The 65,829-nt window shown below is 46.1% G+C and overlaps 4 protein-coding genes and 1 pseudogene across 4 annotated transcripts; all 5 read right to left on the bottom strand.

Moving 5' to 3' along the window:
• Nucleotides 5,452-13,370, bottom strand: PRSS45 (protease, serine 45). Its single transcript, XM_018066737.1, has 6 exons — nucleotides 13,210-13,370; nucleotides 11,273-11,299; nucleotides 8,051-8,198; nucleotides 7,290-7,564; nucleotides 6,270-6,433; nucleotides 5,452-5,934 (listed from the first exon to the last, which is right to left on the bottom strand). The coding sequence occupies exons 1-6, from the start codon at nucleotides 13,310-13,312 to the stop codon at nucleotides 5,701-5,703; spliced, it is 951 nt and encodes a 316-aa protein (XP_017922226.1). The 5' UTR covers nucleotides 13,313-13,370; the 3' UTR covers nucleotides 5,452-5,700.
• LOC102184767 (serine protease 44-like) lies at nucleotides 20,095-26,055 on the bottom strand. The gene is made up of 5 exons (XM_018038484.1): nucleotides 24,726-26,055; nucleotides 24,336-24,495; nucleotides 23,482-23,738; nucleotides 22,475-22,632; nucleotides 20,095-20,947 (listed from the first exon to the last, which is right to left on the bottom strand). Exons 1-5 carry the CDS (start codon nucleotides 24,865-24,867, stop codon nucleotides 20,711-20,713), a joined length of 954 nt encoding a protein of 317 aa, XP_017893973.1. The 5' UTR covers nucleotides 24,868-26,055; the 3' UTR covers nucleotides 20,095-20,710.
• On the bottom strand, nucleotides 25,570-30,843 carry LOC106503426 (annotated as a pseudogene).
• LOC102184481 (serine protease 44-like) lies at nucleotides 34,608-40,981 on the bottom strand. Its single transcript, XM_018066678.1, has 7 exons — nucleotides 40,801-40,981; nucleotides 40,382-40,541; nucleotides 39,736-39,998; nucleotides 39,143-39,300; nucleotides 37,782-37,841; nucleotides 35,719-35,756; nucleotides 34,608-34,641 (listed from the first exon to the last, which is right to left on the bottom strand). The coding sequence occupies exons 2-7, from the start codon at nucleotides 40,519-40,521 to the stop codon at nucleotides 34,608-34,610; spliced, it is 693 nt and encodes a 230-aa protein (XP_017922167.1). The 5' UTR covers nucleotides 40,522-40,541; nucleotides 40,801-40,981.
• Nucleotides 47,548-51,394, bottom strand: LOC108638595 (serine protease 44-like). Its single transcript, XM_018066677.1, has 5 exons — nucleotides 51,313-51,394; nucleotides 50,565-50,721; nucleotides 49,620-49,885; nucleotides 48,697-48,848; nucleotides 47,548-48,126 (listed from the first exon to the last, which is right to left on the bottom strand). The coding sequence occupies exons 1-5, from the start codon at nucleotides 51,392-51,394 to the stop codon at nucleotides 47,890-47,892; spliced, it is 894 nt and encodes a 297-aa protein (XP_017922166.1). The 3' UTR covers nucleotides 47,548-47,889.

The raw sequence follows: 65,829 nt of genomic DNA, 5'->3' as shown, positions 1-65,829 counted from the left end.
GTTAGGACTGAACTCTATGATCTGGATTTCTGTAAAAAACAAATATTAAATGCAATAACAGGTATATTTTACACTGATAGTATATATTCCACCAAGATGGTATAGTAGGCATGAATCTTATACTCCTAACAATACAACTTTAAAAAATAAAGCTAGAATTGCAGAAGGAAATGGATAGTCTTTGTTCCCAAATGCGGGTGTACCTGTCTATATATATGTTTTTATAGATGTCATCTTTTTCACATATAAATTCTTTATCAGGTAAAACTTTCTAAATGCATAATATGAAAGAATAATAAAACAATCTCTAAGTTTCCCCTAAGTTGTAGAATTTTTTAGTATCATTATCTACCAATACTCCCATTGATTTTTTAAAAATAATAAATGTTCTTTACCTTCCAAAAAAGAAATAGTCTTAATTCTCATGATAAACTTCTCAGAAATCAACAGATTTATAGATATAAACTATCTGAAGTGTTGAGAGGATTTGAATAGCACAATCAACAAACCTGATGCAATCAGTTATAGCTAGAACTCTGTTCCAAAACACATAATTTTATTTCACACACATATGAAATATTCAATAAAAATTACCAAATACTAGGCACAAAGAAAACCTCAATAAATTCTCCTATCCCTTTCCCAAACTATCTGTCAGGAGATTAAACAACACACAGATAGAACTCTTGGGTTAAGTAAGAAATACAGTGTGAAATTAAAAAGTAATATAGAAATGAATGACAATGAGGTCAAATATCAAATGAGGCCAAAATGAGACTCACAGGAAATTTTATGGAATTAACTGAAAATATCAGAAACCAAAAATAATGAATGAATTAAGCATGCTACTCAAGAAGTCAGAAAAAGAACAATAAAATAAAGCCCCCCAGAGGGGAACACTGGACTACTAAAAGAATTTTCATGACATAAACAAAAGGAAGGGTATTTGATCACTAAAATCAAAAGGCAGTTTGTACCATTTAGGAGTTCCCAAGTAAAACGTTCACTTAAACAGGCTTGAAATTTCTGCCTCCTCACTTCAGTGACGGCAACTTCATTGTGAGTCAGTCCCCTTATTGCAAAATGGTGGCCAGTATCTTTCTGATTCATCATCCACATTAAGAGAGAGAGGATGTATTTCTCTCCTCTCAGGTCTCAGTTCAGTCTCTCAGTCGTGTGTCTTTGCGACCCCATGGACTGCAGGATGGGAGCCCTCCTTGTCCATCACCAACTCCTGGAGTTCACTCAAACTCATGTCCATTGAGTCAGTGATGCCATCCAACCATCTCATCCTCTGTCATCCCCTTCTCCCATGCCTTCAATCTTTCGCAGTATCACGGTCTTTTCAAATGAGTCAGTTCTTCACATCAGGTGGCCAAAGTATTGGAGTTTCAGCTTCAGCATCAGTCCTTCCAATGAATATTCAGGGCTGATTTCCTTTAGGATGGACTGGTTGGATGTCCCTGCAGTCCAAGGGACTCTCAAGAGTCTTCTCCAACACCACAGTTCAAAAGCATCAATTCTTCGGCACTCAGCTTTCTTTATAGTCCAACTCTCAATCCATACATGACTACTGGAAAAACCATAGCTTTGACTAGATGGACCTTTGTTGACAAACTAATGTCTCTGCTTTTTAATATGCTATCTAGTTTGGTCATAACTTTTCTTCCAAGGAGCAAGCATCTTTTAATTTCATGACTGCAGTCACCATCTGCAGTGATTTTGGAGTCAAAAAAAATAAAGTCTGACACTATTTCCACTGCTTCCCCATCTATTTGCCATGAAGTAATGGGACCATACCTTATGCTGACTGGGATAACCCACTTGGGATCAGGTGGCTGAGCGCTGGCTATGCTAATTAGATCAAGCCAATGAGCCACCCAGCTTTGGAGCTGGGAGTGTGACAGCCTCTCCCTGAACATGATGAGCAACATGGCAGTGAGTGTGAGCTGCTGTCTGGATCTGCAGTAACATGAAGGAAGGATGGCTACCATAAAGCTAACCAGTAATACTACATCAGGTTTTGTGGGGGTTTTTTGAAAATACCTATGAAATAGACAAAACTTTGGTAAATCTAATCTTTAATAATTAAGAAAATTGACAGAGTACACATGTAAGTAACAACTGAAAATAGGAAAGGAGCCATAGGTCCAAATTTTCTTATCAATTTGAAATATTAAAATCTAAGCTAAATTGCTTTCTTTTTTACTAACATTAATACAAAAAGAGGTAGGAAATCCAACTAAGCCAATAACTATGAAAGTTTTTTTTAGAGTCAAAGATCTACCCCATAGAAAAGGCATCAGGCCCAGTGAATTTTATGTTTACTATCTATCAAATGTAAGGAACAGATAATGCTGGTGTTTTACAAACTGCAGTAGGGCACAGGAAAATACTAGAAAGCTCCTCAACATGTGTAAGAGGCCAGTATAGTAATGATACCAAGAGTGGAACAAAAAAGAAAACTGTAGGCCAGTCAAACACTGGAACAAAAATTCTAAACAAAATGGTAGAAAAATGAATCCAGAGAATATCATAAATTTACATAAGCAATCTAGTGGAAATCTAGTAAAGTATTTCATTATGTGCACAAATTTAATAAAAATAATATCTTAATAGCTCACAACTGTGTCACCAGGGCCCAAAACAGTGCCTCGCACAGAGCAAAGTCCCAATAAGTATCTATGAAATGAATAAAAGAAGAATTCAGCACATATACTCCCACCATTATTGCTACTAATTCATACTGTGCTAGAGTCTCCAGCAATGAGATAGCAAAAGAAATAAATGGTGTGAATTCAAAACGGACAAGAGGTAGCTGTGACTATTTTAGGTAACTTGATTACCCCAAAATAAGCCAAGAGAATCACTGAAAAACCACTGAATTAAATACACAGTTTTGCAAGATGACCAGAAATCAAGATCATTATACTTTTAATCCATCAACAGCTTTAAAATACCTAATACATGGAGTTTTATAAATGTAGTGGAAAAGATACCATTCCTAAGAAAAAACATATTTAAAACTTGTAAACTACTCAGAAATAAACTCAGTATTTTTCCAGACATCCATGAAGAGCTGAATGAATGGAGGCGTATATTTTATTTCTGGTTAGGAACTCAATACCGTAAAAATGACAATCTTCCTCAAGTTAGTCTGTGTATTTAATTTTAATTCAAATACCAATAATATTTTAATGAAATATATTAAAGAAAAAATTTTAATGAAAACTGACAGATTATAAAGTTTATAAGAAAGGCAAACTTTGTAGATTAAGCTTTTTTTTTTTTTTTTTAAGAAGAGAGCTTTTGCTACCATTTAACAAAACATAACATAAAGCTGGTTCAAACAGTATAGCATTAGCCCAGGGACAGAGAGATTAGTGGGAAATAACAGAGATTTCAAAAAAATCTACCCACAAATATATTGGAATTTTGTTATTATAAATGTGGACATTCAAATCAGCAGGAAAAGGATGGACTCTACAGTAAATAGTGTTAGAGGTTGACCTCACACTACACATAAACAAATTTCAAATGGATTACAGTTATACATAAAAAACAAATTTATCAAAATATTAAATATGTGAACACAGCTTTATAATCTGGAGGTGGAATAGGCCAAGTTAAGCAAGTGCCAAAATTCTTGAAGAAAATAAAGACTGACTGACTTCATTCAATAATAATTTTTGAAGTCTTTACCAGAGGATTACCCTTCTATTCTACATATTTCTAAAAGATAAGTGGCAACAACTGGGGAAAATATTTGTAAAGTAATTGACAAAAACTTAATATTCAGGACTTTCCTGGTGGTACAGAGGATAAGAATCCGCCTGCCCAAGCAGGAGACACAGGTTCAATCCCTGGTTTGGGAAGATTCCATATGCCCCAGAGCAAGTATGCCTGAGCACCACAGCTACTGCAGCCCATGTGCCTAGTGCCTGTGCTCTTCACCAGGGGAAACCATTGCAAGAGAAGCCCGTGCACCACAGCAAAGAGCAGTCCCTGCTCATCTAAACTAGAGAAAGCCCGTGCGCAGCAATGAAGACCCAGCACAACCATAAATAAATGATTTTTCAAAAAGCTAAATATTCAGAGTCGACTCACTGGAAAAGACCCTGATGCTGGGAAAGATTGAGGGCAAGAGGAGAAGGGGGTGACAGAGGATGAGATGGCTGGACTGCATCACCAACTCAATGGACATGAGTTGGAGCAAGCTCCGGGAGATAGTGAAGAACAGGGAAGCCTGGCATGCTGCACTCCATGAGGTCGCAAAGAGTCGGATATGACTCAGCAACTGAACAACAACAAATATTCAGAAACGAGAAAGACCTTCCGTGAGAAAAAGATAATTACTAAAATAGGCATATGAACAAAACTTTTATTAGGGGAAAGATATGCCTTTTTTTCAATAAACACATGAAAAAGTATTCTTCCAATCAAGGAAATGCAAATTAAAACAGCAATGATATAACTTTCTACCACTGGATAGGCAAAATTTTTGAAGATTAAAAATATTCATTTTTAGTAAAAAAGAAGAAACATTCATTCTTGTACACTATAGGTATAAATGTACACTGATTCAGCTTTTGGGAGGAGTAAATTCTACAAATAGTATTCACCCAAGGTTACGACATTTGTGTTTCCTTTGATGGGCCTCCCCTGAGGACACTCCTAGGAAGAGACAGGTGCAGACATGCCGCAGTGTGTGTCCCCCGACTCCATCCCCAAGTGTGCAGGAACGCATTCATGGCAACACTGCTGCAATACAGACAAGTTCACAAACTGCCTAGAACCTGGTGCTAGTTAAACGACACACACACATTCACATGGTACACATGACATGATGTAAAATTATGAGGAGCTCTAGGTATTGACAGAAAGATTTTCAAGGCATATAGTTTTTTTTAATGTAGGTTATTAATAATAGATATATGAGTCTAATTGCTTAAAAAATCATTGATATATTTAAGGATGCTAACAACGATTACTTTTGAGGAGGGGAGCAGCATTACTGGTGGGGGGTTAATGAGCAAGGGGGAATCTTTATGTTTATTTCTCAATGTTTTTGGTAAATCACAACAAAAATCCAAATATTGCTTTTAATTATTTTTAATTTAAAAAAAATACAGGACCAGGACTTTTGTAATCATTTTTTTATATGCCAGTTATGAAAACAAGGAAAGCTGATTTTGGAGCATGATAGGTCCTTCCTACTGTCACCTATAGTGCATGTCTCAGTTGCTCCCCTCACGCCCACTTTACAGTTGAGAAAACTGATGCTTCAGGCCCAAGCCCTTTCCCAAAGCCGCAGCACAAGTGGCTTAGCAAAAACAACCGTCTCCACTCTGGGAAGCCTCCTGAGAATTAATTCCAGGAGGCCCTGCCCACCCACCGATCCCCAATACCCAGGGCCACCCAGAAAAGAGAACAGAGTCAGCTTATGTTTTCACAAATTTAATCCCTGCTATCTTGATCCCCAATTCCAGAGCACTTCTAGGCCACACTTCCTTTCTCCTGGTCACTCAAGGCTTAGTCATCCACCACTTCCCTCCCCACTAGGAGGCCAAAACTGGACTCAGTCCCAGGGGCCACTTTTTCCCCATCTTGACTCTTGTTGAATACAGACCCATGACCTTGATCTAATCTTGATCTGGCCTCATTCAGCAAAGGCGAAGCATGGAGAAGGGAGAGCAAAGATCAGGGGCCCATCTGGGGCTGCAGCAGCCAGAACAGGAGTAGGAGCCAGGCAGAAGTGCAGGGAACTGAGAGAATCCCATTGCTTATTTGCTTCTTGATCCATCTGCTGTATTTGGTGATACGGGTATACACGCCCGGATTATGTACTTTGGCGCAGGCCTTTTCCCAGGACAACACCCCAGCAAGAATCCATCTGCCCTCGACTTCACAAGCCAATGGACCCCCAGAATCCCCCTAGGCAAAGAGAAAGGAGTGATGGAGGCTCCTGGCCCAGCTGGAGCCCAAGGGACTGAGGGACCCAGAATGCCCACCCTCTGAGTTCTGCTTGGAAGCTTGTTTCAATCCTTGAGGATCTCAGTTCATGGAATCTTCCTTCACTCCTCAGCTGAGGACCCCATCCCAGAATATCAGGCAAAAATCAAAGTCACGGGGAAGGAAGACAGGAGAAGGGCTCTGCCTGATGATGAGGACAAAGAGGGAGGCCAAGCAAGCCCCTCCCTGGGGAACTGCCCCCCTATCTGGAATCATCCCAACCGAAGGACAGCTGCCAGAACCTCCCAGAAACTCACAGAGCACAAGTCTTCTCTGTAATTGGTGGCACAAATCATATCCCCCAGCACAAGGGGGACAACACGGGGGATGTGGGACTTCTTGCGGTAAATCTGGTCACACTTCTTGTTGTCCATGATAAACACCTCGGCCTCCTGCAGCTCTGGGGCCAGCGTGGAGTTGGCTGTGGAGGAGTCCAGTGGGGTGAGAACTGACTCCTCATTCCACTCAACCCTGCCTCTTCCCAGGGTTTGTCCCTCCAGCATCAAGACTTGGCCACAGCCCTTCACGTCTCCAGGCCCTCCTTCACTTGGCCCTTCCCCTGTGGTGTGGACCATGTCTGACAAGCACCTAACTCTCTAAAGCTCTTCTCCAAAATCCTTTTCTCTGGGAATCTTTTGCTTTTGAACCAAGCAGGATACAATACAAGTTTCAGTGTAACTACTCCAAAATTGAGACCCCAACACCATGCTGCTTCTCTCCAGCCTCTGACCTTTGTACTGGCTGTGCCCTCTGCCACCTGATTGACACTCATTCCTCCTTCTGGCACCTCAGGCAGACCCTCTGCCCAGAGCTCATCCCAGACTCCTCCTGACTTACTCTCATGATCACCTGATAAAGTCTCTGCCTCTTTCCTTGTGAGTCTGTGCCCCTACCCACACTCCAGTTATGAGTTCCCAAGAGGCAGGACATACATCCTCAGTGCCAAGGGTCTGGCATGTGGCAGATGCCTGAACATTGACATCTGTCAGGTAAACGAATAACTGAATGAATTTATGAATCCCTAACTCTAAGCTTCTGAAAGAAGCAAATGATCAGGCTTTCCTAGGTCTAAATGAAGGGCCCACAGCAAGTGCAATGGTGTCAACCATGGCAACAGTTCTCATGTGAGGAGCAATCCTAACACATCCAAAGAACCAGGGGTCAGAGGAAACAGCTTCGTGAGAGGCACCATGAAGGGGCTCAGCAGGCAAGACCCCAAGAGAATGGAGTGTACCCTCTGGGGTGCCATACCTCACCCCCAACCCCTTCCTCCTTACCTGAGAAGCGCTGTTTAACCTGGCCCCAGCCAGTTACCCAGCACTGTGTCCCAACCTTCAGGCTGTAGTTGGGCTCCGGAAGGCAGATGGGCTGCACATACTTGCTGATGATGACAGGATTGTAAAGCTGAAGAAGGGCCACATCACCCATGATGAAGGTCCGGCCCCAGTACTTGGGGTGCATAATGATGTCCCTCACAGGGATCAAGAGGGTTCTTGTGGAGTTCGGGGGCATCAGCTTGGAGGTGCCAAGAATCACTGAATACTCTTTTGTGCTACAGGAGACACAGAGCCCCATCTGGTGGATCTCAGGTTCTCAAGCAACACTATGCTCCTACCTCCACCAAGGATGCTCCCGTTAATAGAAGTCCTGCCTGATTTGCCCTGCTCACTCCATCCTGCTCATCCAGCCTAGGTGCCCTCAGGGTCAGAGAGATGACTGCCTCCTCATTCATCAGTCGAGCTGATCAAGTGGCCTGGTCCATGTGTAGTTACTAGCACGCACGCAGGTTCTCATGTGTGTGAGGGGTGGGGTGTATGCTGGGTTTGCCTGTTGCCCTGGCTAGGATAGTCTCTGTTGCTTGGGTTCCTGCCCTGGCTCAGTTCCCTGGCCTCTGTGAGATCATAAGAATGACTCTCTCCTATTCTGGACATCCCTTCCCGCTCCCTCAACCTCCTATATCCCCACACTATTTCACGAAGGAAACAAGGAGTCTAGGCTGGGTCCTTTACAGTCTTGGGTTTCCAGAGGCCATACTCACCCTTGGATGCAGTGGGCAGCAGTCACCACCCAGTTGAGGTCAATGAGGGCCCCTCCACACACGTGCTCATTTCCCACTCGGAGGCTCACTTCCCAGGGCCAATGGCGAGACAGGTCCAAGTTCTTCGGCCACCAAGGTTGGCCACAAGCTTCAGGAACAGTGTGCCAGGGAGATACAGTGGTCACACAGCGGAGGCTAAGGATGACTAAGACCAAGATGCCCCCAGGGGAATTTGCACAAGGCTGTAAACTCAGGGACTTCCTTCCATTTCAAACAAGGGGAAACTAAAGGTGAGCGAAGAGCAGCGGCCTACCCAAAGGCACTGAGCTGGACAGAAAATGACAATAACAGAGATAAAAAGCATCAAAACAGAGAGATGACAGGAGGAGGAGAGAGATACTGAGACACACAGGGAGCGAAAAACACAGAACTTCAAAACTAGGGAGAAACATAGGAGCCCCAAGACAGGAAATGTATTTTCTTATGTTCTCAGGCCATGTTCCTAAAAGCTTTTCTGCATCTCTTAAATGCAAAAGGCCTCTGTCCCCATCCTACTCAGAGTCAAGAAAGTCTCCAGACTTCTATGTCAGAAATCTTTACATAGACAATTCAAGAAAAAGCCCCAGCATGGAGCCAACAGAGGCCTCCCACTCACAGCTTACACACTGTTAGTTTGCAAGCAGTTTCAACAATCAAGTTGTATGACCATATGAATGTGAACATACATGCAGAATTGTAAATAAAATATTAGCCAATATTATATTTTTTAAAATAATGAACCATGATCATGTAGAGATTGTCCCAGGGCACAAGGGTAGTCCACAGTGGAAGCACTCTTGGTGTATTCTCCACATAAACAGTTCTTTTTCTCTAAGGAAAAATCATGTGCTTTTCTCAACAGATATAGAAAAGGGCATTTCAAAAATTCAACACAGCTTTATGACTAAAAAACAAACTCTTACTTCAGCAAAGTAAGAAAATCTACAGGAAACCTACAGGAAACATCATACAGCATTAAAGAACAAACCAAAAAAATTCTACTTTCAGAAGCCAGGAGTAATGATACTTTGTGGGAGGATGGCAAAGGAAGCAACTGGGGTGACAGAAGGGAGCTTCTGGGTGCTGGTACCATTCTACTTTCTGACTGGGTGGAGACTGCACAGATGCATTCACTGTGTGATAATTTCATGAGCTGGGTACAAGATCTGTGCACTTTTTGTGTGCATGTATATAATACTTCAATAGCTGACTTGTAAAATCAGTAACATTTCTCTACCCCAACTGACCTGAACGTAGCACAACTATATTCAAATAAGATACATTTTATAGCTACAAATTATAAAACACCCTGGAGTTCAAGTATTCAACACTAAGCCAGATGTCTGTGGTAATACATTTCAAACTCTAATAAAGGACACTGAAAATGACTGGAATAAATGGAGAAAGACCCAGTGTTTTAAAACAGAATAAATATTTCAGATGCAATTCTCCCCAAAATTAATCTGTAAAGTCACTTTCCCATTTCAAATTTTTAAGAAATTTGATAAACTTACTTTAAAATTGAAATAGAAAAACAAAGGTCCATAAAGTAGAGCAAAGAAGGGATACTTGTCCTAGCAGATACTAAGGCACACAACAAAGCCATAGTAACAAAAACTGGGGTACTGACAAGGACAGACAAGTGGACCCCAAAAAAGGAACAGAGAACTTGAAATTGTTCCTCAGAATACAGGAACTTAATGTAAATAAAGGAGCTACCACAATCTGAGTAAATGATGGACTGTTGAGCAGACGGTGCTGGGAAAACTGGCTCATTATAAAATAAGAAAAAAAAACAAAACTCAATTCTTCTCTAGTAGTACTTGAAGACCTTGAAGGTAAAACTGTAAAGTTAACAGGCAAACATGTGACATAGGATGGAAAAGGACTCTTTAAACAAACCTCAAACCACAACCCATAAAAGCATTAAACTGATTAACATGATTACATAAAAATCAAGGATTTTTGACCCCAGGAACAAGGTTAACAGACAGATGACAGATCAGTAGGTAATATCTGCAATGTCTAAAATCAATGCTTTTGTTAGGAATATACAAGGAACTCTAGGAAATCAAGAAAAAAGAACAATAGACTATGTACAAAGGGATAAGGACAATCAATTTATCAGAAGAGGAAATTCAAGAGGCCAAAAGCACAATGAGACATGCTCATTAGTAATGAGGAAAATCTCAATTAAACTAAAGAGTCAGTTTTTTTAATCTATTAGATAGGCAAAAGCTGGATGAAGCCAAGGGGTGGGCGGTCTGTAACAATATATACAACTTCACAAATTGCTGGTAGGAATGCAGAGGGCTGAATTTTTGAAATTCATAGGTTGTACTGTGATTACCTAAGAGAATATCCTTAGAAAATACACATCAGAGTATTCAGAGATAAAGAATTGTATGCTACTCTCAACTGATTCTGAAAAAAATTATGTATATGTATGTGTTCTTATACTATTTTCAGTCTTTTGTACGTTTAAAATTTTTCCAAGGAAAATATTTTTTAAATGGAGCTAAATGAAAAGAGGAGGAAACAGAAAGAGATCTAGAGCACATACTGTTTATGTAAGTTACAAATACATGCACATAAAACCACAATATGTATTTATGCCAAAACACAAAGATATGTATCGAACATACAAGAAAGGCTGGGAGGAGAGTGAAGAGAAGGAATAGGGGTGGGGCAAAGATATAAGAAGAAATAACTAACTTAATCAACCAAACAATCCACAATAAATCGGGGTGCACCTGTTACAATGGAAACCTATGAACAAACAGGGGCAACACAACCCTCCACCCTTAAAAGTCTAAGGAAAAAGACAGGAAGATCTCAGAAGAGCCAGGCTCTGCAGACACTTCCATAAGGCCCAAGAGGCTCCATTTGTAAATGAACAGTTCAGAGCTCAAAAGGTTTCTTCCTGGGCATGTTCCCTGATGGGATACAGCCTCAGTTGAACTTGAAGAGGCTCTGCATTCCCACAGGAGGCCCAGATACTCTTTCATTGTGCACTGTTGAGTCTGTACTTCCTGACAGGCACAGGCTGTTCTTTAGAAAGCAGGCCATTTACACTGAGTTTCTGCTTCTTATAGACCCAGAAACACTAGCTCTGTGACCCTCTTCAGAATATACCCTCCCAGGATCCAAGGTTTTCTTGAGGCAGGGTCTTACCCTACCCACCTGGTTTGGTGCTGTCTCCTTTGTAACCTGGAGGAGAAACAGGGAACAGAGATGAAATAAGAGGTTGTAACAGGATGACAATGAAGTACATTTTTCATTAGTTCATTCACTCCTTCACCAATTATTTCCTAATCTCCCACTCTGTTCCCAGCCCTGGAGCCCAAAGACAAGGGGCTGAGGGTTGTATCAAGAGACAGAGGTGTATCAGACACACCCACCCTGTATGTGCACTTGAGGAGCAGGTTGTCCAGAAGAGAAGTCACAAGTAAACACACAGTCACTCATGTGAGATCAAGTGGGGACAAGGCTCCAGGTGGCAGGTAAGTCCAGAAGAAGACAGAGAGGATTCTGGAAAGAGGGGTTATTGTGCCAGATCTTAAAGATGAAGAGAGTAAAACAGAAATGAAAAGTGACAATGACATTCTTTATGAAAGACGCATCATGGTGTAAGCTGGAGACTCTAGAGGATAAAGGACAAAGCCTGTGATGGCAAGAAATGACGCCACAGGAAGAAAGTCAGGAGTCAATCAGAAGTGCCTTCATAAGTCAGGCCAAGAAGCCTGGGTGAGACTCTGGGAGGAGGGAGGCCAGCGGAGGTGTGACATGGTCAGGCTTGTATTGTGAAGGCAGTATGCAGATTAGATAGGAAGGTGAAAAGGCTGAATGCAGTAAGATTTCACCAAAGCCGTGGCAGAAGCCAGGCTACAAATGAAGAGGGCTGCACGAAGTGGCAGTGGCAAAAGACTTGATGAGCTGGATGGGACTAAGGAAGATAGCCGAGTCTACGGATAACTCCCCAATTTCTGATTTTAGAGATAAATGACTACTATCCACTGAGTAAGAGGACAGAATAAGAGAACCTAGTTTATCAGAAGAAGAGGATCTCAACTTTGGAACCCAAGGAGCTGTGATGGCTCTAGGTCATTCAAGAACAGGTGCCCAGTATGTTGCTGTGCATCCAGGCACACTGTTTCCTGAGGGAGCAGCATCACATAAATGCCAGCTGCAGCTCAATACCCAGGGCAAGTGAGTTCACTCAGGGAGCAGTGAAGAGGGAACCCAGACAAGACTTCTGGGAACACCAATAAGTCAGGGATGACCAGAACATGGGGCGCCTAGGAACACAGAAGAGCATGGGAGCCACTCTGAGGTAGAGGAGATTCAGGAACACGGCCTAAGAGAAGCGGAGGGATTAGAGAAAATCAGAGGGAGGAGTGGAAAGGTCAGGGATGACAGGGCAAAGACATGCTAGGAACGCGCTAAGGATTGGTTGAGAAGCGAGGAAGCACCCGAAGGAAAGATGAAGTGAAAACTTACTTCGAGAAATCTGGCAGTGAGGGGATGAGACAGGATGAAGAAACACAGTAAATAGAAAGGGAGAGGATACAGATCCACGAGCGCAGACGGAGGGCCCAGAGTCCAGAGCTGGGGTGAGCAGGCCGACCTTGAACAGGAGGCCTGGCTCTGATTCCTAAAGAAAGGGTAACACTCAGGTTTGGAGGGGCCGCCGGGCCTGAGGGAGTCAAGGGAAACAGCACCTGAGGGCCTGTGTTTCCTGAGGGAAGGAAGCCACTGCTAGTGAGGCTACCCTCCGAAGAACAGAGGGTCTGAGAAGGTGAAGTGACCACACTGGTTTAAGTGTGGGGAGACCCTGGGCTTAGCCCTCACAGCAGGGGTGACTACCCTCGCACCACGGGGCCTCAGGAGGCTGTAGGGCTGGCAGGCCTAAGGGTAGACGAAGAGAGGGCGGGAGTTTGCGAGTCCTGGAACAAGGGAACCGCCCTGAGGGAGGCCCGAAGGCTCAGTAGAAGAGAAGGGGCTACGGGCTGGCGGGCGGCGCAGGGCCCATCCCGGCCTCTCCCGCGGGTTGGAGGGCAGCGTCGGGGGAGGACGACCCGGAGCGGACGGGAGCGGCGCGGAACAGACGCCGCCCTCACCCGAGTTCAGCAGCAGCAGTAGCAGCAGCAAGAAGCTACGGCTCAGGCCTAACGGCCTCGAGGCTGCACGCCCTGCGCTAAGGCAGGGCAGCAACGCGGCCATAAGGCCCCTGAGGCGGCCTCTAGCGGCAGCAGCGGCGGCGCGCGTGAACCCCGGACGCCGCGACGACTTACCCGCACTTGACGCACATGACGGAGCTTCAGACACGTGACGGCCCGTCCAGCACGTGATGACGTCGATGTCGCGCGATGGTGCACCTGGAATCATGAACTCTCAGCAACACGTAGGCCCACCTCCTGCGGGCTCCGTGAAGATGACTGCGGAGCCTTGGGCCTCTCGTTGCCTCCTCAGTGGCCGGTGCCATGGAAGTACCCCCAAGTGCCTTAAGTTGGTGACTGTACCCCCAAACCTGGCCAGTGAAGGCACATCCAAATCCTCAGACTGGTGTTGGCGACATATTGTCCAGCCTCTGATCACAACCTTGTTTCCCTTGCGTTGAAGAGTTTCTCAGTTTATGTTGTTTTGAGACTCTGGAAAGATATAGAAAGCACCAGAAAAGAACACTAAGGCTAGGGAATTAGGGAAGATGTCCTTATGAAAGTGACATTTAAGCTGGAAATCTGTATGCAGTTCAGGAAGCAACAGTTAGAACTGGACATGGAACAACAGACTGGTTGCAAATAGGAAAAGGAGTACGTCGAGGATGTATATTGTCACCCTGCTTATTTAACTTCTATGCAGAGTACATCATGAGAAACGCTGGACTGGAAGAAACACAAGCTGGAATCAAGATTGCCAAGAGAAATATCAATAACCTCAGATATGCAGATGACACCACCCTTTTGGCAGAAAGTGAAGAGGAACTAAAAAGCCTCTTGGTGAAAGTGAAAGTGGAGAGTGAAAAAGTTGGCTTAAAGCTCAACATTCAGAAAACGAAGATCATGACATCTGGTCCCATCACTCCATGGGAAATAGATGGGGAAACAGTGGAAACAGTGTCGACTTTATTTTTGGGGGCTCCAAAATCACTGCAGATGGTGACTGCAGCCATGAAATTGAAAGACGCTTACTCCTTGGAAGAAAAGTTATGACTAACCTAGATAGTATATTCAAAAGCAGGGACGTTACTTTGCCGACTAAGGTCCATCTAGTCAAGGCTATGGTTTTTCCTGTGGTCATGTATGGATGTGAGAGTTGAACTGTGAAGAAGGCAGACTGCCGAAAAATTGATGCTTTTGAACTGTGGTGTTGGAGAAGACTCTTGAGAGTCCCTTGGACTGCAAGGAGATCCAACCAGCCCATTCTGAAGGACATCAGCCCTGGGATTTCTTTGGAAGGAATGATGCTAAAGCTGAGGCTCCAGTACTTTGGCCACCTCATGTGAAGAGTTGACTCATTGGAAAAAGACTCTGATGCTGGGAGGGATTGGGGGCAGGAGGAGAAGGGGACGACCGAGGATGAGATGGCTGGATGGCATCACTGACTCGATGGATGCGAGTCTGGGTGAACTCCGGGAGTTGGTGATGGACAGGGAGGCCTGGCGTGCTGCGATTCATGGGGTCACAAAGAGTCAGACACGACTGAGCGACTGAACTGAACTGAAGACTTGAACAAGAGACCTTGGGGGAGACCTCAGAAAGGCGTTTATACACTTTCACAAACCACCAGTGGGATGGTAGAAACTGAAACGGTGGCAGATATGAAACCTTGGGCTTTCACAGGATGATTTGTAGAAGAATGCTGTTTTGGGATCTGCTTGGTCTAGTCAAGGTTATGGTTTTTCCTGTGGTCATGTATGGATGTGAGAGTTGGACTGTGAAGAAGGCAGACTGCTGAAAAATTGATGCTTTTGAAATGTGGTGTTGGAGAAGACTCTTGAGAGTCCCTTGGACTGCAAGGAGATCCAACCAGCCCATTCTGAAGGACATCAGCCCTGGGATTTCTTTGGAAGGAATGATGCTAAAGCTGAGGCTCCAGTACTTTGGCCACCTCATGCGAAGAGTTGACTCATTGGAGAAGGCTCTGATGCTGGGAGGGATTGGGGGCAGGAGGAGAAGGGGACGACAGAGGATGAGATGGCTGGATGGCATCACTGACTCGATGGACGTGAGTCTGAGTGAACTCCGGGAGTTGGTGATAGACAGGGAGGCCTGGCATGCTGCCATTCACGGGGTCGCAGAGAGTCGGACACGACTGAGCGACTGAACTGAACTGAACTGGTGTATCCAGGATTGGGAGATGACAACCAAGATTCCTGCTGCTTCTGTCAAGTGTGGGGGACCCAAGTCTGGGAACCACATTCTGCACCCTAGCATCTGCAGCGGTCCAGAATATGAGTTCCACTAATAGGAGGTGAGGAGAGGTGACATGTGCCACTTCGATGCAAAGGCAGTAAAGAGAAGATTGACTTCTCTACTGTGTCGATGCAGAGCAATGGCTCTCAAAGTGTGGTCCACAGAGCAGCAGGAGCAGCACCTGGGAACTTAAGAGATGTACATTTTTAAGACCCACCCACACCTACAGGATGTAAAACTCTAGGAGTGGAATCAGTTATCTGTAGTTGAACAAGCCCTCCAGGGAATTCTGAGGTAGGTAAGCATGAACCACAGGGCTGAGAGGACATAATATAGAGAAAAGCCACCTGCTGATCAAGAACACCTGATTGGGATGACATAGGAACAAGAAGTTCAATTTATTTTGTTAACCCGTGAATATTCAGTGACTTCTTTTTTTTAATTTTATTGAGGTATAGTTGATTTATGTTAATTTCTGCTGTACAGCAAAATTATTTATTTATATACTTAGATTACATGGGGTGTCCCAGGTGGCTCAGTGGGTTAAGAATCCCCCTGTAATGCAGGAGACACAGAAACACAGGTTCAATCCCTGGGTCAGGAAGATCCCCTGGAGGACATGGCAACCCACTCCAATACTGTTGCCTGGAGAATCCCATGGAAAGAGGAGCCTGGCAGGCTACAGTCCATGGGGTCGCAGAGTCAGACATAACTCAAGTGACAGAGTACAGAGATTATATAGATGCATTCTTTTTCCTTTTTTCTTCACCATGGCTTATCACAGGACATTAAATATATTTCCTGTGTTATACAGTGGGATTCCCTGATAGCTCAGTTGGTAAAGAATCTGCCTGCAATGCAGGAGATCCCGCTTTGATTCCTCATCAGGAAGACCTGCTGGAGAAGGAGTAGGCTACCCACTCAAGTATTCTTGGGCTTCCCTGGTGGCTCAGCTGGTAAAAAAAATCCGCGTGTTTATCCATTCTATATATAATTGTTTGCATCTGCTAATCCCAAACTCCTGATCTAACCCTCCCTCACCCCTCCTTGGTAACCACAAGTCTGTTCTCTGTGTCTGTTAGCCTGTTTCTGATACATAGATATGTTCATTTGTGTCATATTTTAGATTTCACATATAAGCGATATCATATGGTATTTGTCTTCTTCTGACTTCACTTAATATAATCATCTTGAGGTCCATCTAGGATGCTGCAAAATAATGCTGGCATTATTTTGTTCTTTTTCATGGCTGAGTATAATCCGTCATATATATGTGCTATATCATCTTTATCCATTCATCTGTCGATGGACATTTAGGTTGTTTCCATGTCTTGGCTATTGTGAATAGTGCTGCTATGAACACAGGGGTGTGCCCATCTTTTTAAATTATAGTTTCATCCATGTATATGCCCAGAAGTGGGACTACTGAATCATTATGGCAACTCTATTTTTAGTTTTTTGGGGACCCTCCATATTGTTTTCCATAGAGGCTGCATCAATTTTTATTCCCACCAACAGTGCAGGAGGGTTCCCTTTTCTCCACATCTTCTCCAGCATTTTTTTTTGTGTATTTTTTTTTTATAATGGTCATTCTCACTGGTGTGAGGTGATACCTCACTGTAGTTTTTATTTCTGTTTTTCTACTAATTAAAAATGCTGACGTTCAGCATCTTTGCTTGTGCCTGTTGGCCACCAATATGTCTTCTTTGGAGAAATGTCCATGTAGGTCTTCTGCGCATTTTCTGATTGGGTTGTTTTCTCTGTTGAGTTACATGAGCTGTTTGTATATTTTGGAAATTAAGCCCTTGTCAGTCATATCATTTGCAAATATATCCTCCCAGTCAGTAGGCTGTCTTTCATTTTGTTTATGGTTTCCTTTGCTGTGCAAAAGCTTGTCAGTTTCCTTAGCTTCCATTTGTTTGCTTTTGCTTTTATTTTTATTGCCTTGGGAGAGTGATCAAAGAAAACATTGGTATGATTTAGCTCAGGGAGTTCTGCCTGTGTTCTCTTGTAGGAGTTTTATGGTGTTATGTCTTATATTTAGGTCTTTAAGCCATTTTACTTTTGTGTACAGTGTGAGGCTGTGTTTTAACTTCACTGATTTACATCAGTTCAGTTGCTCAGTCGTGTCTGACTCTTCATGACCCCATGGACTGCAGCACGCCAGGCCTCCCTGTCCATCACCAACTCCTGGAGTTTACTCAAATTCATGTCTATTGAGTGAGTGATGCCATCCAACCATCTCATCCTCTGTCGTCCCCTTCTCCTCCTGCCTTCAATCTTTCCCAGCATCAGCATCTTTTCAAATAAGTCAGTTCTTCGCATCAGGTTGCCAAAGTATTGGAGTTTCAGCTTCAGCATCAGTCCTTCCAACGAATATTCAGGACTGATTTCCTTTAGGATGGATTGGTTGGATCTCCTTACTGTACAAGGGACTCTCAAGAGTCTTCTCCAACACCACAGTTCAAAACCATCAGTTCTTTGGCTCTCAACTTTCTTTACAGTCCAACTCTCACATCCATACATGACTACTAGAAAAGCCATAGCCTTGCCTAGATGGACCTTTATTGGCAAAGTAGTATCTCTGCTTTTTAATATCCTGTCTAGGTTGGTCATAACTTTTCTTCCAAGGAGCAAGCGTCTTTTAATTTCACAGCTGCAGTAACCATCTGCAGTGATTTTGGAGCCCCCCAAAATAAACAGTCCATCACTGTTTCCACTGTTTCTCCATTTATTTGCCATGAGGTGATGCTGTGAAAGTGCTGCACTCAATATGCCAGCAAATTTGGAATACTTAGCAGTGGCCACAGGACTGGAAAAGGTCAGCTTTCATTCCAGTCCCTAAGAAAGGCAATGCCAAAGAATGCTTAAACTACTGCACAATTGCACTCATCTCACACACTAGCAAAGTAATGCTCAAAATTCTCCAAGCCAGGCTTCAACAATATGTGAACCAAGAACTTCTAGATGTTCAGCTGGTTTTAGAAAAGGCAGAGGAACCAGAGATCAAATTACCAACATCTGCTGGATCATCAAAAAAGCAAGCAAGTTCCAGAAAAACATCTATTTCTGCTTTAATTTCTGCTTTATTGACTATGCCAAAGCCTTTGACTGTGTGGATCACAATAAACTGTGGAAAATTCTGAAAGAGATGGGAATACAGACCACTTGACCTTCCTCTTGAGAAATCTGTATTCAGGTCAGGAAGCAAGTTAGAATTGGACATGGAACAATAGACTGGTTTCAAATAGGAAAAGGAGTATGTCAAGGCTGTATATTGTCACTCTGCTTATTTAACTTCTATGCAGAGTACATCATGAGAAATGCTGGGCTGGATGAAGCACAAGCTGGAATCAAGATTGCTGGGAGAAATATCAATAACCTCAGATACGCAGATGACACCACCCTTATGGCAGAAAGTGAAGAAGAACCAAAGAGCCTCTTGATGAAAGTGAAACAGAAGAGTGAAAAGGTTGGTTTAAAGCTCAACAATTCAGAAAACTAAGATCATTGCATCCAGTCCCATTTCATGGCAAATAGATGGAGAAACAGAGGAAACAGTGGCAGACTTTAATCTTTGGGGCTCCAAAATCACTGCAGATGGTGACTGTGGCCATGAAATTAAAAGACGCTTGCTCCTTGGAAGAAAAGTTACGACCAACCTGGACAGCATATTCAAAAGCAGAGATATTACTTTGCCAACAAAGGTCCGTCTAGTCAAGGCTTTGGTTTTTCCAGTAGTCATGTATGGATGTGAGAGTTGGACTATAAAGAAAGCTGAGCGCCGAAGAGTTGATTCTTTTGAACTGTGGTGTTGGAGAAGACTCTTGAGAGAGTTCCTTGGACTCCAAGGAGATCCAACCAATCCATCCTAAAGGCAATCAGTCCTGAATACTCATTGGAAGGAGTGATGGTGAAGCTGAAACTCCAGTACTTTAGCCACCTGATGCAAAGACCTGACTCAGTTGAAAAGACCCTGATGCTGGGAAAGATTGAAGGAGAGAGGAGAAGGGGATAACAGAGGATGAGATGGCTGGATCGCATCACCGACTCAAAGGACATGAGTTTGAGTAAACTCCAGGAGTTGGTGATGGACAGGGAGGCCTGGCGTGCTGTGGTCCATGGGGTCTCAAAGAGTCAGACACGACTGAACAACTGAAGTGAACTGAACTGATGGGAATGCAGACCTTTGGTAATAAAGTGGAGGTGACCAGCAAGCAGAAGCAGGGGAGGAGGAATAATATTACTCATGCCCCTGCCTGAGTAAGTTTTACTCCCAGTTCCAGTCTCTCTTGATTCTCTACTCTAAGCTACAAAGGCTATGAAATTAGGGTACAAAGCTCCCCACAGACATGCTGATAACTATAATAGGAGTACAGGGAACAGGAACCTGCCAGCTAAAACCATTCCTAGACTCATCAATGAGTATGTGTGGACTCACCTCCCTGTCTAGAGCTTAATGAGAACCATGAATAGTTTCTTAGCCAAATGAGAAACTAGTTTTCTACAGAGTATGTCATATGCAACCCCACAACTGCACGGAGAGAAGAGCATCAGAACACAAAAGAATAAACATTTATTCAGCTGACATCAGAAATCTCCATACTCCATAACTGCCTCAACACAACTTGGGGTGAGCTTGCATGTGACCGCTGGAGCACTGAGAAGAAGGTTCCAAGACTGAGTTGCCCCAGGAAGATTTGTGTGGCAAAGAATGGGGACTCGGATCCACACTGGGCAGCAGGGGACCTTCTGCTAACCCAGACAACTGAGTCAGAAGCGAACACGGTGAGGCCTCCTCAGTCTCTCCTAACAATCACCACGCAGACTGGTTTGATAAAGTGTCAGGTCTAATGCTGTTGCACCGTTGATGATGTCTCTTCTTTGTTAGATGATGCCCAGACGTAGATAAAGAATCATGAAGCATCACCTGGCAGGTTGCTGTCCATCCAGCTGGGATGGTTTCACCCACTCCTTCCCGGCAGGCAGAGCACAGCCAAGAAGAAGGCATGATAATGCAGGTGCCTGGAACAGCAGGCTGGGAAACATCCAGGGTTCCTTCCTTGCTACCACTTTCTGTCATGTGGATCTCCACAGGGTCAGTGGATCCCAAATGGAATTGAGGAAACAGCACTGAGTAGGAGTGAGAGGTCAGAGGCAGAGCTAATGTGAGACTCAAAAACGGGGGGAACGTGGACCAGGGTGATCACAGGGCCACCAGGAGGCCCAGGGGCAACACCAGGGACAGTGACAGGATCAAGAATCCAGCTGAGGCACAGGAGGGCACCTTAATGATGTGATCAGTGATCCAGTCCTTGTAGGAGCTAACTTCTGTATAAACTATAGGCAATTCACTGCGACCACAGGCAATGCCCCAACTCACAATCCCCACCTGGACCCAGGTGTCATCAAATTCACAGACCAGGGGACCCCCAGAATCTCCCTAGAGGAAAAAAAAAAAAAAGAAACAAGGATGTAAGGGGATCATCATCAAAAAAGGCTGATTTCTAGCAAGGCACTAGGGATCTTGCTAGTGTCACCAAGGTCCTTCCCCAGGTACCTAGCAGGCCCAGGTTTCCTTGAATGACATTTGAGAGCTGAATACTTTAACATCATCTGAGAAATACTACTGCTTCTCAGGTGCTCAGGAACCCACAGGAGCTATAAGGCCAGTAAGCCCTGGACATCAGTCCTGCCAGGATATACTTAAATTCTCCTTCAGTGCCCCTAAGCCTCCCCTGCCCCTGTGCTTCTCCAAGCCTCCCACCACCCAGCAACTAAAGGGACATCCCCTGGCACTGTGAGTAGCTTCCAGAGCCCTTGTCGGGCTCTAAGGCCAGAGTCTATTCCACTGGTCAGTCCTGGGCCTTCCCAGCTGTGACATTCTCTCACTATCATTCCAGCATGGGGGAGCCAGAGTCCTTACCTCTGGAGTCACCCGAACTCTCTGCCCGCCCTAAACCCACACATCCAACTACATCGTCTACCAGCAGCCCCTCTCTCCAAACACATCCAGACTTGCTAAACCCCCAGCTCACACACACACTGCACATCCTTCCTCAGCCCTGTTCTGGTAGGCCCCTCACCAACCAGCTCATCATAAACTCAGAGTCCTCCTCAAGCTCGCCCTCACCCCAACCTCACATGCAGTCGGTGACTAGAAGTGGTGACACAAACCAACTCCTTTCCCCGCCCCCACCCCCACCCCCAGCCCAGGTCCTGCCTGCGGCTCAGCACCACGGCCCACACGATGAAGAACAAACTCCTGGCCTACAGGCCTGCCTGGACAGGACCGAGAAACGCAGACAGCCTGCAGGCCACACTTTCTGACTCCAGCCCCCTACTCTGGCCATACTGGCCTCCTCACTGCTCCAGACCAGAAACCCATTCCCTAAACATGGCCGGTGCATCAGACCTTGAGCCACGGACTCACTGCTCCCTCTCCCACAGTGATGTTCTCCTCTTGCCAGGACCCAAACACTCATCCTGAGACCTGTCCCCTGTCCCCTGCTCAGGAAGCTGCTCAGGGCAGAGGGGAGGCTGTGGGCCCAGGGCTCCTACAGGCACTCCCGAGGGGATCCGGGACTTATGTCTCTGAAGGGCCCACATCTGTATAATAAGATGCATAATGTCTAGGTGGAGGGTTGTGAGCTGGGAGACTGAGCTAATGTGGGTGAATGCTCACACTGGCACAGGAAGTGACGACAGAAAGAACTCAGTTACAGGAACTACGTGATTATCATCATCACCTCCAACTTCACCACACCCGGAAGCACCCCCAGGATGGGAGGGCTGCTCCCTATTGGAGGAACAGGCCAGGCCAGCTCATGGGTATCTTGAGGGGTTCTCCCCTGAATCTCCTTAAGTAAAGGCTGAAAGAGGAGGTGGGAAATAACCCAGGCCCTGCTACTGGGGAAGAAGGAAACTGCACAACCTCAGTACAGAGGTGGCAAGGGACCCATCAACTCACCTTGCAGGGGCTTTTAAGATATTCGTGATAGCCACAGATCATCCCTTTTCGAACTAATGTACGACGATATCCTAAATGTGTCTGCAATTTCTTATTACATAGTGTGTGGCGAAGAAGGATTTGGTCAGTCTCCTGAAGAATTTCTGGCAGCACTTTGGCTACAGAAAGACAACTCAGAAATAAAATGTCTGCTTGAGTTGACTAGAACGGGGCCCCCAGATCCCATGCTGGGTCTTTTGTGTTTGAGTTTTTGGCTGCACTGTGCGGCATGCAGGATCTTAACTCCCTAACCACAGATCAAACCTGCACCCCCTGGAGTGGAAGCGTGGGGTCTTAACCACTGGACTGCAAGGAAGTCCCACACTCTGGGTCTTGATCGGGGCATTCACACTCCTTTCTTCTAAGAGAAGGAAGGACAGTGGGTTCTGAACCATTTGATACAGAAGGACATGAGGCCACCTGCTCACACAGGGAGCAGACGAGGTAAGAAGCTAAGCCGTCAGAAGGAGGAACGGATCAGGACACAAAGAGACAAGGCTTCTTACAAGGCCTGATACAAAAGCAACTGTCATCACTGTGTGTATCAGCAATAGCAGTGACAGGTGTCTGTACAGGGCTCGGTCACAGACTCCGGGACAAGGAGTGCCCACGGGTACCAACCCAGCCTCTTCCCAGGGCTGCTCTGGCTAGACCCACATCCCAGGCACAAGAAGCTCCCTCCCCACCTGGCAGGTAATTCCAGAGCAGGACAGCTCTGACTGGCAGACAGCTCATCATCCTGGAGCTGAAGTCTGCCCTGGAGAGGACCCACCATACCAGGACCCCTGCCCCCAGGTCTAACGCAACAGGAGGAATCCCTACTGCACTGCAGTCACTCCCAGGCAGCCTCAGCTCCACCTCCTCCCTTGCCCACCTGTAGAGAACCAGCCTCCCTGACCCTCCCTTCAGCCGACTGGCCAACCCCAGGGCTCCAGACTTCCCCCTCAGACCCTGCCTGCCAGTCTCACCGTCTTCCTTCAGTTGGCCCCATCCAGTCACCCAGCACCGTGTCCCAGTTTCCGCTTCAAAATTCTTTACAGGGAGACACACTGGCTGGATGGATGCAGAATAATTCACAGAGTGGGCCAGCAGAACAAGAGCTATGTCATTAATCAAAGTTCTAACATCATAAAAGCTATGGCAAACGATGTCTCGAACTGGAATGACCATTCCCAATTGGGGACGTAACAGTGTGCTTCCCATCCGCACTGTATATTCCTCAAAGCTGTGGAAAGAGAACACGGCCCTCACAGAGATGTTGGAGGGGCTACGCTCCCCCCATCCCACCCCTTCCAGGTTCTTCTCATCCTGATCCCATCTCCTGCAACAGCCATCAGGGCTTTCCAGGTTGCTCAGCGGTAAAGACTCTGCCTGCCGATGCGAGAGGCCTAAGAGACTCGGATTTGATCCCCAGGTCTGGAAGATCCCCTGGAGGAGAGCGTGGATACCCACTCCAGTATGTTTGCCTGGAGAATCTATGGACACATGAGTCTGATAGGCTACAGTCCATAGGGCCACACAGAGTCGGACACGACTGAAGTGACTTAGCACACATGACAGCCACTGGCCTTTTTCTCCCTCTAAACCACATCCCCTTGCAGAGCCCTAACCACTGGAGTCCGTGGTCTCCAACTGAGGTCCCACAGCCACTGGAGCAGAACGTGGGCTCTTGGTAGAAATGCAAAACTCATGTAGCACTCGCAGTGAACACAAACTAGGGACTGTGGCCTCTTTTTCAGATGAAGAAGAGGAAAAGGGCAGGAATGGCTCCACTTCGTAACAGCCTGAGCAGCAGGCCAAGCCCAGAACAGAAAACACTCACCCAAATATGCAGTGAGCTGCAGTCAGTACCCACCGCGGGGCAATGAGGGAGCCTCCGCACACGTGTACATTGTTGATCTGCAGGCTCACCTGCCAGGGCCACTTTCTGTCTGGGGCTGGCATTCCACCAACTATCCTCATCTTCCGATGGCCACATGTTCCTGGGCTCAGTAAAAAGAGGGGCTGGAGATGAAGCTGCTAGCTCCCTTCTAATACCTCCAACCGCCTTCCACCGCCGCCACCACTGTCTCTGCATCTGCGCCCACCCCCCTCACCGCTGAGGGAGAGACAGGTTTCCTCTCAAACCCACCAGGACAGTCACCCAGCCAGGGATGTGCTGCCTCTAGTTCCCAGGCAGGCCTGTAGAGCCCCGTGCAGAAAGAAGCAGTACCTGGTACGAACGACCCTCCAAAGGGAGGCGGGGTCTGCAGAACATCTTCCACTGGGGGTGTAGGCAGCCCTGGAGCAGTTGGAACCGCCTCAGATTTCAGGGGTCCTGGAGCTGAGGGGGCCTCTGCGTTTGCCCGGCTCATTGCAGAATCCTCCTTGGGTCTGGCACGCTCACCTGAGGGAGGCCAGGGACCAGTGAGAAAAGGAGCGGCCTGGAGTGCGGCCCGTCAGCACCGGCCTCTGCCCAGGGCACCATCCCCAGCTCCCCCTTCCGTCCCCCAGCCCTAGTCCAGCCGTCAGCCCCAGCTGCCATGCATCAGTGCAGCCTAGCCACCTCCAGTCCTTGCCGGCCCTGTCTCACAGAGCTGTGGCCAAAGGAACAAGAGCCAGACCAGAAGGCCTAAGGAGCTGCCGCCGCCGCCGCGGGGAACTCCCAGAGACGCCATGGCCGCCTCTAGCCGCCTCCGCGCTCTGCGGCGCCCCCTCGTGGGGGCTACGCGCCTGCCCTCCGGTTGGAGGGAACACAGAGCCGGGGCCTGCGGCTCCAACATCTTCACTTTCTGCTTCTTCAGCCATGCTTCTTCAGTCCACCCTTGAACTCGTAATTAAGTTCTCCACCTTAAAGTAGAGATATCAGGAATTAGATGCCTTAGCGTGATCTAAACACTGGAGACTTAAAAAAGAAGAAGAAGAAGAAGAAATGCGATCTGCCCAGTGAAACATAAAAGAAACACAAATAGAAGTATGATATTAGGAAAACACGGGACAACATGGCAGTTTCCAGCCCGAATATAATAGCGTCTGCAAAAAAACGTGAATGAGTTGAACATCCCAAACAACTACTTTCAAACTGGAGGAAAAGGCAAGGTCCAGAAGTAGATCACTGAAGACACAAATTTACACGGAGATACAGACACCTGGGAAGTAAAGAGACAGAAAGCGGAATGCCAGGACACACTGGTGCAAAAGAAACCCAAAAAAAGCTGGGATAATATGTTAACAAGATACATAAGGAAACGCCTTTAAAAGGCGAAGCACAGGGGACCAATTACGGGAAACTGGAAAGTTATAATTTCCTCATGATTTCCCTTTTAAAGGATGGCCATTCACTACGGTTTTGACTTTGTTTCAGAAATATGGGATTTTTAAAAATTGATTTTAATATTATTGCTATGTGGCTCATGAACAGAATGTGTCTCACACAGATTCCCTGAGATTGTTGATTTTCCATAGGCTCTTTAACAACTTTATTTAACTGCACTGTGTTCAGTTGTGCATCCCACTCCAGTACTCTCGCCTGGAGAATCCCAGGGACAGGGGAGCCTGGTGGGCTTCCGCCCATGGGGTCACACAAAGCTGGACACGACTGAAGTGACTTGGCGGCAGCAGCAGTGTTTAGTTCTGGCACACATGCTCTTTTCAGCTGCAAAAGGTAGAATCTAGTTCCTGACCAGGGATCAAACACGGGGGCCCCCCTCCCGCCCCGCCCTCCCTCCTATCACATTGGGAATGCAGAATCTTAAAATTGGACCACCAGGAAAGTCCCTCTTTAGGCTTTTACTCTTCAAGTTCCCTGAGCATTCAAAAAGAGTAAGTGTTCTCTGTCGGTAGTTGTAAAATTCCTCATAGCACTGTTAGGTCTAGATGATAAATTGTGAGAGGCAACTCCTCTGTGTTTTTGCTTAATTTTACCTACATAACTTATCACCTTCCTGAGAGAAGCATATAAGAAGCTCCAGTTTCCAATGCCTAACATATCACTGTGAAGAAAGCTGAGCGCCAAAGAACTGATGCTTTTGAACTGTGGTGTTGGAGAAGACTCTTGAGAGTCCCTTGGACTGCAAGGACATCCAACCAGTCCATTCTAAAGGAGATCAGTTCTGGGTGTTCATTGGAAGGATTGACGCTAAAGCTGAAACGCCAATACTTTGGGCACCTCATGCGAAGAGTTGGAAAAGACTCTAATGCTGGGAGGGATTGGGGGCAGGAGGAGAAGGGGATGACAGAGGATGAGATGGCTGGATGGCATCACCGACTCGATGGACGTGAGTTTGAGTGAACTCTGGGAGTTGGTGATGGATAGGGAGGCCTGGCGTGCTTCGATTCATGGGGTCGCAAAGAGTCAGACATGACTGAGCGACTGAACTGAACTGAACACATCACACTTCTAACCAAGTACACAGGCTCCTCATCTCCCACTTTCTAGAGAGTAATGGATGCCATGAAAACTCCTCCAGTTAAATGGGAAACTCGTTTCCTAATATGCTATGTGTAACACCACAAACTTCAGGAGAGCACAGCTTCAGAACATACAAGAGACTCTCCAAACATGTATTAGTTTCACACCTGAAATTTCCACTCTCCTGAATGCTGAGTGGTGAGTTCAGAGGCGCCACTGTAGCACTGGGAAGGTGGTTCCAAGACTAAGTTGACCCATGAGGGTTTGTGCAGCAGAGCCTGCACACTCACAGACCGATCTACACTGGGAAGCAGAGGACCTTCTCCCAACCCAGACAACTGAGTCCAATATGGAAATGACAAAGCCTCCTCCCTCCCTCCCAACAATCATCAGGTGGGCTGGTCTGATAAAGTGTCAGGTCTAACACTGCTTCACCGGTGACAATGGAAAAATGTTCTCCAAGACTCGTGCAGCATCCTGAAGCATCACCTGGCAGGTCGCTGTCCATCCAGGTGGGATGGTTTCACCCACTCCTTCCTGGCAAGCAGAGCACGGCCTACAGATAGGGCTCAATGAGGCAGGTTCCTGGAGCTCCAGGCAGGTACCATTTCAGTCTTCACTTGCAGCCACTCTGTCCTGTGGATCTCCACAGGATCAGTGGACCCCAAATGGATTTGAGGACAGGGCATTGAGTAGGAGAGGAATCTCAGAGGCAGGGCTAATGTGAGACTCACAAGCAGAAATGGCAGAGGCCAGGGTGATCACAGGGTTGCCAGGATGCCCAGAGGCAGCAACAGACACAGTAGCAGAATAAGGAATCCAGAGTCCAGACCCGATGCCTGACTCATTCTTGCAGTGATCCAGTCCTTGTAGAAACTAACATCTGTGTACACTGCAGGCACTTCTTTCCAACCACAGCGATCACCCCAGCTCACAGTCCCACCTGGACCCATGATGTCTGAAACTGACAGACCAGGGGACTCCCAGAATCTCCCTGGAGGAAAAAAAAAGAAACAAGCAAAAGAATGGAGGAGATAATCATAACAGGTTGGCAACTATGAAAGGACTGGGGAGACAGCACCAAGGTCCTTCCCCCGGCCCAGGTTTCCTTGAATGACATTTGAGAGCTGAACATTTACCATCATCTGAGAAATACTATTCTTTCCCAAGTTCTAGGAACGCACAGGAGCTATACGGCCAGTAAGCGCTGGACATTGGTCCTGCAGGGATATACTCAAATTATCATCATCACTCCCACTTTACTGCATGCTGGCAGCACCCCCAGGATGGGAGGGCTGCTCCCTATTGGAGGAACAGGCCAGGCCAGCTCACAGATGTCTTGAGGGGCTCTCTACTGAATCTCCTAAAGCAAAGGCTTTAGGAGAAAAAGAAGGTGGGAGATAACTCAGGCCCTGTTACTAGGGAATGAAGAAACTTTCAGGGGACAACCTCAATACAGAGGTGGCAAGGGACCCATCAACTCACCCTACAGGGACCTGTACTCTTTATGTTCTGGGCACAGACCATCCCTTTTTGAACCTGACTGTCTGATTTGTTTGCTGTTTTCTCGACCATCACAGCACATTGCTTTAGGGGAATAATGAGTTCCTCAGCTTCCTGAAGTTAAGGTGATGTTGAACCTGGGTCTACAGAGACAATTCAGGAGTAAGAGAATCTGCATGAGTGGAACACGGCAGGGTCATTCAGATCCCACGGTGGGTCTTGATCGGGGCATTCACATTCCTTCCCTCTTAGAGAAGGAAGGACAGTGGGTTCTGTCCCATTTGACACAGAAGGACCTGAGGCCAACTGCTCACACAGGGAGCAGACGAGGTAAGAAGCTAAGCCAAGTCAGAAGGAGGAACAGATCAGGACACAAAGAGACAAGGCTTCTTACAAGGCCTGATACAAAAGCCAAGTGTCATCACTGTGAGTATCCACAGTAGCAGTGACAGGTGTCTGTACAGGGCTCGGTCACAGACTCCGGGACAGGCAGTGCCCATGGGTACCAACCCAGCCTCTTCCCAGGGCTGCTCTGGCTAGACCCACATCCCAGGCACAAGAAGCTCCCTCCCCACCTGGCAGGTAATTCCAGAGCAGGACAGCTCTGACTAGCAGACAGCTCATCATCCTGGAGCTGAAGTCTGTCCTGGAGAGGACCCACCATACTGGGACCCCCGCCCCCAGGTCTAACGCAACAGGAGGAATCCCTACTGCGCTGCAGTCACTCCCAGGCAGCCTCAGCTCCACCTCCTCCCTTGCCCACCAGCCTCCCTGACCCTCCCTTCAGCCGACTGGCCAACCCCAGGGCTCCAGACTTCCCCAGTCTCACCAAATTCTATAATTCGGCCCCATCCAGTCATCCAGCACTGTGTCCCAGGTCTCACTTCAAAATTCTTTCTAGGGAGACACTGGCTGGATGTATGCAGAATAATTCACAGAGTGGGCCAGCTGAAGAAGGGCAATGTCATTAGTGATAAGGGTTGAATTAAAATCCGTATGCCAAAAAATGTGTTTAACTGGAACGACCACTGTAGTTTGGCAACCTGAAAATAAGTATGTGGTTCCCATCTTCACCGTAAGGTCTTGATAGCTGTGGGAAGACAATATGCCCTCATAGAGATGCTGGAGGGTCTACTCTCTCCTCCACCCCTTCCAGGTTCTTCCCAGCCTGTTCCCATCTCCTATACCAGCCATCAGCCTTTTTATGTTCTAAACCACATCCTCTCCTGACACCTAACCACTGGAGTTAGCAGTTCTCCAAGTGAGGTCCCAGGACCACCAGAGAAGCACCTGGGATCTTGGTAGAAATTCAAGACTCTTGTTTCACTCATAGTGTATATGACCTCCTTTTAAAATTAAGAAAGGAAAGCTCAGGTACAGGCTCAGGCAGGGGGATGTGAACGGCTCTGTTTAATGTAGCCCAAGCAACAGACCGAGCCCACTGGCCCAGATACTCACCCAGTTACATGATGAGCTGCCGTCAGCACTCACTGTGGGGCGATGAGGGAACCTCCGCATCTGTGCCAATCTCTGAACTGCAGGCTGACCTGCCAGGGCCACTTTCTTTCTGGGGCTGGCTTTCCACCAACCATCTCCAAAATCCGATGGCCACAGGCTCCTTGGCTCAGTAAAGGGGACTAGAGTGAAGCTGCTGTCTCCATTCCACCTTCTCCATCACCTCCACTTCCTCCACCACCGCCAACACCAACACCGCTTCCAACTCCACCTCTACCACCTGTGCCTCCCAAAGCAGAGCCAGGTTTCCTCTCAAATTATCCAGAATGGTCTAACCCTGCAACCCAACCCACCCCTGCTCCCCGACCCCTGGCCAGGACATGATCCCAGTTGGGCTCCAAGCACAAGTACAGCCCTGTCCAAAGGCAGTACCTAGAGGAGGCAACCCTTCCAACACAGGGGTCTGGCTGGATCCCACAGTCTCTTTCGCAGTGGGCGTGGGTGGCACAGGAGCAACGGCGGGTACTGGGACCTGCAGGGATTGCAGGTGCCTTGAAGCTGTTGATGCCTCTGGGGTTGCCAGGCTCATTGCACAATCTTCCTTGGGCCTGGCACCCTCACCTGGGAACAGGAGGGTCCAGTGAGAAAAGCAGCTGGCCGCAGCAAGGACCCTCATCACCGGCTTCTTCCCAGAAAACCGTCCCATCTCCAAACCCAAATTCCGAACCCCCACCCCCAAACCCCACCTCCCAGTCCCAGTACCTACCCACGCCCCCTGCAAGCAACCCCCACCCTCAGCACCACACAAGCAGCCTACCCATCCAAGCCCAATCCCTGCCTGCCGTGGTCTCCCTGAGTTGGGGCCAAAGGACCAGGAGCCGGACCAGGAGGTCCAGGGAGCCTCCGCCCCTGCGGGTGTCGCTCAGAGAAGCCCTGGGCACCTCTAACTGCCTCTGCGCTCTGCGGCGCCCCCTCGCGGCATCCCCGCACCTGGCTTCCGGTTGCCAGGAACACAGGGCTAGGGCCGGATCCCAAGGCTGCTCCTCCAACATCTTCCTTCTTCCTCAGCCATGCGCTTCAATCTATTCTGGTTGTGTTCTTAAGGCCCTTGACTTAATTAAGTTCTCCACCTTAAAGGAGAGATATTCTGGATTAGATATCCCAGCATGATCTAAACATGGTAGCCCTTTAAAAAAAAGAAAAGAAAGAGACACACAGATGCAATCTAATCTCTCCAGTGAAACATAGAAGAAAATCAAAAGAAACAAGGTAAACAGAAAGTGCGGAACAGATGGCAGTTTTGAGCCTGAATATAGTAGCATCTGCAATAAGGGTGAATGCATTGAACACACCAGACAACATAACTTTCAAGGTGGAGGAAAAGCCAAGGTCCAGAAACAGACTCTCTGAAGAGACAAACTTACACAAAGAGATACACACAGGTGGGAAATAAAGGAATAGAAAGGGAAATGCCAGGCCACACTGGTGCAAAACAAACAAAAGCTGGTATAGCAATATGGTCATTAGATCATAGCGTTTAAAGCAAAAATGATACAAGGGACAAAGGGAGTTATGTACAGTAAGACCAAGACATAAAGGACAGGATACGATGACAGCCTTTAAAATGGAAAGCAAATGGGATCCATTTATGGGAAACAGGGACTTCTTATACACTCCTCTTAGGAAGTTGACAATTTACATAGGCAAAATTAGCAAAAATATAGACTACTTGACTCTCATAACTCATCATCTAGACCTAACAGTGCTATGATGAATTTTACAACTAGTGAGAGAGAACACTCTTACTGAACACATAGGGAACTTTCAGAATCAAAGCCCTAAGGAAAATCAATAATCTCAAGGAACCAATGTGATACACATTCTATTCATGAGCCACACATCAATAACATTAAAGCCAACTTTAAAAAATACTCTATTCCTGAAAAAAAGCCAAAACTCTAGATAAAGGTGCACCTTTAAAAATTAGGAAATCACGAGGGAAATTTGACATTTTAGAGATCAGTGCCAATGAAAGCATTACCTATGACATTGTATATGATATAGCCACAGTGAACTTCTAGATGTTCAAGCTGGATTTAGAAAAGGCAGAGGAACCAGAGATCAAATTGCCAATATCTGTTGGATCATAGAAAAAGCAAGAGAGTTCCAGAAAAACATCTACTTCTGCTTCATTCACTACATTAAAGCCTTTGGCTGTGTAGATCACAACAAACTGTGGAACATTCTTAAAGAGATGGGAATACCAGACCATCTTACCTACTTCTTGAGAAATCTGTACGCAGGTGAAGAAGCAACCATTAGAACCGGACATGGAACAACAAACTGGTTCCAAACTGAGAAAGGAGTACGTCAAGCCTGCATATTGTCACCCTGCTTACTTAACTTATATGCAGAGTACATCATGCAAAATGCCGGGCTGGATGAAGCACAAGCTGGAATCAAGATTGCTGGGAGAAATATCAATAACCTGAGATACGCAGATGATACCACCCTTATGGCAGAAAGTGAAGAGGAATTAAAGAATCTCTTGATGAAAGTGAAAGAGGAGAGTGAAAAAACTGGCTTAAAACTCAACATTCAAAAAACAAATATCATGGCATCTGGTCCCATAATTTCATGGCAAATAGATGGGGAAACAGTAGAAACAGTGATAGACTTTATTTTCTTGGGCTCCAAAATCACTGCAGATGGTGACTGCAGCCATGAAATTAAAAGACACTTACTCCTTGGAAGAAAAGCTATGACCAACCTGGACAGCATATTAAAGAGCAGAGACATATCTTTACCAACAAAGGTCCATCTAGTCAAAGCTATGGTTTTTCCAGTAGTCATGTATAGATGTGAGAGTTGGACTGTAAAGAAAGCTGAAGAATTGATACTTTTGAACTGTGGTGTTGGAGAAGACTCTTGAGAGTCCCTTTGAGTGCAAGGAGGTCAAACGAGTCCAACCTAAAGGAAATCAGTCCTGAATATTCATTGTAAGAACTGATGCTGAAGCTGAAACTCCAGAGATCAGTGAGGGCACCCCCTTGAATGCTGGGCTGGGAAGCTTCCCGAAGCCAGACAAAATACCTCTTGAGAAGATTCGAATCAGAATGCCTGTAGGCCACAGGGGACCAAGAATAGTGCCTGGTCCATCTGCCAGACTGGAAAAACTCAAGATTCACAGAACATTCCCTAGGGTATTTAGGAAGGTCTTGCCTCAGCAACAGGGAACAGTCTCTACACTGAGAATCACTCGAGGCCTGCTAAAACAGGTAAAAACAAGACCTGAGGACATCAGCTTCCAAGGAATTTAACTGCATGCCAAAATAAAGCCCAAGAATATTTCTAGGAAAATATCAAACACCATTGTAAAGGTCACAATGTCCGGTATCTAATCACCTAACACCCACATTCAATTAGCCACCTATCATGGGATTAATGAAACAATCATAATTAACCCAGAACTGACACAAATGTTAAATGCACAGGCAAGAACGGTAGCAGAGCCACTGGAACTGAGTCCTACATAGACAATTAGACTTTAGGTAGACATGCTGAAGACGTAAGAGGACTCCAATCAGACTCTAGGCATGAAAATTTGCATGAAGATGAAAGAGGTACACTGATGATGGGTTTAACACTATAATAAACAATCAGAAGAACTGATTGGGCAACTCAAAGATGGACAATTTTATTAAAAACAATTTCATAATGAAACACTGATACGAGAGCATAAAGTGCATTGTAAGCTGGGGACAAATACACGTGTGACTGAACTTCCAAAGGACAGCAGGCCAGAAGGATCAAAAGTAGTCAAAGATATAATGCTGTATATTTTCCAATCTGGTAAGAACTGTAACTTCAGAGATCTTACAATATGCTCCCTGAACACGAAAATAAAAAAGAAACATGAAGACAAGAAGATCAACGGAAGACGTAAGCAAGTTGCTCAAAACGAATGAAAAAGTAGGAGGAAAAAGATAAAAATGACAGGACATAGAAACAGTGAAGTCACCGACGATGTTGCTGGGCATTCTTGTTTCAGCTCTCATATGGTAAAGGGATGTCCTAATCCTAGACTACTCAGTGCCATATTTTTGCATTTCTGTGCTATTGGCTGGTGATTTCACTGTTTTAAAAGGCCCTGCCCACACTGTTGCAGTGCTGTCTAGCACTCCTGAGGGCTCCAGCCTGGGATGTGCATTGCAGAGAAAACAGATGTGTTAGGACACCTCCACACACGTATCAACTACACTGCTGTTGGCCACAGGTTCAATGGCACTGAATCAACAGACTGTATTAAATAAAGTGCTTTTAAGCAAAAAGACACATAAAATAAGGTCACATATTTATCACTCAGTGAAAATGCTGTGATCAGAGGTTCCCAGGAGTCTAATCCTGCATTTGCCTGAGAAGCAACTCTTCAGAGTTGGCTAATTCAGTGCTCAGAGCTGCTTCATAGAACATATCACCACAAAAACTGATGATTTTACCATGAGGGCTTAGGGTGCTTTGTCACACAGCAATAGGTAACTGGAGCACTTACTGAACGTCAGGTTGTCCTACCTTGGCCTGGCCAAGGGTCCTAGATCGGTCCCCTGGAAACACACTTTGAGACAGATCTGTATGCCAGGGTTTGTTGAGGAGTGCTCTGGGGAGGATTCACACCTGGAAGGGGGCAGGTGAGGCAGAACTGGGCAATAGGAGAAGCTTAGCAGTCATGGGGTTGCAACTGAGGTCTCAGCTGATCTTCAGGAAGCCCTTCCAAGTTGTCCTGAAAGGAGGCAAGGAGGCTGGGCCTTCACATTCCTGCTTGACAGACAGACATTTAACATGGGCTACCTGCTGCAAAAGGGTGTCGTCTTGAGTGAACTGAGTGCAGCGCTCGCCAGTGAGGGAGCTATGACCGTATTCACAGATGCTGGAGGACATCTCTGACTTAGCAGAAATGCCACCCTTCACTACTCAGCTCCTGAGTCCTTTGGACATGATCCTAGGATCCTTGTCATTTGGAGACCTTGCTCACCATCTGGTGTGACAGGATATTTCAGGGTGAATTCACACATTTCCTGGCCCATTCCTGGATATTACTCAAGCCATTTCTCCAAGAAGCCCTGGTTTCTGTGGGTAGAAAATTATTATTTCAAACCACAATTTGGGCATTAGAAACTCACATCACTATGCCTCACTAATCCTTATGACTGGAAGCCTGCAGCATTTTCTATGGGTTTTGTGTCCTTGTCTTTCCAAGTCCAATATTTTTACTAGAACTCACTTCCTACCTGTCAACCTCCTCCTCTCCCTGTTACCTAGCTCTTTCAGAGGGTGGTTCCATCCACCACCAAGCCCTGACCTAAGGGTCATCCTAATGACCACCTCTTCCCTCCCACCTGAGCCCCACATCTTATTTCTGCTCAGGGCCTAGTTCCTAATCACAACAGAAAGTCCGTGTGTATTTGTCAGAAAGGGCAAATGTGGCTGCCATTACACTGGAGGTTGCCACGCTCGCTTCTGCGAGGCCATGCCTGACGTTTCTAGGACCTAGAGGCTGATGCTCAACATCTGAGTTACTTGAACTGAAATGCCTTGCCCACACTAGGAAGAACATTCTCCTGTCAGCAAACAAATTGCACCCGAACTGAGGTTGTAGCCTTCCCAGGGCTTGGGACTTCTCCTCCAGCAGGGGCTGGAACATCGGCTTCCCGTGTGGGATTTCCCCTCTTTGACAAGACAACCTGGGAAGGAAAAGGAGGGCAGAGCAATGAGCTGAGAGGCCCTGAGAGAAAGGTCTAAGGTGACAGAGGAGACATCAGTATTCACTTTCCCTTCACTCACTCACTCACTCACTCACCAAACAGTTCCTGAAAGTGCTCTATCTGAAACCTGGATCTGGAAGCGGGAAGACACAGAGCCTCTTAAGCTTGGGCACAAAATGCCACCGAGAGGAAAGCAGAGTAGGGAACCTGCCCAGGGCCACCAGTCAGGGGAGCCCAGGAGAAGCACATTTCACATCCTAGGGTCATCCACAGGAGACACTCTGGGGAGGACTCAGTGCTCATATTGAGTCTCAGCCAATGTGGAGGCAGAGAACGGGAAATGAGGAGCCGTACTGACATTCTCAGCAGCAGAACATCACTGGACAGAGTAGGGGAGCGTGTTCTGAAAGAGGGCTGCAGGTGAGAATGGCAGGGAACAGCCAGACTCAGGCCTCTGAGTCCACGCGACTTTCATTTCTGTAAATAACAGTACTAGAATGTAACTGTGTGTGCTCAATCATGTCGGACTCTTTGCGACCCCATGGACTGTAGCTGCCAGGCTCCTCTGTCCATGGGGTTTCCCAAGCAAGAATATTGGAGTTGGGTGCCATTTCCTACTCCAGGGGAATCTTCCCAACCCAAGATCTAACCTGCGGCTCCTGCACTGGCAGGCGGATTCTTTAGCAATGAGCCACCTGGGAAGCCCATGGTTCCTCTGAGGTCCACTTTTATCTGGAAGCTTGAACACAGACCAAGGAAGGATGGGTGGACAGGACGCAGAGCCTGGGAAAAGATCAGCAGCCAGTCCAGGTGACCGTGGGACCCTAGGCCTGCTGATTGAGAAGCCACACACACACACACACACAGAGCCAGACCCTCTATCCTAACCCCTGAGAACTCAGCTCTTTGGGTCTCCTCCAGGCATGTCCCTTACGAGGCGGCACGAGAGGTGCAAGGCTGTGTGAGCCCATCACGCCCACATCTCTGCCCTCCTGCCTCCAGGCTCCCATGCAAACTCACTTCCAACAGCCCCGCTTGGAGCGTGCTGACGCCTACAAGAGGAGCGCTAATGCCTAAAAGAGGCCCTGGACCCACTGCCTAAGACACCAGCAGACTTCCATCCAGGGACAGGCTCCTCATCTCCCACTTTCTAGACAGTAATGGACACCATGAAAAGGTCCCTCAGCTCAATGGGAAACTATTCTCTACAGCATGTCATATGCAGCCCCACAACCTTCAGCAGAGCAGAGCTTCACAACACGAGAGACTCTCTAAGCATTTATTGAGTTGACATCAGAAATCTCCGTGCTCCTTCATGTCTCAACGCAACTTGGGGTGAGCCTGGATGTGGCCACTGGAGCACTGGGAAGGGGGTTCTAAGACTGAGCTGCCCCAGGAAGGCTTGTGTGGCAGAGGCTGGACCCTCACAGATGGATCCACGTCGGGAAGCAGGGGACCTTTGGCCAACCCAGATAGCTGAGTCACATGTGGACGTGGTGAGGCCTTGCTGTTTCCCAACAATCACCATGTGCCCTGATATGATAAAGTGTCAGATAATGCTGCTGCCAGGGATGAGGTGAAGATGGTCTCCAAGATGTGGGCAAAGCATCCGGAAGCATCACCACAGGTCACTGTCCATCCAGCCGGGATGTTTTCACCCACTCCTTCCCAGCAGACAATGTGCGGCCATGGTGCAGCATGAATGAGTAAGGGTCCTGGAGGAGTGGCCTGGGAAACCTCCAGAGTTCACTGCTGCTGCCAACTCTCTGACATGTGGATCTCCACAGGGTCAGTGGATCCCAAATGGGTTTGAGGAAACAGCATGGAGCAGGAGTCGGAGGGAAGAGGCAGTGCGGGCATGAGACTCAGAAACAGGAGGCAGTATGGGCCAGGGTGATCACAGGGTCACCAGGACGCTCAGGGCCAACATCAGACACACCCGTGGCATAAAGAATCCTCCTGAATCCAGAGGCCAGGGTGATCACAGGGTCACGAGGATGCTCAGGGCCAACACCAGACACAGCCGTGGGATAAGGAATCCTCCCGAATCCAGAATAGAAGCCTGACTCATTATACCATAAACCCAATCCTTGTAGAATCTAACATCTGTGTAAACTACAGGCACTTCTCTGAAACCACAGTGAACACCCCAGCTCACAATCCCCATCTGGATCCATGTGTCATTAAACTGACAGACCAGGGGACCCCCAGAATCTCCCTGGAGAAAAAAAAGAGACAGACAAACACAGGAATGAATAGGGATCATCACTGGAATGGGCTGATAGTTTGCAAGGTCCTAGGGAGAGAGGCAGTAAGGTCTTTCCTCAGGTACCCACCAGGCCCAGGTTTCCTTGAATGACATTTGAGAGCTGAAAACTTTAATATCATCTGTGAAATACTATTCCTTCCCAGGTGCTCAGGAACCTACAGGAGCTAAAGGCCAGTAAGCCCTTCTCCAAGAGGAAGAGATTTCAAGATATGTGCAAATTCTCCTTCAGTGCCCCTAACCCTCCCCTGCCCCTACCCCTCAAACCTCCCACCAGCCAGAAACTAAAGGGGCATCCCCTGGCACTGTGAGTGCCTTCTCGGGCTCTAAGGCCAGAGTCTATTCCACTGGTCAGTCCTGGGCCTTCCCAGCTGTGACATTCTCTCACTATCATTCCGGCAAGGGGGCGCCAGAGTCCTCACCTCTACCCTGAAATCTCTCCCAGTCCCAGCTCCACACATTCAACTACATCCTCTTCCAACGGCCCCTCTCTCCAAACACATCCAGACTTGCAAAACCCCCAGCTCACACACACACTGCTTGATGTTCCCCAATACTGTTCTGGTGGCATACAGGCCTCCCTGGACAGGACTGAGAAACGCAGCACAGCCTGCAGGCCACACATTCTGACTCTAGCCCCCTACTCTGGCCATACTGGCCTCCTCCTTGCTCCAGACCAGAAACCCATTCCCTAAACATGACCAGTGCGTCAGACCTTGAGCCTCAGACTCACTGCTCCCTCTCCCACAGTGTTCTCCAAACACTCACCCTCTGAGACCGGTCCCCTGTCCCCTGCTCAGGAAGGCGGCTCAGGGCAGAGGGGAGGCTGTGGGCCCAGGGCTCCTACAGGCACTCCCGGGGGACCCGGGACTTATGTCTCTGGAGGGCCCACATCTGTATAATAAGATGCATAATGTCTAGGTGGAGGGTTGTGAGCTGGGAGACTGACCTAATGTGGGTGAATGCTCACAGTGGCACAGGAAGTGATGACAGAAAGAACTCATTTACAGGAACTACGTGATTATCATCATCACCCCCAACTTCACCACACCCGGCAGCACCCCCAGGATGGGAGGGCTGCTCCCTACTGGAGGAACAGGCCAGGCTTGCTAGAGGTGTCTTGAGGGATTCCCCAGAAATCTCCTTAAGTAAAGGCTGAAAGAGGAGGTGGGAAATAACCCAGGCCCTGTCACTGGGAAATGAGGAAACTGCACAGCCTCAATACAGAGGTGGCAAGGGACCCATCAACTCACCTTGCAGGGGCCTCCACTCATTTCATGATAACCACAGATCATTCCTTTACGAACTACCTTGGGAAATGGATTTTCCTGTTGCTTGATCATCCTATTACATTTCGCGTAGTGAAGAATGACTTGCTCAGTCTCCTGAAGAGTGGGTACACGTGACGGCTCTACAGAGAGACATTCAGTAATGAGTGGATCTGCATGAGTAGAACATGACAGGGCCCCCCAGATCCCACGGCGGGTCTTGATCAGGGCATTCACAGTCTCTTCCTCTTAGAGAAGGAAGGACAGTGGGTTCTGTCCCATTTGACGCAGAAGGACCTGAGGCCAACTGCTGACTTGGGGAGCAGACAAGGTAAGAAGCAAAGTCAAGTCAGAAGGAGGAACGGATCAGGACACAAAGAGACAAGGCTTCTTACAAGGCCTGATACAAAAGCAAGTGTTGTCGCTCTGAGTCTCCGCAGTAGCAGTGACAGGTGTCTGTCTGTACAGGGCAGGATCGTAGACTCTGGGTCAGGTAGTGCCCACAGGTTCCCTACAGCCTGCAGGCCAACCCCAGGGCATCTGACAACCCCCCCTCAGATCCTGCCAGCCAGTCTCACCAAATTGTAAGGTTCGGCCCCATCCAGTTGCCCAGCACATTGTCCCAGCTTTCACTTCAAAATTCTTTCCAGGAAGGCACACTGGCTGAATGTACGCAGAATAATTCACAGAGAAGGCCAGCAGAGCAAGGGCAATGTCATGCCTCATAGTGCGATAACTATAGTACTTATAGCAAATGATGTCTTGGACTGGAATGACCACTGCATTTTGGGAATTCAATTGTAACAATGTGTCTCCTAGGCGCACTGTATATTCCGAATAGCTGTGGGAAGACAACATGCCCCTCACAGACATGCTGGAGGGGCTACACTCCCCTCCATCCCTTCCAGGTTCTTCCCCGCCTGTTCTCATCTCCTACCAGCCATCAGCCTTTTCCTCCCTCTAAACCATATCCCCTCCTCATCCCTAACCACTGGAGTCAGTGATTCTCCGAGTGAGGTCCCAGGACCACAGAACAGCACCCGGGATCTTGGTAGAAATCCAAGACTCGTGTTTCACTCAGAGTGAATACAAACTCGGGGCTGTGACCTCATTTTAAGGTAAAGAATGGAAAGATCGGGTAGGGACTCAGGTAGGGGGCAGGCCTGGCTCCTTCCTTGTCAGGCAGCCTGACCTGCAGCCCAAGCCCACCGCCCCAAAACTTACCCTCTTACACAGTGAGCTGCCGTCAGTACCCAACGTGGTGCAATGAGGGAGCCTCCGCATTTGTGGACACTGTTGACCTGCACGCTCACCTGCCAGGGCCACTTCCTCTCTGGGGATGGCACTCTACCACCTATCCGCATAATCCGATGGCCACATGTTCCTGGGCTCGGTACAAAGGACTGGAGGTGACGCCGCTGCCTCCCTCCTAATACCCCCACCACGCCCACCACGCCCGCCTCCTCCACCCCCACTACTACCAGCCTCCTCTAACGCGACACCACGCCCACCGCGCTTCGGGGCAGAGCCAGGTTTGCTCTCAATTCCGCTAGGACAGCCTGACCCTTCAGCACCCCGTCAGCCAGGCAGGATGCCTCAGGGGATTCCAGGCAGGCCTATGCCGTCCTGCACAGATGCGGTACCTTGAGGAGGCAGCGGTTCAAAAGCAGGAGTCTGTGCAGGTTTCAAAGTCTCTCCCACTGCAGTTGTGGAAGGCGCAGGAGATCCAGTGTGTGTTGAAACAGTCACGGTTGTCGGGTATCCTGAAGTTGAGGGGGCCCCCTGCAATGTGGGGCTCACTGCAGAAGCCTCCTTGGGTCCGTCACCCTCACCTGGGGAAGATAAAAGAACAATGGGAAGAGGAGCTGACCAGAATGCACCCTACACATCACTGGGCTCCTGGCATAGCAGCCTGCTCACCCTCAAACCCCACCTCCCATCCCCCACGACCCACTCGCCAAGTCCCATGACCCACCCCCAACCCCAGACGAGGAACCCAAGACCAGTCTCCTCTCATTCCTGCCCGCCCGGGTCTCACTGAGAAGAGGCTGAAAGACAAGGAGCCAGACCAGGAGGCCCAGGGAGCCGCCGCCACAGCGGGGACCACCTGGGGCCGCCATGGGCACTTCTGCTCGCCTCTGCGCTCTGCAGCGCCCCCTCGCGGAGGCTCCGCGCGTGCCCTCCTGTTGGCAGGATCACACGGCCAGGCCGGGGACAAATCCCAAAGAGGCTCCTCCAAGATCTTCCCCTCCCGCTTATTCAACAAAGACCTATTCTAGCTCGTGTTCTTAAGACCCCTGAACATATAATTAAGTCCTTCGCCTTAGAGATAGTCTGGATTCTATCCCTCAGCGTGATATAACCACAGGAACCCTTTAAATAAGAAAGAAAATAATTCAAACTAGGCTTTCATTAATATTTCACCTCACATCTCTAATTATCAGACTGTATCCTGACTAATACAATAAACATAATCTTGAGATTAAGTTCTTATTCTCAAAAAAAAAAAAAGAAAAGAAAAGCAATCTGCCCAATGAATGATTTAAAGATTTTTTTTAAAAAGAAGAAGAAAGTCTGGTAAACAGAAAATACAGGGGAAAGCAGCAGTTTTGAGTCTGCATATAGCAGCATCTGCAATACATGTGCGTGAGTAAAACAGATCAAACAACAAAAGGACTTTCATATTGGAGGAAAACGCAAGGTCCAGAAATAGACTCTCCGAAGAGACAAATTTATACAAAGAGATACAGACACATGGAAAATAAAGGAATAGAAAGGGAAATGCCAGCTCACACTGGTAGCAAAAAAAAAAAAAAAAAAAAAGCTAGGAGTAACAATTTGGTTATTAGATGAAGCATTTCAGGCAAAGGTTGTATAAGGGACAACAGGAATTACAGTAAGAACAAGACATGAAGAAGGGGGTGCAACGACAAGCCTTTAAAAGGTAAAGCAAATGAGACCAACTTATGGGAACTGGGGCTTCTTATATACTACTCTTGGGAAGCTGACAACTTACATAGGCAAAATTAAGCAAATATATAGACTATTTGACTCTCACAACTCATCACCTAGACCTAACTGCACTATGATGAATTTTACAACTACCAGCAAAGAACAGTCACTCTTATTGAACACATAGAGAACTTTCAGAATCAAGGCCCTCAAGAAAATCAATACTCTCAAGGAACCAATGTGTTGATTCTGTTCATGAGCATCAATAACATGAAAATCAACTTGAAAAAAGAAAAAAATCTTCCTGAAACAAAGCCAAAACTCTAGATACTGATCCTCTTTTAAAAATTAGGAAATTATTTTTTTTTTAATTAGGAAATCATGAGGGAAATTTGACATTTGGGGGATCAATACCAAGGAAAGCATTACCTATGAAATTGCATGTGATACGGCCATAGTAGTCCCAGAAAGGAATTTATACCCATGACTATATCAGAAAACAAAGACAACGGATAACAAATGAGCTAACTCAACTAAAAATGGGGGAAAAACCATAGAGTAAGCTCAATGAGAAAGTCTGGGAGAAAGGAGGAAATAATGAAGAACAGGAACAGGAAGAAAATAAAATAGAGAAAAATTAAAGAGAGGATTGACACAATCTGAACTCCGTTCTTTGAAAAGCTTAATAAGAGACAACATTCTAGAAAACAAGAGAAAAAACATATTACAAAATGAAAAAAGGGAAGCAACTTAAGCATATGTTTAATCCTTAAAGAATACTACTAAATGCCTCTGTGAATTCTCCTGTGCCCAAGAGAGACCAATAGGCATTGCCCTTCCTGCCTCAAAAAGCCAAAAAATGACAAAAATATGAGACAACACTTTTCAAGACACTGGAAACCAGGCCACAAAGGACAGACTGCTGATTGAGTGAGTGAGCCTACTACCCTCTGCTGACTGCCTGAGGCAGGACTGCAGGCAGACAGTGGGGAGAGTTTCAAAGGAATTTAACTGCACCCCAAAATAAAGCCCAGGAATACTTTGGGAAAATATGGAAATATGAGACACCAGGTAGAGGTCACAATGTCTGGTATCTAATCACGTAATACTCACCACTCAAAGAACGAGAAAATACAACCCATCAAGGCAACAGCCAACCAATCACAACCAACCCGGAACTGACACAAACGTTAAATGCACAAGGCAAGAATAGTGAAGCAGCCAGTCGGACTGAGTCCTACAGACACACGCAAACCTTAGGTAGACATGCTAAAGATTAAAAGGACTCCAATCAGACTCTAGATATCAGACCCCGCGTGTGTGAGATGAAAAACATACCCTGTGATGGGATTAGCACCATAATAAACAGCTAGAAGCCACTAATGAACTCAAAGGCATGACAATTAAAAAAAAAATCACAAATGAAACACCAGTAAGAAAGCATAAAGAAACAGAGCACTGTGAGCTGGGGACAGACATATGGGTCATGGAACTTCCAAGTGTTTCAAGAGACAAAAATACTCTAAGAAAAAATAGCAAATCCTCTCCAGATATGATAAAAGCTGTAACTCTAGTTCAGTTCAGTTCAGTCCAGTCGCTCAGTCGTGTCCGACTCTTGGCAACCCCATGAATCGCAGCACGCCAGGCCTCCCTGTCCATCACCATCTCCCGGAGTTCACTCAGACCCATGTCCATCGAGTCCCGTAACTCCAGGGATCTAAAAAGCTCAATGAACATCAAACAAAGAAACAAGAAGATCAAAGTACAACATCAGAAAATTTCTCAAAATGAAAAAATAAGAGGAAAAAAATGAAAATGATGGGATATTTTATAGCAGATACAGTAGAAGTGATGTTCTTAGTTGATGTCACCAAAGGTGTTGGGGTTTCTTGTTTCAGCTCTCATATTATAAACAGATGTCCTACTCTGAGTTTACTCAGTGCCATATTTTTGCATTTCTGTGCTATTGGCTGGTGATTTCACTGTTTTAAAAGGCCCTGCCCACACTGTTGCAGTGCTGTCTAGCACTCCTGAGGGCTCCAGCCTGGGATGTGCATTGCAGAGAAAACAGATGCGTTAGGACACCTCCACACATGTATCAACTACACTGCTGTTGACCACACGTTCAATGGCACTGAATCAACAGACTGTATTAAATAAAGTGCTTTTAAGCAAAAAGACACATAAAATAAGGTCACATATTTATCACTCAGTGAAAATGCTGTGATCAGAGGTTCCCAGGAGTCTAATCCTGCATTTGCCTGAGAAGCAACTCTTCAGAGTTGGCTAATTCAGTGCTCAGAGCTGCTTCATAGAACATATCACCACAAAAACTGATGATTTTACCATGAGGGCTTAGGGTGCTTTGTCACACAGCAATAGGTAACTGGAGCACTTACTGAACGTCAGGTTGTCCTACCTTGGCCTGGCCAAGGGTCCTAGATCGGTCCCCTGGAAACACACTTTGAGACAGATCTGTATGCCAGGGTTTGTTGAGGAGTGCTCTGGGGAGGATTCACACCTGGAAGGGGGCAGGTGAGGCAGAACTGGGCAATAGGAGAAGCTTAGCAGTCATGGGGTTGCAACTGAGGTCTCAGCTGATCTTCAGGAAGCCCTTCCAAGTTGTCCTGAAAGGAGGCAAGGAGGCTGGGCCTTCACATTCCTGCTTGACAGACAGACATTTAACATGGGCTACCTGCTGCAAAAGGGTGTCGTCTTGAGTGAACTGAGTGCAGCGCTCGCCAGTGAGGGAGCTATGACCGTATTCACAGATGCTGGAGGACATCTCTGACTTAGCAGAAATGCCACCCTTCACTACTCAGCTCCTGAGTCCTTTGGACATGATCCTAGGATCCTTGTCATTTGGAGACCTTGCTCACCATCTGGTGTGACAGGATATTTCAGGGTGAATTCACACATTTCCTGGCCCATTCCTGGATATTACTCAAGCCATTTCTCCAAGAAGCCCTGGTTTCTGTGGGTAGAAAATTATTATTTCAAACCACAATTTGGGCATTAGAAACTCACATCACTATGCCTCACTAATCCTTATGACTGGAAGCCTGCAGCATTTTCTATGGGTTTTGTGTCCTTGTCTTTCCAAGTCCAATATTTTTACTAGAACTCACTTCCTACCTGTCAACCTCCTCCTCTCCCTGTTACCTAGCTCTTTCAGAGGGTGGTTCCATCCACCACCAAGCCCTGACCTAAGGGTCATCCTAATGACCACCTCTTCCCTCCCACCTGAGCCCCACATCTTATTTCTGCTCAGGGCCTAGTTCCTAATCACAACAGAAAGTCCGTGTGTATTTGCCAGAAAGGGCAAATGTGGCTGCCATTACACTGGAGGTTGCCGCTCTCGCTTCTGCGAGGCCATGCCTGACGTTTCTAGGACCTAGAGGCTGATGCTCAACATCTGAGTTACTTGAACTGAAATGCCTTGCCCACCACAGGAAGAACATTCTCCTATCAGCAAACAAATTGCACCCGAACTGAGGTTGTAGCCTTCCCAGGGCTTGGGACTTCTCCTCCAGCAGGGGCTGGAACATTGGCTTCCCGTGTGGGATTTCCCCTCTTTGACAAGACAACCTGGGAAGGAAAAGGAGGGCAGAGCAATGAGCTGAGAGGCCCTGAGAGAAAGGTCTAAGGTGACAGAGGAGATGTCAGTATTCACTTTCCCTTCACTTGCTCACTCACCAAACAGTTCCTGAAATTGCTCTATCTGAAACCTGGATCTGGAAGCGGGAAGACACAGAGCCTCTTAAGCTTGGGCACAAAATGCCACCGAGAGGACAGCAGAGTAGGGAACCTGCCCAGGGCCACCAGTCAGGGGAGCCCAGGAGAAGCACATTTCACATCCCAGGGTCGTCCACAGGAGACACTCTGGGGAGGACTCAGTGCTCATATTGAGTCTCAGCCAATGCGGAGGCTGCTGCTGCTGCTGCTGCTGCTAATTCGCTTCAGTCGTGTCCGACTCTGTGCGACCCCATAGACAGCAGCCCACCAGGCTCCCCCGTCCCTGGGATTCTCCAGGCAAGAACACTGGAGTGGGTTGCCATTTCCTTCTCCAATGCATGAAAGTGAAAAGTGAAAGTGAAGTTGCTCAGTCCTGTCCAACTCTTAGCGACCCCATGGACTGCAGCCCACCAGGCTCCTCTGTCCATGGGATTTTCCAGGCAAGAGTACCGGAGTGGGGTGCTATTGCCTTCTCCAATGTGGAGGCAGAGAACAGGAAATGAGGAGCCGTACTGACATTCTCAGCAGCAGAACATCACTGGACAGAGCAGGGGAGCGTGTTCTGAAAGAGGGCTGCAGGTGAGAATGGCAGGGAACAGCCAGACTCAGGCCTCTGAGTCCACGCGACTTTCATTTCTGTAAATAACAGTACTAGAATGTAACTGTGTGTGCTCAATCATGTCGGACTCTTTGCGACCCCATGGACTGTAGCTGCCAGGCTCCTCTGTCCATGGGGTTTCCCAAGCAAGAATATTGGAGTGGGGTGCCATTTCCTACTCCAGGGGAATCTTCCCAACCCAAGATCTAACCTGCGGCTCCTGCACTGGCAGGCGGATTCTTTAGCAATGAGCCACCTGGGAAGCCCATGGTTCCTCTGAGGTCCACTTTTATCTGGAAGCTTGAACACAGACCAAGGAAGGATGGGTGGACAGGACGCAGAGCCTGGGAAAAGATCAGCAGCCAGTCCAGGTGACCGTGGGACCCTAGGCCTGCTGATTGAGAAGCCACACACACACACAGAGCCAGACCCTCTATCCTAACCCCTGAGAACTCAGCTCTTTGGGTCTCCTCCAGGCATGTCCCTTACAAGGCGGCACGAGAGGTGCAAGGCTGTGTGAGCCCGTCACACCCACATCTCCGCCCTCCTGCCTCCAGGCTCCCATGCAAACTCACTTCCAACAGCCCCGCTTGGAGCGTGCTGACGCCTACAAGAGGAGCGCTAATGCCTAAAAGAGGCCCTGGACCCACTGCCTAAGACACCAGCAGACTTCCATCCAGGGACAGGCTCCTCATCTCCCACTTTCTAGACAGTAATGGACACCATGAAAAGGTCCCTCAGCTCAATGGGAAACTATTCTCTACAGCATGTCATATGCAGCCCCAGAACCTTCAGCAGAGCAGAGCTTCACAACATGAGAGACTCTCTAAGCGTTTATTGAGTTGACATCAGAAATCTCCGTGCTCCTTCATGTCTCAACGCAACTTGGGGTGAGCCTGGATGTGGCCACTGGAGCACTGGGAAGGGGGTTCCAAGACTGAGCTGCCCCAGGAAGGCTTGTGTGGCAGAGGCTGGACCCTCACAGATGGATCCACGTCGGGAAGCAGGGGACCTTTGGCCAACCCAGATAGCTGAGTCACATGTGGACGTGGTGAGGCCTCGCCGTCTCCCTACAATCACCATGTGCCCTGATACGATAAAGTGTCAGATAATGCTGCTGCCAGGGATGAGGTGAAGACGGTCTCCAAGATGTGGGCAAAGCATCCTGAAGCATCACCACAGGTCACTGTCCATCCAGCTGGCATTGTTTCAGCCACTCCTTCTCAGCAGGCAGAGCATAACCCAGGTTAGGTGTAGATGCGGTAGGTTCCTGGAGCAGCAGGCTGGGAAACTTTCAAGGTTTCTTGCTTCCATTTCTCAGTCATGTGGACCTCCACATGGTCAGTGGATTTTAATGAAACTGAGGATAGGGCATAAAGTAGGAGTCAGAGGTCAGAGGTAGTGCTAGTCCAAGACTCAGAAACTGGAAGAAACGTGACCAGGGTGATCATGGGGTCAGCAGGATGCTCCAAGGCAGCACCAGACACAGAGTCAGGCTGAAGTAGCCCATTGAGTCTGTATGAGAGGCCTTACTCACTCTAGCAATGATCCAATCCTTGTAGAAACTCACTTCTGTATAAACTCCTGGATACCCTCTGCGACCACAGCCAATGCCCCAGCTCACAATCCCCACTTGGACCCATGAATTATTAAATTCACAGACCAGGGGACCCCCAGAATCTCCCTAGACAAAGAGAAAGAGACAAACACAGTGATGGAAGAGGGACAACGTCATGACAGCCTTGTAGCCCTGCAAGGCACTGGGAAGATGGCGTGCGTGGGGCTCTCCAGGCACCACGAGGGCTCCAGCAGCCCTAGGTTTCCATGTGTATGAGATCTGAGAATTGATAACATTTACCCAAGTTGTGTATGGCGTCAATAAAGTCTATACCAAAACCTGAATATTCTCAAAGAAAATGTATGTACCCTGAGACATTAATAATGAATAAAATCCTTACCTGTTTACATTGCCTGTCACTTAGAAGAGGCTATAACACATGACTTGTATTACTGGTATTTCATGCCTGACTCTCCCCTCCTCCCCTGTCTCACTCTAGGCAGCATGAAGTCCTCTCTCCTGAAGCATCAGGTCAGACCAGCCCAGCAGGGCCTTGGCGGCTTGTCCCCTTAAACCCTCAACTTGAAGACAGGTGACAGAGGCACTGCCAGACCATGTAGGCCCTACTGCCTGTGGATGAGGAACACCTGGGAGGACAGCCAAAATGCAAAGGCAGCGAAGGGCCCATGAACTCACCTGGCAGGCATCCTTTCCTCTGGAGCTGGTAGCACAGACAGCCCCCTCCTTGACCACATCAAAATGACTTTCCAACTTTTCGCTGAGCACCTCATTACAAGTCTCATAGCGAAGAATGTTTAGCTCAGCCTCCTGAAGCTGTACTGTAGCATCTTGTGATTCGTCTGTAGAGAGAATGTAGGAGTAGTTTAGATCTGCCTAGTGGGACAAGACAGGTGCTCCTGGTACCCACTCTGGATCTCTATACAATGTGTTCACATACAGACACCCTCTTAGGGGCAGTGGATATTGTTCCCGTTTGACACTACAGGACATGAGGCCCAGAGCTGATATGGCGAGAGGAGTGGTAAGACTCAAAACCAAGATAGGTAGAGAAGAACTAATAGAGGCAACCTGAGAAATCAAAACTAAATATCTGTCACTCTGAGCATCATTAGTAATAACAACAGGTGTCCTGTCCATCAGTAAAGTATTTTTAGTTTAGAGCAGGATCAGACTCTCAAGACACATAGTGCCCCGAAAGTACCAAATCCACCCTCTCCCTAGGGATAGAAGTCTCTACAGTTTCTTCCAGAAGCATTCAATGGCCTCTTAAGTCACAGGAAGCTCCCTGTTCACCAAGACCAGTACTTCCAGTTGGGACAGCTCAGATTAGCAGACAGATCAACATCCCCTGAGTTTAATAATCCACCCTGGAGAGAACCCACTGTGCTTGTCTCTCCAGACCCCAGGTCCTGCCATACTAACAAAAATTTGTAACACCATCAAATCACTCCCACCAGCATCTTCTCCACCCTCCTCTCTTACCTACTTGCTAGAAAATTGCCTCCCTGTCTCTCCCTTTAGTTTGGAGGCCCACACCTGGGCACCGGGCAGCCCCTTCCCTAGCCCAAGTTTGCTGCCATCTTGCTTCACAGTCTCACCTTCTTCATTTACTTTTCCCCATCCAGTCACCCAGCACTCTGTACCAGCTTGGACCATGAAAGCCTTTTCAGGGAGGCACACGGGTTGGATGCTCGCGGAGAAATTCACAGGGAAGGCGAGCAGAGCAAGGGCAATGTCATTTTCGATTAGTCCGACAGGATTAAAATATTGGTGGATAACGATGTCTTTGACTGGGACCGTGACTGCCCTTGCGGAGGTATGCTGCAACTGTGTGTCTCCCATCTTCACTGTGTATTCCACATGGCTGCAGAGAGATCCTGGAAGCTCTACACTCCCCTTCCACATCTTCTAGGCTAGGTGTTATCCTCGTCCTATCTCCAAATCTGCTCATCAGTCACCTCTCTCCCTCCAGACCACATCCCTTCCCAGACCCCCTGATCTAGCGGTTCTCAAAGTTTGGTCCCCAGATGAGCAGCACTGACATCATATGAGGGCTTGGTAGAAACACAAATTCTCAGGTCCCACTCCTGACCTACTGAATCAGAAACTCTGGGGTTGGAGACACACAGTTATTGTTTTAACAAGTTCTGTGGGTATACCCATGCTCATTAAAGTTTGAAACCCCTGAAAGTAAAGCCAAATTGATCAGCTACAGTCCATTCCCCTTAAATATTTCCTTTTTCAAGTCTTTGCACATATATTGTTTCCCAACTGGCATCTCTCCCCACTTCTTGCCACTTGACTTGAAGGCTAATCCGCACAGGCTTTAAAAAAAAAAAAAAAAGTAGCTTTGAACCTGATTTGGGGTTTTGACTTTCCAGCCTATCAAGGGCCTAACATTACCTACCTCTGACTATAGCCTGAAGAGCTATAGTTGGGACTGTGACCCTTGGTTTCAGATGAGGAAGAGGAAGCTCAGGAAGGGGTTAGGACTGGCTCCAGGCCTGACCTGAAGCCAAAAGCCCAGAGCCCCCAAAACTCACCCAAATATGCAATGGGCTGCGGTCAACACCCACCGACTGGCAATGAGGGAGCCTCCGCATATGTGTCTTTGATTGACCTGCAGGCTGACCTGCCACGGCCACTTCTTCTCTGCGGCCGGCCTTCCACCAACTATCCTCGAAGTCCGACGGCCACATGCTAGAGCAGGTCAGTGAAGGGAGAGGACTGAAAGTAAAAGCCACTGACACCACTGCCTCTAGAGCCTGATGAGCCTCAAAAGTCTCAGAACCCTCAGAACAAAGCCATGTCCCCTCCGAGCCCCAGGCCAGGTCTGTATTCCCCTAAGACTCCTCAGAGAATGGCCATGTCCTCTCAGATCTCAGGGGCAGAGTTGGGTCTGCTCAGATGGCCCAGGGAAAACTTGTGCCCCCTGAGAGTCTCCTCCCCAAGGGCAGGGGCACCTGCCCCTCACACCAGGCTAGTTCTCTGCCACAGGGCTTGGCCAGGAAACATCACCTGAAGGAAAGAGGGGTTTTTGGGTCTCTCCTGGTGTCTGTGAGGGTGTCATAGCCTTGTATGAATCAGAGTCCTTTAAGGTAAACGCCACCAAATTAGGGGCTACCGAAGTCATGCGGGATTCAGGGGCCCCGGAAGTTCCCGGGGCTCCTGGAGGAGGCAGCTTCCAACGGCGTGCTCCTGGGTCCTCGCGACCACCCCCCAAGGTAGGTGGAGAGGGTGAGGGCAGAGCTGCCCTGCCCTGCTCCCCATCCCCGCCCACCACGGCCTCACTGAGCCAAGGTTGAAGGGCCAGGAGCCAGACCAGGAGGCCCAGGGAGCCGCTGCCGCTCTGGAGCACACCAGGAGACGCCATGGCACCTCCGGTAGTCGCCTCCAGGCTCTGCGGCGCCCCCTCGCGGCAGCTGCACGCCTGCCCTCCTGATGGTGGGGAAACAGGGCTCCGTGGGGGGAAACCCGTCCCGCCCCGCCCCCACCTGTGGGGTCATCAGTGGGGCGGGGCCTGGGCCAGGCAGCGCCACAGAGTTGTGACTTAGGCGAGTCCTTTCTCTTCCCTGGCTCTGAGCGGACTCATTAGTGAGGGGCTCCCAGATGCCTGCCATCCCCTGGCCAAGGTCCCTGGCCATAGAGAGTGACAGCCATACCACTGCCGCACAGAGATGCGTCCATCACTCCCTGTAGGCCTGGATTAGGCCTTTCCTGGCATTTCCCTCCCCTTCTTGTTGGCAGTAAAAATTTAAATTCCTCAATTTAAACGCTGCACTGAACGTTAGCAACACTGAGTTAGGCATGATATTGATATCTTTTTAAAACCTGACATCCACATTTAAAGAACCATTGGTAAAATGCAAATTAAAATCACAGTGAGCTATCACTACACATCTAATAGACTGGCTAAACCTTGAAAATTGTGACAACACCAAATACTGACACAGATGCAGATATGCTGGACCACTCATACACCATGGTAGGAATGTAAAATATTATAGCCACTTTGGGAAACAGATCGGCAGTTTCTTATAAAACATAATGTGCAATTACCATATGACTCAGTAACTGCACTCCTGGGCATTTATCCCAGTGAAATAAAGATTTATGTACACACTCATACAGGCACAAACACACAGATACTTTGACAAATGTTTATAGTGGCTAAATTCATGGTAGCCAACATCTGGAAACAACCTTGTAATAGACAGAATAATGGCTTCCCAGAGAAATTCCCATTCTAATCACTAGAATTTGTAACTATATTACCTTACATGGCAAAGAAAATGTGATAAAATTTAAAACTCTTGGGAAAAGAAGATTAACCTAGATTGCATACATAAAGTGGCCACAATGCTTTGCAGTTCCTCCTGTCAAGAGACAAAATCAGGGGCTTCCTCAGTGACTCAGTGGTAAAGAGTCTGCCTGCCAATGCAGGAGACATGGGATTGATCCCTGATCTGGGAAGACCTCGCATGACGTGAGCAACCAAGATGTGCGTCTCAACTACTGATTCTGTGCTCTGGAGCCTGGAAGCTGCAGCTACTGAGCCCACATGCCACAAGTACTAAAGTCTGCGAGTCGTAGAGCCCGTGCTCTGTGATCAGAGACGCCGCTGCAATGAAAAACCTATGCACTGGGACTAGGGAGTCGCTCCTGCTTGCCACAGCTAGAGAAAAGCCCTCACAGCAACGGAGACTGCACAGACAGACGAAAAAAAGAAATAAACTAATTTTTAAAAGTCACTAGGAAGAGAACTCAATAGATTTTTGAAAGAAGAGAGAGGCAAAGTCAGACTGTGATAGAAGCCGCCACGTCGGGCTGTGCTGGGCTCAGTCGCTTCGGTCATGTCCGACTCTTTTTGCGAGCTGATGGACTGCAGCCCGCCAGGCTCCTCTGTCCATGGGATTCTCCGGGCAAGAATAATGGAGTGCATTGCCATGCCCTCCCTCCTTCAGGGAATCTTCCCAACCCAGGGATCAAACCCACGTCTCTTATGTCTCCTGCATTGGCAAGAGAGTTCGTTACTACCAGCACCACCTTGGAAGCCCCACTTGGTCTATCAGTTCAGTCGCTCAGTCATGTCCGACTCTTTGCGACCCCATGGATGCAAGGCTTCCCTGTCCATCACCAACTCCCAGAGTTTGCTCAAACTCGTGTCCATTGAGTTGGTGATGCCATCCAACCATCTCATCCTCTGTCATCCCCTTCTCCTCCTGCCTTCAATTTTGCCCAACATCAGGATCTTTTCCAGTGAGTCAGTTCTTCACATCAAGTGGCCAAAGTATTGGTCGGTATGACCTGGAAAATCCTATGGTGCTAAAGTTTGCTGTGGTGAATTAAAATGCTTGTAAGAAGTCTTTGCTATGTCCTAATTAGAGAGTCACAGTATAGAGCCCTACAGTTCTGAAGCAAGACCACACTCTCTGCTGCAAAGAAACTATATTCTCTGAAAAGCAACTTCTGGCACACTACTGAATCCGAAAAAGAAACTAAATGCCAGACCACAGGACATTATGTGACTAAGAGACCAGTGCCTCCTATTATAAGGTGAATATTTAGCCAAACTAAGTCACCTGGAGTAACAGGCAAATTTGGCCTTGGAATGCGGAATGAAGCAGGGCAAAGACTAATAGAGTTTTGCCAAGAAAATGCACTGGTCATAGCAAACACCCTCTTCCAAAAACACAAGAGAAGACTCTACACATGGACATCACCAGATGGTCAACACCGAAATCAGATTGATTATATTCTTTGCAGCCAAAGATGGAGAAGCTATATACAGTCAACAAAAACAAGACCGGGAGCTGACTGTGGCTCAGATCATGAACTCATTGCCACATTCAGACTTAAATTGAAGAAAGTAGGGAAAACCACTAGACCATTCAGGTATGACCTAAATCAAATCCCTTATGATTATACAGTGGAAGTGAGAAATAGATTTAAGGGTCTAGATCTGATAGATAGAGTGCCTGATGAACTATGGAATGAGGTTCGTGACATTGTACAGGAGACAGGGATCAAGACCATCCCCATGGAAAAGAAATGCAAAAAAGCAAAATGGCTGTCTGGGGAGGCCTTACAAATAGCTGTGAAAAGAAGAGAGGCAAAAAGCAAAGGAGAAAAGGAAAGACATAAGCATCTGAATGCAGAGTTCCAAAGAATAGTAAGAAGAGATAAGAAAGCCTTCCTCAGCAATCAATGCAAAGAAATAGAGGAAAACAACAGAATGGGAAAGACTAGAGATCTCTTCAAGAAAATTAGAGATACCAAGGGAACATTTCATGCAAAGATGGGCTCGATAAAGAACAGAAATGGTATGGACCTAACAGAAGCAGAAGATATTAAGAAGAGGTGGCAAGAATACACAGAAGAACTGTACAAAAAAATCTTCACGACCCAGATAATCATGATGATGTGATCACTAATCTAGAGCCAGACATCCTGGAATGTGAAGTCAAGTGGGCCTTGGAAAGCATCACTACGAACAAAGCTAGTGGAGGTGATGGAATTCCAGTTGAGCTGTTTCAAATCCTGAAAGATGATGCTGTGAAAGTGCTGCACTCAATATGCCAGCAACTTTGGAAAACTCAGCAGTGGCCACAGGACTGGAAAAGGTCAGTTTTCATTCCAATCCCAAAGGAAGGCAATGCCAAAGAATGCTCAAACTACCACACAATTGCACTCATCTCACATGCTAGTAAAGTAATGCTCAAAATTCTCCAAGCCAGACTTCAGCAATATGTGAACCGTGAAATCCCTGATGTTCAAGCTGGTTTTAGAAAAGGCAGAGGAACCAGACATCAAATTCCCAACATCCGCTGGATCACGGATAAAGCAAGAAAGTTCCAGAAAAACATCTATTTCTGCTTTATTGACTATGCCAAAGCCTTTGACTGTGTGGATCACAATAAACTATGGAAATTTCTGAAAGAGATGGGAATCCAGACCACCTAACCTGCCTCTTGAGAAATCTGTATGCAGGCCAAGAAGCAACAGTTAGAATTGGACATGGAACAACAGACTAGTTCCAAATAGGAAAAAGAGTACGTCAAGGCTGTATATTGTCACCTTGCTTATTTAACTTATATGCAGGTACATCATGAGAAACACTGGACTGGAAGAAACACAAGCTGGAATCAAGATTGCTGGGAGAAATATCAATAACCTCAGATATGCAGAAGACACCACCCTTATGGCAGAAAGTGAAGAGGAGCTAAACAGCCTCTTGATGAAAGTGAAAGTGGAGAGTGAAAAAGTTGGCTTAAAGCTCAACATCCAGAAAACGAAGATCATCACTTCATGGGAAATAGATGGGGAAACAGTAGAAACAGTGTCAGACTTTATTTTGGGGGGCTCCAAAATCACTGCAGATGATGACTGCAGCCATGAAATTAAAAGACGCTTACTCCTTGGAAGAAAAGTTATGACCAACCTAGATAGTATATTCAAAAGCAGGGACGTTACTTTGCCGAGTAAGGTCCATCTAGTCAAGGCTATGGTTTTTCCTGTGGTCATGTATGGATGTGAGAGTTGGACTGTGAAGAAGACTGAGCGCCAAAGAATTGATGCGTTTGAACTGTGGTGTTGGAGAAGACTCTTGAGAGTCCCTCGGACTGCAAGGAGATCCAACCAGTCCATTCTGAAGGAGATCAACCCTGGGATTTCTTTGGAAAGAATGATGCTAAAGCTGAAGCTCCAGTACTTTGGCCACCTCATGCGAAGAGTTGACTCATTAGAAAAGACTCTGATGCTGGGAGGGATGGGGGCAGGAAGAGAAGGGGACGACCCAGGATGAGATGGCTGGATGGCATCACAGACTCGATGGACATGAGTCTAAGTGAACTCCAGGAGATGGTGATGGACAGGGAGGCCTAGCGTGCTGCAATTCATGGGGTCGCAAAGAGTCGGACACAACTGAGCGACTGAACTGAACTGAACTGAACTGAAGTCATAAACTCAGTTGGAAAAAGCAATTCATCAGTCACTGGAAGCCATATATTTGGGATTAGATCATGGCAGGTCCTGAAATCACAAGTAAGCTGTGCAAAGAAAAGGTGTAGACACCACCATGCCCCATCATGGCACTTATCTGTATTGAACTGAAGCTTCTCCGTCAGTTCACACTCATAGCCTGATAGGCAGTATCCTATGACCAATTGATGAAAGAAGAAAAAACCTGGGCCTGGCTCACAGATGGGCTCAAAATCTTAGTGCCAGCTGAAAAGAGACAGCTGTGGCACTAGAACCTCATTGAGTAGTTATGGATACACATGTATATTCTTTATACAGCTAGCATTGCCTGTTGATAATGCCTTTGCTGACACCGCTATCAGTGGACCCATGAAACGTGTAACTTACCATTATGGAATCCTGAGTAACATCACCTGACATACAGGGGCCTGCTTTTTGATCAGGAAGGTGCCAAGTAGGTCCATGATGAAACGATCACTGGAACAATCATAAACTTCATTATACAGAAGTTAGATCAAATATTGGAATGACCTTTGTATTCGTTTTCTCTGTTCTGTAACAAATACAAAATCAGTGGCTTAAAACACATTTACTACACGTTTACTATCTTCCAGTTCCTGTGGACCAGGAGTCCAGGCACAGTTTACCTGGGTCTTCTGTAAGGCTGCAATCAAGTTGTCAGCCAGGGCCAGGTTCTCATCCATCAGGAGACTCAACTGGAGAAGAGTTTCCATCCAGGCTCAATCAGTTGTTGCCTGAATTTGTTTTCTGTTCCTGTGGGACTCACGGCAGCTTGCTTCTCCAAAGCTAGCCAGGGAGAGAAAGACACACAGAATGAGTCCTCAGCAAGATAAGAGTTTTATATATTGCAACATAATGTTAAGAGTGACATCCCACTTCTGAAATCAATCAACTTTTCAAATGTCCTTGATGGGGAAGTAAAAATGATTCACTTTTCAAATGTCCTTGATGGGGAAGTAAGAATGATTAATTTTATTAAGTAGTGACCTTTTGGTCCACATTTATTTAAGATTTGGGGTAATGAAATGATTATGCACAAAGCACTTCTACTGTATAAAAAAGTAGGATGTTCACTCAAGCAAACTGCACATCTGTTAAGCTGAATTATCAGTTTTTATCATGGGACATCAGTTTTACTTGAAAGAGTGACTAATAAATTGTGGTCATTTAGACCTGCGTATTTGGCAAACATATGCTCATATAAATAAAGAATAAAGTTTTTTAAAAGAGTCTGCAAATTTTAAGAAAACAAGTGACAGTATTTGTTGCCAATGAGAAGATTTGAGCTTAGAGGGGAAAAGTTTCGGAAATATATTTGCTATCATGATTTCAACACCTTTCCAATAATTAAATACTTTTCTGACAACAGTGGTAACATGGGTGAGTGTGATTTTTTGATAGTATGTAATGAAATGTGTCAACATTTGGGAATTTTATATAACAAAGTGAACCAATATTTTTCAATGATTTACAAAATTATGCATAGTTTGAAAAGATCCATTAGAAGTGAAAGATAAATTTCTGAAGTTCAGTGTATTCCATATCCTTACTTGTCATCTGTGCCTTCTTTCTATAAGATGTTTGCTCACATCTATTCGGTTTTACATTTGAGCTGATTTTAAAGTACTTTCTGTTTAGTTTTTTTTATCCTAATCCTTTGTTGGAGTGTTGGTGTTGGAGAAGACTCTTGAGAGTCCCTTGCACTGCAAGGAGATCCAACCAGTCCATCCTAAAGGAAATAAGTCCTGAATATTCATTGGAAGGACTGATGCTGAAGATGAAGCTGCAATACTTCAGCCACCTGATGTGAAGAACTGACTCAATGGAAAAAACCCTGATGCTGGGAAAGATTGAAGGCAGAAGGAGAAAAGGACAATAGAGGATGAGGTGGCTGGATGGCATCACCAACTCGATGGACATGAGTTTGAGCAAGCTCCAGGAGACGGTGATGGACAGGGAAGTCTGGCATGCTGCAGTCCATGGGGTCTTAGTCAGACACAACTGAGTGACTGAACTGAATGCTTTGTTAGTAATGTGTATTTCAATTATCATTCATAATCATGATTTGTCTTTTCACTTGATTACACGTTTTGATGAACAAAAGTTACTTAACTATAATGCAATCAGAAGTAACCATCTTTTTCTTTATCATTTATGCTTTTGGGGTCTTAAAAGGTACTGTCCTATATTTTCTTCTGAAAGTTTTAAACTTTTGTTTTTCATGTTTAGTCTTTGATCCACGTATTTATTAAATATATAGCATGAGACAGGAATTCAGTTTCATTTTTTTCTACTTAACCATGTCTCCTAACACTGTGTATTGAAAGGCCTACTATGCCCCCATTCACCAACAATGTCACCTCTTTTATATATATACGTGTTCATAGACACTGAGTCTGTTTCCGACCTCTCTAGGCTTTCCATCATTCAATTCACCTATCTCTGTGCCAGTACTATGGTTTCTTGACCACCAGAGCTTTTGCACATCAACAGGTGAGAGAATGCATTCTCCTACCTCAACTTCTTCATTAGGGTTTTGGCTACTCTTGGTACGCCATACAAGTTTTAAAATAAGTTTGACAATTATTTAAACTGTTGAACATTCTATTTGAATTGCATTAAATCTAAAGACCATCTTGGGGAGAACTGCCATCTTCATGGTATTACCCTTTCCTGTTCATGAACTTGGGGGTATCTCTCCTATTTAGATCTACCTTCACATCTTTCAGTAAAATTTCATAAATGTTTCCATTAAGCCACGGACATCTTTCAGAAATGCAATTTTATGTTATTCTTTTATTTACTAATGCTATCAAGTTACTTTATCAGTTTGGACAGTTTGTAGATTTTGGTGGGTTTCTATATTGACAACCAGGTCATGTACAAACAATTATATTTCTTCTGTAATGAACATGTTCTCTTTGCTCTTCATGAACATTCTCTCATTCTGTTTTGGTTAGTCCTGTCTTGCTTTAAAAAAAACTAACTAAAAATTATAAATTGTTTACACAGTCATGATTTTAGATATCTGTTTTTTCTTCTTTGCTCACTTTATCTGTTAAGGTACAGGCTAAAATGTGGTAACAGAGATATCCGAAGATATAGTGGTTTAATACAGTTTACTTCTCTCATACCAGTCCAACTCTAGGCAACCCAGGTCAGTTTCTGCCACCCTTAAAATGGGCATACACCTCTGCATCCAAGATGGCACCTCCATCTTTCTCATCTTCCACTTTGGGGAGGGGAAAGAGCCAAGAAAGTCTGCCCATGTCCCTTTGAAAGGCCCATCCCCCCAATAGCACACGTTACTTCTATTTACAACTAATGAAACATAAATTAGAGACATGGTCCCCCTAAGCTTCAAGGGAAGCTGACAAAGGTAATTTTTAAGTGGGTGACCACACAGATCACTCAGGATACATTTTTACCTGTTTGGTGTACCCATCCCCAAACTGCTCTGGTTACAGCTACTAAGAACTCACACCTGCATCATTCTCAGGAGGTTTACCTTTGGGAACATGGAGTCTCATTACAGGAGGTGACAAGGAGTTGCATTCCTACTTCTGATCCTTCCAGTCATCCTGGCTTCCAATGTGCCCAATGATTTAATGGTACTAGGGCACAAAAGCCCAGCTCCTGTGCCTTAAGACTGGAAGAATTCTCTAGTATAACACAGATCCCAGAACTATGCTAAGCATAGACTTCACCTATCATCACTTTCTTACTAACTTCTTCCCCATTCCTATCCTGCTTCCTTCACACTCATACAGATTTCCCCTGAAAATAACCCTCTTAAATGTTTGAACATGAATCCCTGTCTCAGAATTTGCTTCTAGAGAAATGATCCAGTGGGTGCTGGAGCTGTCTTGTACCAGTTCATGAGAGCCAGTTGTTAATTTGCAGCAATTTTGTGAGCTATTTGTTTAAAATTACTATTATTATTAAAAATTAAAGTATAAAGCCTACAGTTAAAGAAATTACATTAAAAACAAAGGTAATAAATAATCGAAATCCATCACTTTTTCATTATTTTACTGTATTTACCTGTGCTTTTGAGGTTATGCCTACTGCAGCTGTATGGTAGAAATTCCGTATAATGGTGCACATCTCTGCACAACTCCAGACTCAATAATGTCATGTTATTTAACTTATATGCAGAGTACATCATGAGAAACGCTGGGCTGGAAGAAGCACAAGCTGGAATCAAGATTGCTGGGAGAAATATCAATAACCTCAGATATGCAGATGACACCACCCTTGTGGCAGAAACTGAAGAGGAGCTAAAAAGCCTCTTGATGAAAGTGAAAGAGGAGAGTGAAAAAGTTGGCTTAAAGCTCAGTATTCAGATCATGGCATCTGGTCCCATCACTTCATGGGAAATAGATGGGGAAACAGTGAAAACAGTGTCAGACTTTATTTTGGGGGGCTCCAAAATCACTGCAGATGGTGATTGAAGCCATGAAATTAAAAGACGCTTACTCCTTGGAAGGAAAGTTATGACCAACCTAGATAGCATATTAAAAAAGCAGAGACATTATTTTGTCAACAAAGGTCCGTCTAGGCAAGGCTATGGTTTTTCCAGTGGTCATGTATGGATGTGAGAGTTGGACTGAAGAAAGCTGAGTACCAAAGAATTGATGCTTTTGAACTGTAGTGTTGAAGAAGACTCTTGAGAGTCCCTTGGACTGCAAGGAGATCCAACCAGTCCATCCTAAAGGAGATCAGTCCTAGGTGTTCATTGGAAGGACTGATGTTGAAGCTGAAACTCCAATACTCTGGCCACCTCATGCGAAGAGTTGACTCACTGGAAAAGACCCTGATGCTGGGAGAGATTGCGGGCAGGAGGAGAAGGGGACGACAGAGGATGAGATGGCTGGATGGCATCACCGACTTGATGGACATGAGTTTGGGTAAATTCCAGGAGTTGGTGATAGACAGGGAGGCCTGGCATGCTGCGATTCATGGGGGTCACAAAGAGTTGGACACGACTGAGCAACTGAACTGAACTGAACTGAACAGCTTGAAATCAGCCTGGATGGAAGTATTTCTATCACAGAAATGTGCAAATGTTACAGATCAGGACTTTTTTCCCCTACAGAGCAACTTGTTAAAAATTTTCAGGCACCTTATGAGAATTACCTAAGGCATCAGGTCATTGCATAAGACATCTACTGTTACGAAAGGAGAAGAGAATGGATATTGGGGCTAATTAGAATGCCACATAGGCCTGTTTTTGTTAAAAGCTGAGGCAAAAGTTTCATAAAGTAAAATACACAGATCTTAAATGCATGATTTAATGTTTTAATGAAAATATGGGACCCTGCAACCACCATCTCAATCAAGATATAGAACATTTTGGAGTTCCCTGATGGTCCAGCGGTTAAGAATCTGCCTGCCAATGGGGACACGGGTTTGATCCCTGGTCTGGGAAGATTCCACATACCACAGGGCAACTAAGCCCATGCGCCACAACTACTAAGCCTGTGATCTAGAGCCCCTGAGCTCCAACTAATGAAGCCAGCGTGCCTAGAGCCCAAGGTCTACAACAAGAGAAGTGAGTGAAGTCGCTCAGTCGTGTCCGACTCTTTGCGATCCCATGGACTGTAGTCTACCAGGTTTCTCTTGTCCATGGGATTTTCCAGGCAAGAGTACTGGAGTGGGTTGCCATTTCCTTCTCCAGGGGATCTTCCTGACCCAGGGATCAAACCCAGGTCTCCTATATTGCAGGCAGACGCTTTAACCTCTGAGCCACCAGGGAAGCCCTCACCACAACTAAAGAAAGCCTGCTAGCAGCAATGAAGACCCAGTGCAGGCAAAAAAATATTAAGTAAATAAATAATCTTAAAAAGAGATATAGAACATGTAAGAACCCCAGAGAGTGTCTGTGTGCCCTCTTCAAATCCATCACGGGCAACTGCAGGCCACCTGTTTTGCTTGCTTGGTCTTCACATAAGTGGAACCAGAATATTGCACTCTTTCAGGTCTGACTTCATTCACTCAACAAAATGTTTTTGAATTTCATTCATGTTCCTGTATATAACAGCCCTTTATTCTCTTTTATTGCCAAGTAGTATTTTAGTGACTATCATTTATCTGTTGACAGACATTTGAGTTGTTTCCGGATTTGAGCTATTACGAATAAAGATGCTATGAACATTCACAAGTCTTGGACTACACATTGTTGCTTCTTTATTCTAGTCTGTGGCTTTTATTTTCATTTTCTCAACAGTGTCTTTGAAAGAACAGGAGATTTTCATTTTGATGAAATCCCATCTTTTTTTTTTTTTTCCGAAATGGTTCATGCTTTTCTTGTCCTATATAAAGAATCTTTGCCTACTCAAGGGTCACAGAGATTCTTCTTCCAAGTTTCTTACATTTAGTTCTATAATCCAGTTTGAGTTAATTTTTCTATATAATGCAAGGTAAGGATTGAGGTGCTTTATTTTTCATTTATTTTGTATAGGAATGTGCCATTGTTCCAGCATCATTTGTAAAAATAAAACTATCCTATCTCCAGGTGAGTTATCTTCGCACCTTTGTTAAAATCAACTGGCCATACAAATGTGGATCTATTTCTTAACTCTCTATTATATTCCCTTGATCTATATGTCTGCCCTTATGCCAATACCACATTCTCTTGATTACTACGCCTATATATTAAGTCTTGACATCCTGTAGTTCTTTATTTTGGTTATTCTAGGCCCTTTGCTTTTGCACATATATTTTAGAATCAACTTTTCAATTTCTACAACAAAACCTCAGGCTTGAAATTTTTCAAATTTGGAGATATCACACTACCAAATTTCCAGACTAACTACAAAGCTGTAGTAACTAGGACACTGTGAAGTTAGCATAAGAATATACAAACAGATAAGGAATTGAACAGAGTCCCAAAATAGGTGCACATATATACTGTCAATTAATTTTTGATTAAGTATCAATGCAAATCAATGTGAAAATAAATGTATTTTCAACAAATGGTACTGGTATTCGATAAACATTAGAGAAGATAAAACCTTGTTCCCTATCTCACACTGCATCCCAAAATCTAATAAACCTCAGACTTCAATGTAAAATTTAAAGTTATAAAGCTTAGGGAGAAAAAATAGAACAATCTTTGCAACCACAAGTTAAAAAGTGAAAAAAAGCAAGCCACAGACATAGGAATCAACAATAAAAAGATAAGCCTCTTGATTTAAAATGAGCAAAAGAATTAGAAAGATGATTCACAAAAGATATACATATGATCAATAGTACAGGAAAACGCGCTCAATATCATTAGTTATAGGGAAATGCAAATTAAAACCTCAGTAAGAGACCACTTCATACCTGTTAGAACTGGCAGTCTTCACCAAGTCCTGAGGCGGGAGGATATGGACCAAGAGGAAGCACCATTTACTGCTAGTAGGAGCGTCGGGTCAGTTCAGTTGCTCAGTTGTGTCTGACTCTTTCCGACCCCATGGACTGCAGCACGCCAGGCCTCCCTGTGCATCATCAACTCCCGGAGTTTGCTCAAACTCATATCCATTCAGTTGGTGATGCCATCCAACCATCTCATCCTCTGCCGTCCTTCTCCTCCTGCCTTCAGGATCTTTCCAGCATCAGGATCTTTTCAAGTGAGTCAGTTCTTTGCATCACGTGGCTAATTTACTGGAGTTCCAGCTTTAGCATCAGTCCTTCGAATGAATATTCAGGACTGATTTCCTTTAGGATTGATTGCTTTAATCTCCTTGTAGTCCAAGGGACTCTCAAGAGTCTTCTCCAACATCATAGTTCAAAAGCATCAATTTTTTGGTGCTCAGCTTTCTTTATGAGCCAACTCTCACATCCATACATGACTACTGGAAAAACCATAGCTTTGACTAGACAGACCTTTGTCAGCAAAGAAATGTCTCTGCTTTTTAATATGCTGTCTAGGTTGGTCATAGCTTTTCTTCCAAGGAGCAAGCGTCTTTTAATTTCATGGGCACAGTCACCATCTGCAGTGATTTTGGAGGCCAAGAAAATAAAATCTATCACTGTTTCCACTGTTTTCCCATCTATTTGCCATGAAGTGATGGGATCAAATTCCGTAAGCTTGGTTTTTTGAATGTTGAGTTTTAAGCCAGCTTTTTCACTCTCCTCTTTCACTTTCATCAAGAGGCTCTTTAGTTCTTCTTCACTTTCTGCCATAAGGGTGGTGTCATCTGAGTATCTGAGGTTATTGATATTTTTCCTGGCAATCTTGATTCCAGCTTGTGCTTCATCCAACCTGGCATTTCACATGATGTACTCTCCATATAAGTTAAGTAAGCAGAATGACAATATATAGCCTTGACATACTCTTTTCCCAATCTGGAACCAGTCCATAGTTCCATGTTCAGTTCTACCTGTTACTTCTTGGCCTGCATATAGAATTCTCAGGAGACAGGTAAGGTGGTCTGGTATTCTCATCTTTCTAAGAATTTTCCACAGTTTGTCGTGATCCACACAGTCAAAGGCTTTGGCATAGTCAATGAAGCAGACGTTTTTCTGGAATTCTCTTGCTTTTTCTATGTTCCAATGGATGTTGGCAATTTGGTTTCTGGTTCCTCTGCCTTTTCTAAATCTAGCCAGAACATCTGGAATTTCTCAGTTCACATACTGTTGAAGATTAGCTTGGAGAATTTTCAGCATTACTCTGCTAGTGTGTGAAATGAATACAGTTGTGTGGTAGTTTGAGCATTCTTTGGCATTGCCTTTCTTTGGAATTGGAATGAAAACTGACCTTTTCCAGTCCCGTGGCCACTGCTGAGTTTTCCAAACTTGCTGGCATATTGAGTGCAGCACTTTTACAGCATCATCTTTTAGAATTCGAAATAGCTCAACTTGTATTCCATCACCTCCACTAGCTTTGTTCATAGTGATGCTTCCTAAGGCCGCCTTGACCTCACACTCTAGGATATCCTGCTCTAGGTGAGTGATCACACCATTGTGGTTATCTGGGCCATGAAGACCTTTTTTGTACAGTTCTTCTGTGTATTCTTGCCACCTCTTCTGAATATGTTCTGCATCTGTTAGGTTCATACCGTTTCAGTCCTTTATTGTGCCCATCTTTGCATGAAATGTTCCCATGGTATCTCTAATTTTCCTGAAGAGATCTCTAGTCTTTCTCATTCTATCGTTTTCCTCTATTTCTTTGCACTGATCACTGAGGAAGGCTTTCTTATCTCTCCTTGCTGTTCTTTGGAACTCTGCACTTAAATGGGTATATCTTTCCTTTTCTCCTTTGCCTTTCATTACTCTTCTTCTCAGCTATTTGTAAGCCCTCCTCAGACAACCATTTTGCCTTTTTGCATTTCTTTTTCTTGCGGATGGTCTTGATCACGGCCTCCTGTACAATGTTATGAACCTCCATCCATAGGTCTTCAGGCACTCTATCAGATCTAGTCCCTTAAATATATTTGTCACTTTCACAGTACAATCGTAAAGGATTTTATTTAGGCCATACCTGAATGGTCTAGTGGTTTTCCCTACTTTCTTCAATTCGAGTCTGAATTTGGCAATAAGGAGTTCATGATCTGAGCCACAGTCAGCTCCTGGTCTTGTTCTTGCTGACTGTAGAGAGCTTCTCCATCTTTGGCTACAAAGAATAGAATCAATCTGATTTCACTATTGACCATCTGTTGATGTCCATGTGTAGAGTCATCTCTTGTGTTGTTGGAGGAGGGTGTTTGCTATGACCAGTGCATTCTCTTCACAAAACTCTGTTAGCCTTTGCCCTGCTTCATTTTGTACTCCAAAGCCAAAGTTGCCTATTACTCCAGGTATCTCTTAACTTCCTACTTT

The sequence above is a fragment of the Capra hircus genome, chromosome 22 (assembly GCF_001704415.2).
Source record: "Capra hircus breed San Clemente chromosome 22, ASM170441v1, whole genome shotgun sequence".
NCBI lineage: Eukaryota > Metazoa > Chordata > Mammalia > Artiodactyla > Bovidae > Capra > Capra hircus.
The sequence above is the reverse complement of the archived record's forward strand: the minus strand, read 5'-3'. Positions and strand labels throughout refer to the sequence as shown.

Coding starts and splice junctions, on each gene's coding strand:
- PRSS45 (XM_018066737.1), bottom strand. CDS start 13,312: ATGGCCGCGTTGCTGCCCTGCCTTAGCGCAGGGCGTGCAGCCTCGAGG. Junction 11,300..13,209: donor ACTGCTGCTGCTGAACTCGG/GTGAGGGCGGCG, acceptor TTTCTCCTCCAG/GTTACAAAGGAGACAGCACC. Junction 7,565..8,050: donor GCTGCCCACTGCATCCAAGG/GTGAGTATGGCC, acceptor TGTCTCCTGTAG/CACAAAAGAGTATTCAGTGA.
- LOC102184767 (XM_018038484.1), bottom strand. CDS start 24,867: ATGAGCCGGGCAAACGCAGAGGCCCCCTCAGCTCCAGGACCCCTGAAA. Junction 23,739..24,335: donor GCAGCTCACTGCATATTTGG/GTGAGTGTTTTC, acceptor CTCTTTCCACAG/CTTTGAGGAATATACAGTGC. Junction 22,633..23,481: donor GGGCCAACTGAAGGAAGACG/GTGAGACTGGCA, acceptor GTCTTTCTGTAG/CCAAAGTGCTGCCAGAAATT.
- LOC108638595 (XM_018066677.1), bottom strand. CDS start 51,394: ATGGCGTCTCCTGGTGTGCTCCAGAGCGGCAGCGGCTCCCTGGGCCTC. Junction 49,886..50,564: donor GCAGCCCATTGCATATTTGG/GTGAGTTTTGGG, acceptor ATCTCTCTGCAG/CCATGTGGAATACACAGTGA. Junction 48,127..48,696: donor GAGGAAAGGATGCCTGCCAG/GTGAGTTCATGG, acceptor CTCTTTGTCTAG/GGAGATTCTGGGGGTCCCCT.
- LOC102184481 (XM_018066678.1), bottom strand. CDS start 40,521: ATGCGGATAGGTGGTAGAGTGCCATCCCCAGAGAGGAAGTGGCCCTGG. Junction 39,301..39,735: donor GGGCCGAACCTTACAATTTG/GTGAGACTGGCT, acceptor GTCTCTCTGTAG/AGCCGTCACGTGTACCCACT. Junction 34,642..35,718: donor GCACTTTCAGGAACTGTTTG/GTGAGTGAGTGA, acceptor GCCTCCTTTCAG/GACAACTTGGAAGGGCTTCC.